Source organism: Oncorhynchus keta, chromosome 15 (assembly GCF_023373465.1).
Source record: "Oncorhynchus keta strain PuntledgeMale-10-30-2019 chromosome 15, Oket_V2, whole genome shotgun sequence".
Classification (NCBI taxonomy): domain Eukaryota; kingdom Metazoa; phylum Chordata; class Actinopteri; order Salmoniformes; family Salmonidae; genus Oncorhynchus; species Oncorhynchus keta.
The window spans coordinates 22,726,179-22,798,267 of record NC_068435.1 but is presented as its reverse complement, the minus strand read 5'-3'; the positions used below and the strand labels follow the sequence as shown (position 1 = coordinate 22,798,267).

The 72,089-nt window shown below is 40.6% G+C and overlaps 2 protein-coding genes across 6 annotated transcripts in view; one reads left to right on the top strand and one right to left on the bottom strand.

Moving 5' to 3' along the window:
• Nucleotides 1–18,316: 18,316 nt before the first annotated feature.
• Nucleotides 18,317–58,853, bottom strand: LOC118395204 (vasoactive intestinal polypeptide receptor 2-like). Its single transcript, XM_052463707.1, has 13 exons — nucleotides 58,330–58,853; nucleotides 42,855–42,960; nucleotides 40,568–40,681; nucleotides 34,617–34,708; nucleotides 28,076–28,173; nucleotides 27,715–27,847; nucleotides 27,207–27,357; nucleotides 26,476–26,536; nucleotides 26,126–26,195; nucleotides 23,271–23,362; nucleotides 21,404–21,530; nucleotides 21,232–21,273; nucleotides 18,317–20,830 (listed from the first exon to the last, which is right to left on the bottom strand). Exons 1-13 carry the CDS (start codon nucleotides 58,378–58,380, stop codon nucleotides 20,657–20,659), a joined length of 1,311 nt encoding a protein of 436 aa, XP_052319667.1. The 5' UTR covers nucleotides 58,381–58,853; the 3' UTR covers nucleotides 18,317–20,656.
• Nucleotides 58,854–69,614: 10,761 nt separating this feature from the next.
• Nucleotides 69,615–72,089, top strand: part of LOC118394605 (zinc finger MYND domain-containing protein 11-like) — a 25,395-nt gene continuing 22,920 nt past the window's right edge. For all 5 annotated transcript variants that reach the window (XM_035787971.2, XM_035787969.2, XM_035787970.2 and 2 more), the window contains exon 1: nucleotides 69,615–69,779. The gene's annotated coding sequence lies outside the window, so the exon portion shown is untranslated. The remainder of the gene's footprint in view (nucleotides 69,780–72,089) is intronic.

Sequence of the window (72,089 nt, the reverse complement as noted above, 5' to 3'; positions counted from 1 at the left end):
TTCGGGTGGCGCTACTAGAAGTTGGCTCCCCTCCCTGTTCGGCTCGTCGTCACTGTCCTACTAGAAGTTGGCTCCCCTGCCTGTTCGGGTGGCGCTCGGCGGTCGTCGTCACTGTCCTACTAGAAGTTGGCTCCCCTGCCTGTTCGGGTGGTGCTCGGCGGTCGTCGTCACTGTCCTACTAGAAGTTGGCTCCCCTCCCTGTTCAGGTGGTGCTCGGCGGTCGTCGTCACTGTCCTACTAGAAGTTGGCTCCCCTGCCTGTTCGGGTGGCGCTCGGCGGTCGTCGTCACTGTCCAACTAGCTGCCACCGATCCCTTTTTCGTTTGTCTTATTAGTTTCACCTGTGTTTCTGTTGTTTGGTTTAATGAGCTCCCCTATATTTAGTAGGTAGACCCGCTTTGTTTTGTGCGGGATTGTCTTTATGTTACGTGTGTGCATTTTTGGTAGTGGTGAGTTTTATTTTCTTAAACTTGGCACCCTGTGGTTTTTGGGTTGTCTCGTTGTATGTCCGCGCCCTGTATTTGTTGGGCTGATTATTTTGTGGGTCTTAGTAAAAGCATTTAACCCCAGTGGAACTCTCTCTGCGTCTGATTCCTGCACCCACCTAGTCCCGCGTGACATTGTGTGATTGCATGGTTGCTATTGTTTATCTTCCCTTACAATTACCCAGTTTTAGAGCTTTGAAAAAGGTACAAATGTGAACCCTTATATGTTCTACAGCATGTGCCTGGCAAGACAAATGTTCAGACCAATTATTTTCAGTGAAAAAATATTTTCCCTGGAGATACCAACAATGATATTTCTGAATGAAAACCACTGAACTGTTCACTCCCCGAAGAGTACACACTGTGCAGAATTATCCAAAGCAAACAAGGTCGAAAATATGTTCCATTTTCAATTGTAACCAGGGACAGAAATAATTGTCCATGTGCAGCATGTAAGGACTGAATAATGTAAGACGTTTTGAATTAAAACACTATCTGTTTAATGACTTAGGACTTGGATGAGGGACTCATGTTTGGATGGGGTTCAAAATAAAGATATGTCTGACTGAAATGTTGCTAATAAATGTGCAGGTAAAATTGTGTGTGTAGGATTTTGGGGATGTAACTCCCTGCACCACAAGTGAGAAGCATGCTAGTGTGCTTGTTAACCCTTCCTTTTCTAATAACTAACGTTTCTCTCCCTATCTTATGTGGGGGAAAAGTTCCAATGAAGAGGAATGAGAGGAAGGATAGCAGAGTCTACTCCCTCTACCTCAACCCTCCATCCCTCGGCCTCATTGGATTATATGGATTGGAAGAGTGCAGATGTCGATCAGAAATGCGGTGTAGAGCGATGTAGAGCTAAATCCATCCTTGTGGAGGCAGATGGTCTGGCATGGACACTGCCATCTGGGACAGCAGTGGCCAAAAATAAAAGTCACAATGACATAACGAGCATCAGTCAAAATGTATGCATGTACTGTACGCCAGCTCATGGACGATACGATAAAGTATAGCTTGTACACTGCCCAAACAATACCAAAAAACGGTCACATTTGGGCTCAACTTCTGAGCTAAGGGAAGGGAACAATACAACATCTTTGCTCTCCAACCCAAGGTGCATGGACTGAGGAGCAAACTGAAGTAAAGAGGAAATTCAGCTACTCTTGGAGTACAGTGGAAGTTGAGAAAATAGCTTATTTATCATCCATGGCACCACTTGGCTCCCCTCAGTTTAACTAGCAACACAATGATTGACAATAAATAATAATTGTTTGGTGGGTGCTTATTTGTCCTATTTCATTGGAATTTGATATATATATATATATTTTGCATATCCAACTCCCACTGAGACACCCTCAGAGAGTATGATTGACAACCTCTTAAGGTGCTTGGACACTGTGAGCCCAAAAGATGTACCCAAACGTTGAGTGGAAGTTAATTGAATATATCATAGTAAAGACTGGAATGAAATGAATGAAACAGTATGAAATACATTACTTAATACCATTCTATGTATTCCATTCCAGCCATTAATATGAGCCCATCCTCTGATGTAGCCCTTTCCTCAGTGGAATGTTATTCATATTTTTCATAATTTCATAATACATTGATTTTTTTTAAAGTGTTTGTTATATTTCAGTCTTCTGTGATATATATATAAAGTGTAATATTGGGATGCAAACTCGAAATGTTATACATTTCAACTTTATATCTGACATGGTACAGGTGTCATGTGTACCATGTGTGTGGTGTATGCTTTGTTTCAATGTCTGTTCGGTTTAAAGTAACTGTCTAGTGTTTCCAGATTTCTCTGAAATATTACCTAGAATTCATTACAATATGAATGAATGAATCCCCCAAAAATGTCATTCATTATGTTAAAAAGATGCTTTTCTGTGTTGGAATGGTTTCCGCGTACCCCAACATCAGAATGGTGTGGACATATACCAGTCATTACAAATATTCATGCGAGTAGACTGATGATTGGCCAACTCAGCCAATGAGCCAACATGACATTATTTGGGTATGAGTTAACACTACATGAACTTTACATTAAAAGTCATATTTTCACTGGAAAGTTACTTTAACATGCCAACAGCCACCACTACGGGGAACATTGCATGCGTGGTAACAGTGTTCAGGGCAGATTAGACTTAGTTACAAACAGACATTGATCTATCATGCTGAAACGTAGCAGACACATGGTGTTCTATCTAGGGTTAATCCCATAAATGAAAGGAGAGCTCCAACTAAATATAACAATTAGCATTTTTATATTTTAGTCAGTTAGAGCAGATGCTACTTTTAGAGCAATTAGCTACATATACAATCAAATGCATTCAATGTTGATATTTTCAACACATAAAATGTAGAATAGTTTAGTTTTACCCTAATGGTATCTATCAAATAAATAGGAATACATCCTATACATCCTGTACCTATAATTTGCATTATCTGTGTGGGTGAGGGAGTAAAAGGTCAACTCCTTATGCTGGTTGCATCCTAAATGGCACCCTATTCCCTAAATAGTAAACTACTTTTGACCAGGACCCATGCCTTGGTCAAAAGTAGTCCACAATATAGGGAATAGGGTGCAATTTGAAACACATCGACTGTATATGATTAATCAGAGAGCATTTATGATCAGAGTACAGGGTGTTAAATACACTGAGTATACAAAACATTATGAACACCTGCTTTTTCCATGACATTGACTGACCAGGTGAATCCAGGCAAAAGCTGTGATCCCTTATCGATGTCACCTGTTAAATCCACTTCAATCAGTGTAGATTTAAAAAAAATATATATATATATATTTTTTTTAACCAGGCAAGTCAGTTAAGAACACATTCTTATTTTCAATGATGGCCTGGGAACAGTGGGTTAACTGCCTGTTCAGGGGCAGAACAACAGATTTGTACCTTGTCAGCTCAGGGGTTTGAACTCGCAACCTTCTGGTCCAACGCTCTAACCACTAGGCTACGCTGCCGCCCCCGATGAAGGGGAAGAGACAAGTTAAAGAAGGATTTTGAAGCCTTGAGACAATTGAGACATGAATTGCGTATATGTGCTATACCGAGGGCGAATAGGCTAGACAAAAGATTGAAGTGCCTTTGAATTGGGAATGGTAGTAGGTGCAATGCAATATTAGGAAGGTGTTCCTAATGTTTGGTATACATTTGTTTATTTTGTATTACAAAATTGAAGTTGATAACAACTGGTTCAATTGTCCAATACTCAATCTTCCCTATAATTTTGGATGCTCTCTGGAATTGGAACGATAACAACATAATCAATATGTCGTTATCTTTCATTCCCAGAGACCTCCATCCAAAACCATCCATCCAAAACAATCGAAAATACCCAATATTTATATATATGAAAATGACAGCAAGAAGAGATGCTGTCTGGAGGATTTAGACTCAGTTAAAGACCTATTGAGGTTAATGCCGTGTGGCATCCTACATGTCCAATGCAGCCATGCTGATGTGACAATACCATGTCGTGGCCTGCATCCCAAATGGCATCATTCTCCCTATATAGTGCACTACTTAAAAAAACAAAAACATTTTTAGTTATTTAGCAGACATTCTTATCTAGAACGACTTGCATGAGTATTTTTTTTTACGTGCACTATATTGGGAATAGGGTGCCATTTGGGATGCAGAATGGTCTCTGCAGTGATAGGCAGAGGATGGAGATATCCACCACCAGGGCTACAGCTATTGTACATATGATGACACAGAGGTCCGCACCGCTGTCATTTTTTCAGAAAGAAACAATCATAATAATAATTATAGATTTTTTGAAACTCAGTTGGGGTCTCAACTTACTGTTGAGAGTTAGAATAGTGGAATACACAAGGTGCAATTTCGAAACTGCAGTTTTACTCTTGTTACTGTATACGTCACTCAATTAGCCCATATCAGTTAAAGCATTTAGATTGGTAAATTAGTGTACTTAGTTTAGCCAGCTATCTAACCTTGTAGTAATCATGGCCAAATTACCGACCGGACCACGCAGCACGTACCCAGGGGCCCGCCCTTCCAGGGGCCCCCATTGATTGTGTTACTCACTCTCACTCAGATATCATATTAAGTTATTGGAAAATGTGTAGAATTGCAGGAAATTTGCTGTGAAACTGAAACAAAAAATAAAACATTGTTATGTAAAGCATAACAATTAAAAACCTATTTGTTTTTTGTCTATTCTCCAAATAGCATTTTAGTTTTTAAATATATAGAAATGCAGTAAATGAACTTGAACTTTCCAAAATAATTATTGCATATGGGGAAAACCATTTCAACCAACATGGCCTTAATCCGGTTCATCCATCATGCACAGACTGGCACTAAGTATAGCCTAATGCCTGTCTTGTCACTGCAACAAATGTTTTTTTACAGTCAGTTTCTACGATGTGTTTACGTTCTAATATTATGGTGAATATTCAGATGACTTAGAAGAGCCAGAGCCACTCAAATTGGGTAAGCAGAATGGAGCGCATTGACTTTGATTATTGTACAGGTTAAATGTTACAGAATATGCTTATGAGGTAGAGTTGAAGTTCATTGAAGCAGACAAGAGGACCGTGATGAACAAGAGGAGTTTGGACTGAAAATTGACGCTGGCTAGAGAGCTGTGGCCGTGGAGGGAGACAGTCCTCTGCTCTCTGCCTGATGAACAAGAGCGACAGGCGTCTCAGGCGGGCGGACGGCAGACCCCTTGTCCGTAAGTCCCCCCACTGACTGGTACACTGTCTACGTCCCAAATGGCACCCTATTCCATATGACTTGTTTCTTATTATAGTGAATATGGTGTCATTTGGGACACAGAGGAGTCCTGAGCCCGACTTCCCTGCACTGGCCACTGACTGTCCACACTGAGTCTTCACTCTTATCAGCAGCCCCCTGTCACCACCAATGAGGCCTTTTCACAGTAATTTCAAAGTTCTCTCTCCACGTTTTACTGACAGGCAGAGTACACAGTGGGTATACTCTGCTCTCCGCTCTTGTTTCGATAAAAAGCTGAGAGATGAGGCTGAAGAAATTAGAGTTGAGCGATTATTGCTTTTTAAAATTTTATTTTACCTTTATTTAACTAGGCAAGTAAGTTAAAAAACTAATTATTATTTTCAATGACGGCCTAGGAACAGTGGGTTAACTGCCTGTTCAGGGGCAGAACGACAGATTTGTACCTTGTCAGCTCGGGGGTTTGAACTTGCAACCTTGTGGTTCGGTTTCGATTTGATTATTTAAGCCATACAGCACGAGGGGATGTGATATATAGCCAATATACCACGGCTAAGGGCTGTTCATATGCACGACGCGATGTGGAGTGCCTGAATACAGCCCTTAGCCGTGGTATATTGGCCATATACCACAAACCCCCGAGGTGCCTTACTGTTATTATAAATGGATTATAAACGTAATTAGAGCAGTAAAAATAATTGTCTGATATACCACAGCTTTCAGCTAATCAGCATTCAGGGCTCGAACCTCCCAGTTTATAATAAAAAATAATTAGGCTTTAGATTACAATATCGATTATTTTTTACACATTAAATGCATTATGAAATAATTTAATTGAATTTAGAGCTTTTTAATGGAAAAACCCCAAACCCCCAAAATAGTGAGAATTCAATTGCCAAAACATTGAAAATATTTCATTGTCTCTGTCAGGTCCACATTGGGTTGACATCAATAGAGAAATAGGAAATTAATATGAAATAATGTAATATTTCAGTAGTGTTTTAATTTGATGACTTCATTATTTTTCATTCTTTGAAGTCATAATCTCATCTCTGCTCAGGCAGTAGCAGCCAGCCAGCCAGACAGCCAGCCAGACAGACAGACAGCCAGACAGACCATCTGACGTGTTGTGCTCCCCATACTGTATTGTCATTATGTAGCACATGGGGTTGTGTGAAACTTACTCCTCAGCTAAGACGCTTGAGTGAGAAAGGTTGCACGTGTTTGCGAGGCAGAGGTCCCGAGTTCACAGCAGGTATTTGGTACTCACTATACAAGCAGAGTTGATGTCCTGTATGTTTACAGCCTGCCTAGGTATGCTGCAGAGCTGTCTGACAATATCATTTTACTCATTTTTCAAAGTAGATAAGAGCATACTTTCACAAACTGTCTGTCCCTCTCGTCGTTGTGTTGTGTACATTCCTCTCTCATCTAGGAGAAATGTAACCACTGTAAATAGCTAAACAGTCTTTGTTAACATTGACTTTGTTTACAAACATTGGAGTGAAGGAAGCTTATATTTAGAATTTTGATGGGGTACAACAGTTTAACTAAGCTCATGAGGCATCTATTAGTTATATTCTTCAAGAATCAATGGGTACAGTGCATTCAGAAAGTATTCAGAGCCCTTGACCTTTTTCCAGATTTTGTTACATTACAGCCTTGTTCTAAAATGGATTCAATTATTTTTCCCCCCTCATCAATCTACACACAATACCCCATACTGACAAAGCAAAAACATATTTTTGAAATTGTAGCAACATTTTTGCAAAAAAAACTAAAAAACATCAATATCACATTTACATAAGTATTCAGGCCCTTTACTCAGTACTTTGCTGAAGCACCAACCATTAAAGCCTCAAGTCTTCTTGGGTATGACTCTACTAGCTTGGCACACCTACATGTATATTTGGGGAATTTCTCACATTCTTCTCTACAGATCCTCTCAAGCTCTGTCAGGTTGGATTGGGAGTGTTGCTGCACAGCTATTTTCAGGTCTCTCCAGAGATGTTCGATCGGGTTCATCAGGCTCTGGCTGGGCCACAAGGACATTCAGACACTTGTCCGGAAGCCACTCCTGTGTTGTCTTGACTGTGTGCTTAGGGTCGTTGTTCTGTTGGAAGGTGAACCTTCGCCCCAGTCTGAGGTCCTGAGTGCTCTGGAGCAGGTTTTCATCAAGGATCTCTCGGTACTTTGCTCCATTCATCTTTCCCTCGATCCTGACTAGTCTCCCAGTCCTTGCCGCTGAAAAACATCCCCACAGGATGATACTGCCACCCCCATGCTTCATCGTAGGGATGGAGCCAGGTTTCCTCTAGAAGTGACGCTTAGCATTGAGGCCAAAGAGTTCAATCTTGGTTTCATCAGACCAGAGAATCTTGTTTCTGCTGGTCTGAGAGTCTTCAGGTGCCTTTTGGCAAACTCCAAGTAGGCTGTCATGTGCCTTTAAGTGACGAGTGGCTTCCGTCTGGCCACTCTACCATAAAGGCCTGATTGGTGGAGTGGTTTTCCTTCTGGCAGGTTCTCCCATCCACACAGAGGAACTCTGGAGCTCTGTCAAAAAAATCTAAAAATGTGTTTTTGCTTTGTCATTATGGGTTATTGTGTTTAGATTGATGAGGAGAAAAAACAATTGAATCATTTTAGAATAAGCCTGTAACGTAACCAGATGTGGAAAACTTCAAGGGGTCTGAATACATTTGACATGTAATTAATAAGTTTGATCTAGCGACTGCTGATTTCCTCTTTAAAATATGTTTATTGATTCAGAACTCCACAGCAGCAGTTGCGAAAGGGTAATAAAATGTGTGAAGATGAAGTGCTTTTTGGGAATATACACAGAAAATGGAAAGGTTGACCAATATATATAATAATAGTATATGCCATTTAGCAGACACTTTTATCCAAAGCGACTTACAGTCATGTGTGCATACATTCTACGTATGGGTGGTCCCGGGAATCGAACCCACTACCCTGGCGTTACAAGCGCCATGCTCTACCAACTGTGCTACAGAAGGACCAAGAATGCTGGATCATGATGAGCAGGCCATATCAGCTCCAAATCTAGTTTCTATGGTCGGTTGCTATCTTTTGTCCTGGAAGAAAGTCAATAATGAGTGAGTATCCTATTAAAAAGTATCCTATTAAAAAGGTAGGAAAGTCATCAGGAAATTCTAGAGCATATCTAGGCAGAGAGAGAGTCCTATCAAGGCTAGAAAGATTTTGCACCTATGAAGACATCCACATCCACATCCCAAATGGAAACCTATTCCCTCAATAGTGCACTACTTTTAACCAGACCCCTATGGGCCCTGGTCAAAAGTAGTGCACTACATAGGAAATAGGGTGCCATTTGAAATACAGACTACATCCCCTTGGTATCAGCAGTGTTAAAGAAAGCAGCAATAAAGGCAGAGGGAGTTAATTTTCTCCTCTTTGCTGAAGACATCAAAGTCAGCAATGGCACGAACACAAAAACCATAGCCCTTTAATTGAATTAATCCTAGTGCTGAGGGAAACTCAGCCAACCCAAGTCCAGGTGTGTGTGATGTATTACATAGATCTGAATAAGTATTACTTCTCCATGGTTCTACGTTCAGCTTGTCCCCCAGTGATTATTAGCAAAGCAAACATGACACAGTACAGAGGACTCCCGCAGTTTCGCGTTGGCACATCTGATTTCCAAGAATTTCCCCTACCCCCCCAGATATATTGTCTGTGTCCCATATGGCATTATTATCTACCTCGTTCAGAATCCTTTGGGCCCTGGTCAAAAGTAGCGCACTATATAGGGAGTAGGGTGTCATTTTAGCCTCAACCACGTTGTCTGATGAAGTCCCTCTGTGGCTCAGTATCTACAGTATGAAGTATACTCAACAGGTATAAAGGGACATCATAGCTCTGTACACCCCACCTCTTTCTGCTCTTGGATAAATGGATTGTGGGGGTGTAATGGAAGCCAATGAACTCATAAAGATGTAGGATCTTAATTTGATCACCCTGTTGCAGGAGAACCTTCCTGCAATAAAGGGCATGTTCAACTTGCAGTGTATTTTAGGTTTAAAAAGGATTCTGAAGTTTGTAATTTCCACTTTGAAATATCAGACTTCATTTTCCCTGCGAAAAATGTATCAATCGCTACAAAAATGTCCTTCAATTATAATCCACATAATAATTCACATTTCCTGGATTATTTTCCTGCTGTAGCAAACTGGTTAAAATTAAGATACTACACATGTATATGTCAATTAGATTTACATTAGTATATTCCATCCAAAAGGACCAGAGCCATATTTAAAAGGACCATATGAGTCACTCGCAAAAGGGTGTTAAGAAATATGAAATGTATTTTCAATAATTCAAGGACAATAACTAATTTAAACCTTGTGTAGTTTGTCATGCACAATTATACTTCTAAATTATCAATGTAAGATTTCACGTTATCAACTTTGTACTGTAAGGCATATATTTAAAATCAAAGGCATCAACATCAGAGATTCCTTAACGTTCTGAAAACACTTTTCAGAATTACAATTTATTTTAGCTTGTTTGTCTGATACATGAAAAGCAAACGCAGGGGACAGCTCTTTAATAGTTCTCTGATAAGCTGTGTTGATATGTTCCGTTAAGTTACTCTGTGTGTTTGCAGGCTGAACAACAAACCTACAGCACAGATTATAGGCTAGGCTTCCTTCCCTTATGTGGAAAGAGATTGTCTGCATCCCCAATCCTAATCACTACATTGTGCACTACGTTTGACGAGAGCCTTATGGGCCCTGATCAAGTGCACTTTGTTAAGGAATAGGTTGCCATTCGGGACTTAGACATTCTAATCTGCTGTTTGACTGAACCCATCAATATGTAAACACTTCCCGTCGCTATGGCCTAATCAGGAGGATTGTAATACTATAAATAAATATGATATGAATCTGTCCATCAGGGCAATCAGCCACTTTTGTGTCAGCAGCAGCTAAAAAGGCTTGGAGTGGTTTGGGGAGATATCATGTTTTTGAATTTCTTCTAGCTATTGCATCAGGATTTCTGACCAAAATGACAAGGCACTTGCCCATTTCTCATAACCTGGCCCATGAGTAAAGCCTAATTCCAATTTCTTGACATAATAGTATACTGTATATTTTTAACTGGGTGGTTTGAGCCCTGCATGCTGATTGGCTGACAGCTGTGGTATATCAGACCAAATACCATGGGTATGACAAAACATGTATTTTTACTGTTCTAATTACATTCATAACCAGTAATATCAATAAGGCACCTCAGGGGTTTTTGATATATGGGCAATATATCACAGCTAAGGGCTGTATCCAGGCACTCCGCTTTGCGTCGTGCTTATAAGAACAGCTCTTAGCCGTGGTATATTGGCCATATAGCACACCCTCTCTGGCCTTATTGCTTAATTATACTGTAGATGCAGGGATGAAATGTAAAGGTTTTGCTGGATTCCTGGTGTTTTACAGTTATAGGTTTTCAGAGTGATTTTTCCCTAATTCCACACCTGCATAAGAAAATTGGGCAGATATACAGACAAAATTAGATTTTTTTTCTCCAGAAAATCACATTTATTTGCAAATTATGGTGGAAAATAAGTACTCAAAAAATAAGTACTCTCAATACTATTTTGGCCCATTCCTCCATGCAAATCTCCTCTAGAGCAGTGATGTTTTGGGGCTGTTGCTGGGCAACACGGACTTTCAACTCCCTCCAAAGATTTTCTATGGGGTTGAGATCTGGAGATTGGCTAGGCCACTCCAGGATCTTGAAATGCTTCTTACGAAGCCACTCCTTCGTTGCCCGGGCGGTGTGGAACGGTTTTCTTGAGGTGAAGGAGAGGCGGACCAAAACGCAGCATGGTTATTTAGATGCATGTTTAATAAAGATGAAAATAGAACACTATACAAAAACAAGAACCATGAAAAACAAAAAACAGCCCTATCTGGTGTAACAAACACAAAGACAGGAACAATCACCCACAAAACCCAACACCAAACGGGCTACCTAAATATGGTTCCCAGAGACAATGACTAACACCTGCCTTTGATTGAAAACCATATCAGGCCAAACACAGAAACAGACAAACTAGACACACAACATAGAATGCCCACTCATATCACACCCTGACCAAACAAAACATAGAAACATACAAAGCAGACTGGCTCCTTGCAGACTGGCGGCTCCTTGCAGACAGGCGGCGCTGGGCAGGGCAGACTGGCGGCTCTGGGCAGACGGGTGGCTCAGGCGGCGCTGGGCAGACGGGTAGCTCAGATGGTGTGTGTGACACGGTGTGACACGATGTGTTTGGGATCATTGTCATGCTGAAAGACCCAGCCACGTTTCATCTGCAATGCCCTTGCTGATGGAAGGAGGTTTTCACTCAAAATCTCGCGATACATGGCCCCATGCATTCTTTCCTTTACACGGATCAGTCGTCCTGGTCCCTTTGCAGAAAAACAGCCCAAAAGCATGATTTTTCCACCCCCATGCTTCAAAGTAGGTATGGTGTTCTTTGGCTGCAACTCAGCATTCTTTGTCCTCCAAACAAGACGAGTTGAGTTTTTACCAAAAAGTTATATTTAGGTTTCATCTGACCATATGACATTCTCCCAATCTTCTTCTGGATCATCCAAATGCTCTCTAGCAAACTTCAGTCGGGCCTGGACATGTACTGGCTTAAGCAGGGGGACACGTCTGGCACTGCATGATTTGAGTCCCTGGCAGCGTAGTGTGTTACTGATGGTAGGCTTTGTTACTTTGGTCCCAGCTCTCTGCAGGTCATTCACTAGGTCCCCCGTGTGGTTCTGGGATTTTTGCTCACCGTTGTTGTGATCATTTTGACCCCACGGGGTGAGATCTTGCGTGGAGCCCCCAGATCGAGGGAGATTATCAGTGGTCTTGTATGTCTTCCATTTCCTAATAATTGCTCCCACAGTTGATTTCTTCAAACCAAGCTGCTTACCTATTGCAGATTCAGTCTTCCCAGCCTGGTGCAGGTCTACAATTTTGTTTCTGGTGTCCTTTGACAGCTCTTTGGTCTTGGCCAAAGAGTTTGGAGTGTGACTGTTTGAGGTTGTGGACAGGTGTCTTTTATACTGATAACAAGTTCAAACAGGTGCCATTAATACAGGTAACGAGTGGAGGATAGAGGAGCCTCTTAAAGAAGAAGTTACAGGTCTGTGAGAGCCAGAAATCTTGCTTGTTTGTAGGTGACCAAATACTTATTTTCCACCATAATTTGCAAATAAATTCATTAAAATCCTACAATGTGATTTTCTGGATTTTTTGGGGGTTGTCATTTTGTCTGTCATAGTTGAAGTGTACCTATGAAGAAAATTACAGGCCTCTCTCATCTTTTTAAGTGGGAGAACTTGCACAATTGGTGGCTGACTAAATACTTCTTTGCCCCACTGTATTGTTATGCAATGATATTTCCATAAAGTTTCCTCAGTTGCACAGGGATGCTTATGTTCGTGCTCATTTCTATAGAACGAATGGAGGGAATGGACTGGTATAATGTGTTGAGATCCATTGCATAGTATGCATCCCAAAATGGCAACCTATTCCCTATGTAGTGCATTACTTTTGACCAGAGAGCCCTATCAAATCAAGTCCAATTTGATTTGCTGCATGCGCTGAATACAACAGGTGTAGTCCTTACAGTGAAATGCTTACTTACAAGCCCTTAACCAACAATGCAGTTTTAAGAAAATACAACAAAAAAAGTATGAGAAGAATCACAAATGATTAAAGAGCAGCAGTAAATAAAAATTGCGGGGCTATATACAGGGGGTACCGGTACAGAGTCAATGTGCGGGGGAGACGGTGTCGAGATAATATGTACATGTAGGTAGTGTTATTAAAGTGAATATACATAGATATAACAGTGAGTAGCAGCAGTGTTCCGGGGGTCAATGCAAATAGTCTGGATAGCCATTTGATTAGCTGTTCAGGAGCCTCATGGCTTGGGGGAGCCTCTTGGACCTAGATTTGGCGCTCTGGTACTGCTTGCCTTGCGGTAGCAGAGAGAACAGTATATGACTAGGGTGGCTGGAGTCCTTGACCATTTTTAGGGCCTTCTTCTAACAACGCCTGGTATAGAGGTCCTGGATGGCAGGAAGCTTGGCCCCAGTGATGTACTGGGCCCTACGCACTTCCCTCTGTAGTGGCTTGCGGTCGGAGGCCGATCAGTTACCATACCAGGCAGTGATGCAACCTGTTAGGATGCTCTCTATGGTACAGCTGTAAAACCTTTTGAGGATCTAAGGACCCATGCCAAATCTTTTCAGTCTCCTGAGGTGGAATAGGTTTTGTCATGCCCTCTTCACGACTGTCTTGGTGTGCTTGGACTATGTTAGTTTGTTGGTGATGTGGACGTCAAGGAACTTGAAGCTTTCAACCTGCTCCACTGCAGCCCAGTTAATGAGAATGGGGGTGTGCTCAGTCCTCCTTTTCCTGTAGTCGACAATCATCTCCTTTGTCTTGATCACGTTGAAGGAGAGGTTGTTGTCCTTGCACCACACTGTCAGGTCTCTGACCTCCTCCCTATAGGCTGTCTGTCTCATCGTTGTCGGTGATCAGGCCTACCACTGTTGTGTCATCAGCAAACTTAATGATGGTGTTGGAGTTGTGCCTGGCTGTGCAGTCATTAGTGAACAGGGAGTACAGGAGGGGACTGAGCACGCACCCCTGAGGGGCCCCCGTGTTGAGGATCAGCATGGCGGATGTGTTGTTACCTACTCTTACCACCTGGGGACGGCCAGTCAGGAAGTCCAGGATCCAGTTGCAGAGGGAGGTGTTTAGTCCCAGGGTCCTTAGCTTAGTGATGGGGCGGCAGGGTCACCTAGTGGTTAGAGCGTTGGACTAGTAACCGAAATGTTGCAAGATCGAATCCCTGAGCTGACAAGGTAAAAATCTGTAATTCTGCCCCTGAACAAGGCAGTTAACCCAGTGTTCCTTCAATGAAAATAAGAATTTGTTCTTAACTGACTTGCCTGGTTAAATAAAGGTAAAATAAAAAGTGATGAGCTTTGAGGGCACTATGGTGTTGAACGCTGAGCTGTATTCAATGAATCACATTCTCACATAGGTGTTTATTTTGTCCAGGTGCGAAAGGGCAGTGTGGTGCAATAGAGATTGCATCATCTGTGGATCTGTTGGTGCGGTATGCAAATTGTAGTGGGTCTAGTGTTTCTGGGATAATGGTGTTGATGTGAGCCATGACCAGCCTTTCAAAGTATTTCATGGTTACGGACGTGAGTGCTACAGGTCGGTAGTCATTTAGGCAGGTTACCTTAGTGTTCTTGGGCACAGGGACTATGGTGGTCTGCTTGAAACATGTTGAAATTACAGACTCAGACAGGGAAATGTCAGTGAAGACACTTGCCAGTTGGTCAGCGTATACTCGATGTACACATCCTCGTAATCCATCTGGCCCTGCCGCTTGTGAATTTTGACCTGTTTAAAGGTCTTACTCACATCGGCTGTGGAGAGCGTGATCACACAGTTGTCCGGAACAGCTGATGCGCTCATGCATGCTTCAGTGTTACTTGCCTTGAAGCCAGCATAGAAGTTATTTACCTCATCTGGTAGGCTTGTGTCACTGGTCAGCTCTCGGCTGTGCTTCTCTTTGTAGTCTGTAATAGTTTGCAGGCCCTGCCACATTCGACGAACATCGGAGCCGGTGTAGTACGAGTCCCCAGCCACTAGGAGCACCGCCTCTGGATGAGCATTTTCCTGTTTGCTTATGGTGGTATACAGCTCATTGAGTGTGGATTCAGTGACAACATAGATCTGTGGTGGTATGTAGACAGCTACGACAAATACAGATGAAAACTCTCTAGGTAGATAGTGTGGTCTACAGCTTATCATGAGATAACCAACCATGCTATTTTCGCCTGAGGTAGAGTAAGAGCCGATAAGACGGCTGCCTTCCGGCGCCAACACATTGTCCCTATGGGATGCACCCATGGACATCCAACCCTCTGTTGCATTACAGCCATTTGAGAAATGTTGGTTGCCATGATCAAAATATGTTCTAAATGTCAGCAGTGAACTCATTGGCTGGTGTTTTTCAAAGAAATTAACTGACCTCTCAAGCATGTTGGGACTGAGTCAGAGACTACAGCTGGCAAATTATGGGGAATCAATTATCTAGACAGGTCCAGGTGAATATTACCTAACAAATGACCTTCTGCAGTGGCATTCATCTGTTCATTTATGTCATGTTTAAGAATAGTTTTACAACTAATTAAAGTAGGCAATTCCATCATCTGTAATACAGTAATATTTTCCCTTTGGAGTAACCAAAATACACCCATTTTTGTCAGTGACCCAAATGCAGGTAATTAAACAACATTCATATACATTTAATGACATATCTTATTTAACGTAAAACATCCATATTGGAACTATGAACAGCACAGTACTTTCTAAGTGAAGGGAACTTGTGACTGCAGTTGAGAATCAACTTTCTAAGTGAGTGGAATTTGTCTGTGAATTTGAGTTTGTTTGAAGAGGATGAAATAAAACATCCATATTTGTGGTAATCCCCGTAACATTGTTCCTCAAGTGCAGATAAGCTTGAGTGATGGTATTTGCCACCTCCCCCTCTTACAGTTGAAGTCGGAAGTTTACATACACTTAGGTTGGAGTCATTAAAACTCGTTTTTCAACCACTCCATAAATTTCTTGTTAACAAGCTATAGTTTTGGCAAGTCGGTTAGGACATCTACTTTGTGCATGACACAAGTCATTTTTCCAACAATTGTTTACAGACAGATTATTTAACTTTTCATTCACTATATCACAATTCCAGTGGGTCAGAAGTTTACATACACTAAATTGACTGTGCCTTTAGAAGCTTCTGATAGGCTAAGTGACATCATTTGAGTCAATTGGAGGTGTACCTGTGGATGTATTTCAAGGCCTATCTTCAAACTCAGTGCCTCTTTGCTTGACATCATGGGAAAATCAAAAGAAATCAGCCAAAACATCAGAAAAAAATTGTAGACCTCCACAAGTCTGGTTCATCCTTGGGAACAATTTACAAACGCCTGAAGATACCACGTTCATCTGTACAAACAATAGTACGCAAGTATAAACACCATGGGACCAAGCAGCCGTCATACCGCTCAGGAAGGAGACGCGTTCTGTCTCCTAGAGAATAACATACTTTGGTGCAAAAAGTGCAGATCAATTCCAGAACAACAGCAAAGGACCTTGTGAAAATGCTGCAGGAAACAGGTACAAAAGTATCTATATTCACAGCAAAACAAGTCCTATGTTGACATAACCTGAAAGGCCGCTCAGCAAGGAAGAAGCCACTTCTCCAAAACCGCCATAAAAAGCCGGACTACGGTTTGCAACGGCACATGGGGACAAATATCGTACTTTTTGGAAAAATGTCTTCTGGTCTGATGAAACAAAAATAGAACTGTTTGGCCATAATGACCAGCGTCATGTTTGGAGGAAAAAGGGGGAGGCTTGCAAGCCGGAGAACACCATCCCAACCATAAAGCAGGGGAGTGGAAGCATCATGTTGTGGGGGTGCTTTGCTGCAGGAGGGACTGGTGCACTTCAAAAATAGATGGCAACATGAGAGAGGAACATTATGTGGATATATTGAAACAACATCTCAGAACATCAGTCAGGAAGATAAAGCTTGGTCCCAAATGGGTCTTCCAAATGGACAATGACCATAAGCATACTACCAAAGTTGTGGCAAAATGGCTTGAGGTCAAGGTATTGGAGTGGCGATCACAAAGCCCTGACCTTAAACCTATAGAAAATGTATGGGCTGAATTGAAAAGTGTGTGCGAGTAAGGAGGCCTACAAACCTGACTGAGTTACATCAGCTCTATGGGAAGCTTGTGGAAGGCTACCTGAAACGTTTTACCCAAGTTAAACTATTTAAAGGCAACGCTACCAAATACTAATTGAATGTATGTAAACTTCTGACCCACTGGGAATGTGATGAAAGAAATTAAAGTGGAAATAAATCATTCTCTCTACTATTATTCTGACATTTTACATTCGTAAAATAAAGTGGTGATCCTAACTGACTTAAGACAGGAAATTTTTACTAGGATTAAATGTCTGTAATTGTGAAAAATGTTGTTTAAATGTTTTTGGCTAATGTGTATGTAAACTTCCAAATCCAACTGTACATTACCTGTTTGCAATAATTGCTGAGGAGTCTCTTGTTTTGTCTCTGCTGCTCGACATCCTTGAGTGTAGCCAGTAATCTGGGAGGTTCACTCAAGCTGTAAAGAGGCTTCTCAACAGCTTTGAGGATGAAGTACAACGAGAAGATAACTTTTAGACTGACGGTCACAAAGGAAAAAGAGCAGAAACGTGCTCCGCTCCACCCATTACATTTTTCTATCCAATTTCTCCAGTACGAGCTCACTGTTATGAGTTTACATTTTACCTTTAAGGTTTGAGGTCTCCATATGTGGCTCAAATGTATGCTAATAATGATATTTGGCCTGAGGCCTCTCAGTCTTCATTAAAGTTTTGACACAGATAGTTTGCCAAAATATTGTCCCAGAATGAACCCATTCTCCTTTTGAAGAAGTAATTAAACCCACTCATTCACATATCCCATCCACTCATATCCCAAATGCAAGAATACAATCAGGGTGTGTAGAGAAATAGAGTGACTCCAGTGTGGATCAGAGGTTGTTTCTTTCTTGGACAGCATCTTCTCTTCCAATTAGTGCTGCTGCCTCCACCCCGGAGCAGCTCTGTCAGCTCAGATCATCACAGCGCCTCATCTCAGAGTCAGCGACACGTTCAGCTAGCGTCCCCGAATCCTGGCTTGTGTCCCAATTGGCACCCTGTTCCAAAAATAGTGCACTATCTTGACGCACAATAAGGGGAATAGGGTTCTATTTGGAATGCAGTCCTGGAAACTAAAGTAAGCTGGAGCTCTGACATTACACCATCTATGAACCAGCAAAAGGGCCAAGGTTTAATTAGAGAACATTTCTACTGTACAATAATAACATTTATTTAAGAACTAGTCTCATCAATATGTAAGTCATGAAAAGATTAAATATTGAAGGTCAAGTTTATTCATCATGTGCTCATAACATACATACCCAGACATTAAACAAAGCATAATTCGAAAGCATGTTGCTAATATATAAAAGTGTTTATTATGCAACCTTAGAGCATGTCCACTGTATAGCGGTGAGAAATTAGCTAATGGAAATATCTCTTGACCATAACGGCAAAAATACATTTTGTTCTCATAAGGACATCAATACATAGCCTGGTTCCAGATCTGTTTATGCTCTTGCCAACTCCATGGCGGTCCATGTAAAGCCAATGACAATGCGCATGACACTTGGCATGAAAACACAAACAGACTGGTGTTCAGGCTCATCAATACAAGGATACATCACTAATGTTCACAAAATGAACACATTAACTGTGGTAGCTATGACATTACTCCACTTCTCCATCTCCTTGGATCTTTAATATACACATAGGATGCACCCTACATGGCACCCTATTCCCTATATTGTCCACTACTTTTGACCAGAGAGGGTCAAAGTAGTGCACCATGTAGGGGATATTGTGCCATTTGGGAAGGAGACAGCAACAGAATGTAGAATAAAATAACTCGAAGATGAAATAGAAAGTATTAGGCACTGTTAACATTTTGATTGACTACATCAATGACAAACATGCAAAAAACACAATCCTGGCAGATTTCTACATGGCAAATACATGAGTTCGCTCAACATTTGAAATGTCTTCGGAGATCAGGGAATAATAGTACATTTGGGCGGATTTTTCTAGGAAACACAAAAGATGACCGTGTTGGAGCTTAGGTCTCCTTCTCGTATGACCTCAAGTCTAAACATTGTCACCTTGTCAGTGGAAACACCTTTGTGAGGTAATCAGCAGTCATTTCCTATCTGTCTTCCATATCTACACGAAGCACCTGAAATCCCGGTCTGGTTCAGGGTCAGTTTGTTCAGCCGGATGGATGTGTGTATAGCAGTCCAGACAGGAGCATGGATCTACCACAGAACTCATACCTTGAGTTAAAATTTAAATAGACAGCATAGGTACATAACTTACAACAGAGATGGCTTTGGTTGGTTGTCTTAGTGAGGAATGAACACACACAAAAGCATAACATACAGTAAAAGATAAAGAGGAAAATTACATTCACATGATACAATACTAACAAGAGATTGTTCCTCAATCATGTTGTGGTATGACATTCATGGTGTCTTTGCAGAAAATAATGCTGAGTAATATCTTAGCAAAAATGACATACCAGTACTTTAGACTTTGCAGTAGGTCAATAGACCCTCTAATATACACAATGGTCCTTTACAATTCATCTCCTCTCCTACCTGCTCATATTGTACTTGTTCTCAACTATCTCATTTAAGTCTCTATATCCATTTTAATCCTCTCGACGGTAATACAAAGCAACATGTCAAATGTACATACTGTATATCTATCTATACATCTTTGCCATGACAATCCTAGTCTCCTTGTAATCATGTTTGACAAAATTAGATCTACTAGAACCCCAGTTCAGTTCGACAACCCATTGCTTAATTGTTTGAACAGCAAATGAACCATGAAGAAAACTAAATCTATGCTACAGTTGTTTTACATTTACGAAAGTAGATACAACGTTTGACGGTCAAGATGAAGCCATTGTTAATTTGAATCCATAAATCTCTTACCCTTTAGTTCTTTTCACTCTGAAAGTCATCACAAATGACTCAAACGATAGTGTTAATGTCCCAAATGACACCCTATTCCCTGTTTAGTGCACTACTTTTGACCAGGGTCCATAGGGCTTTGGTCAAAAGTAGTGCACTATATAGGAAATAGGGTGCCATTTGAGACTCAGATATTAACTTGAAAGACATTGTTCATTTAGACTAGTGTCAGAACACATGGGTGGAGGGCTGTATGAGGTCATTAAGCACAGTGTGAAATCCATTTCACCACAGAGGGAGAGGAAGAGGGAAAGAGAGAGGAAGAGGGAGAGGGAAAGAGAGAGGAAGAGGGAGAAGTATACTAGCCATGCACAGCACTTCACCCTGGCATCGTTTAATGAAAGGTTTATTTAAACTAACCAATGACTTAAAAACATTGGCATTACTGCAGACAGACCAATTTATTCATATCTGTTAAAAATACCCTGTTATGACATCTGCCATAAGTTGCAGGCACAATAAAGGGTACAGGTTTAATAGACAAACTCATTAGAAGATCCTAGAGCCATTTCAGTAATTGTTCTGCCAATACTGTGGGCCAACCTAACTTTTTAGTGCCCACAACTGTAGCCTATGCTTGCTGTAGTGTGTATTTAGGCCAATAGCAGAGTTTTATAGCGTTTTAATGGAGACAGATGCCTCTTTACCCGCAGCCCTCACAGTACAGTAGTCTCGGTCTGCAGGAAGGACTGGGCCCGACAGTTACGTTGGAACTGAGCCATGTTCTCTGAGCCGTTTCTGGAGGCTAAGGTGTTGTGCTGGGTGTAGTTTCTGGCCATATGGCAGTTGAGGCATATACTCTGCCATTTTCTCTTCAGTTCCCCTTGAACCTGAAGTAGGAAGATAAATCTCTTAGCACAAAGGGAAAACTAGTCAACATCTGTCAATTCATAGCAATACTATATAATGTTTCAATATAATCCTGTCCTCGTTGATTTACTACAATGAAAATGAAGCAGACAACATTTAAAATGTCAATGTTTATCAACTTCTAATAAAATACCTCCCTAATTAGACTGTAAAAAATTATCTTAAATCAGTTAAAACCTTGTTTTCTAAAATAGCTTTTCTTCCCAAATTGACCCAAGGAAGACTCTGTCAACACTGATTCACTAATCATTTACACTGCTATTTGTCTTCCTCATTGAGCCATTAGTCCCCAAGGCAACCCTTTAATTCAAGAAAAAAAAGAAACAACAATTAAGTCAAGAGCTTAAAGACAATGGCTTACCTCACTGTTTAAGAAACAGTACAGGATGACAACCACCAGGCCCTGCCAATAGAACATCAACAGAAAATCCCGTAAATGAGAGACAACCAAAAACACAAACAATTCCCAACAAAACTGCCAAATATAGACAGAAGATATTATGATTAAATTATGCAAAAATGATCAGTTTTACCTGAAAGGATCCGATAGCAAGGTCAAAGAAGATTTTGTAATCTACCATGGATTCATTGAGAGACACAAAGACAACATAATGGATGCCAAACAGAGGGATCAACAGGAGAGTGGATTTGGCCAACCTCCTGAAAACACACACAATATTACAGAGATACTGTATGCAGGGGACCTAGAGACTACCTAGAGACTACTTATATTCAATAATATACTGTTTAATATATTAATATTTGCTGGTTATATGTCCACAAAACTTTGGTACCGAAACATTGGTGTTTGCCCATTTAAATTATTGAGAGCATGTAGTGCATGCAACTTCCTTACATTTTTTGTTGAGTTGGCACTTCTCTAACTATTTCTAGTGTGCGTCCTCATACTTTCTTGTACATACAGTGCCTTGTGAAAGTATTCGGGCCCCTTGAACTTTGCGACCTTTTGCCACATTTCAGGCTTCAAACATAAAGATATAATTTTTGCACGCCCAATTTTTCAGTTTTTGATTTGTTAAAAAAGTTTGAAATATCCAATAAATGTCGTTCCACTTCATGATTGTGTCCCACTTGTTGTTGATTCTTCACAAAAAAATACAGTTTTATATCTTTATGTTTGAAGCCTGAAATGTGGCAAAAGGTCGCAAAGTTGAAGGGGGCTGAATACTTTCGCAAGGCACTGTATACACATCAATGGAATACGTAAGGGATAATCAATAAGGGGCTGTGCCAGTGCACGTCAGGCAGTGGAGGCTGGTGAGAGAAGGACGGCTCATAATGGTGTGTAATGGCTGGAATGAAGTGGTATCAAACACGTGTTTGATGCTATTCCATTCCAGCCATTATTATGAGCCGTCCTCCCCTCACCAGCCTCCACTGATGTCAGGTCAACATCACACCCGGCATCATGGTTTATTTCCACATTCCCATGTTGATGATCTCTTTACATAAAGCATGTCTGAAGTCTCTCTAGAATCCCATAAATATGCAGCTCAATAACGTGCAATGTGTATAGAGTGTCATACGGAATATCCTACCAACAAAAGGGCACCCAAAATAAACCGGAGTTTTTAATCTAAGTTTTTACCCATCATTCCACAGCCTTTTGCCACAAGAGCAGACATTCAGATTTACATATATTCTTAGGGATATATTTTTCTGAAGAAGCAGCATCTTAGCCTTTCTAAAACCTCAACAGACTGCACAGATTACAGAGTGTATTAGTCCCTTTTGGTGATGCTACCCTTCTGGCTGAGAGAATTTCCTCAGAAGATTTTCAGGGAAGCAGATAGTCATCAGCAGACTGGTCTGAACTCAGGGATGGCTGGCTTTGTGCTGCAGTGAGAGTAAAGGCTGCATCCCAAATGGCCCCCTTTTCCCTATATAGTGCACTACTTTTTACCAGAGGCCTTTGGACCCTGTAAGGAATAGGGTGCCATTTGAAATGCCTCCTAAATCGTTAAGGGATACTGACTGCCAAGTGCCAACCTGTGATTCTTAGCACTAAGGTGGATTATGCTGTAACAATAGACACCAGCTCATCCAGTCTTAGCATCACCACCTGCCTCTTATCCCTAAAATCCCTTCGCTGAACAGATGGTAATATTTCTCCCTGAAGGCAAAGGCGTGCTGTGATGACCACCTCTATAGCTTAGCCTGAATCTTGCGTCAGTCAGCAGTCTGCACTATAGAACACCTTCAGGCTGCATGTCTTTGGCCTGAGAAGGCAACGAAAATACCACGTCAGTGGCATGCAATTGTATACTGTGGCATTTAAGTGTGGTGACATAGGAATGTTGACACACTCCATTGTTGAGTACTCATTGTCTTTTGCCTGAGTTAAGTAACACATGCCTACTTGGATACAAGAGCACATACCTGTATTGTGACTGGTCGTTGCCACCCACATCAGGACACCTTAGTTTCTGAACCAGGATTCTTATAATACTGATGAACAGGAGGAAGTTCACCTGGAAAGCCAGTCAACAGACATGATATATAAGATCATATAAATATGACACATATTTGTATATTTAGTCAAATTTGTTCACTGCATTGCTTTTGAAGGGCATTTAGGTAATCTATGACCAGTAATGGTATACATTTGAGGGAAATGTGATGCAATCAGATAAGAGGGAACAGTAGAAGCCGTCACATATAAATCCCTTGCTGTAAAGCCCTCAGAAATGTTATCCTAACTATAAAGCCCTCATAGACGTTATCCTGACCAACTGGCCCTCCAAATACACCTCCGCTGTCTTCAATCAGGATCTCAGCGATCTCTGCCTCATTGCCTGTATCCGTTACGGGTCCGCAGGCAAACAACCACCCCTCATCACTGTCAAACGCTCCCTAAAACACTTCTGCGAGCAGGCCTTTCTAATCGACCTGGCCCGGGTATCCTGGAAGGATATTGACCTCATCCCGTTAGTTGAGGATGCCTGGTCATTCTTTAAAAGTAACTTCCTCACCATCTTAGATAAGCATGCTCCGTTTAAAAAATGCAGAACTAAGAACAGATATAGCCCTTGGTTCACTCCAGACCTGACTGCTCTCTACCAGCACAAAAACATCCTGTGGCGGACTGCAATAGCATCGAATAGTCCCCGCGATATGCAACTGTTCAGGGAAGTCAGGAATCAATACACGCAGTCAGTCAGGAAAGCAAAGGCTAGCTTTTCAAGCAGAAATGTGCATACTGTAGCTCTAACTCCAAAAAGTTCTGGGACACTGTAAAGTCCATGGAGAACAAGAGCACCCCCTCCCAGCTGCCCACTGCACTGAGGCAAGGTAACACAGTCACCACTGATAAATCCATGATAATCGAAAACATTAACAAGCATTTCTCAACGGCTGGCCATGCCTTCCTCCTGGCTACTCCAACCTCGGCCAACAGCTCCGCCCCCCCCCCCTGCCTATCTAAGGTCTTCGAAAGCCTAGTCAACAAACAGATCACTGACCATCTCGAATCCCACCGTACCTTCTCCGCTGTGCAATCTGGTTTCCGAGCCGTTTACGGGTGCACCTCAGCCACGCTCAAGGTACTAAATGATATCATAACCGCCATCGATAAAAGACAGTACTGTGCAGCCGTCTTCATCGAACTGGCCAAGGCTTTCGACTTGGTCAATTACCATATTCTTATCGGCAGACTCAGTAGCCTCGGTTTTTCTAATGACTGCCTTGCCTGGTTCACCAACTACTTTGCAGACAGAGTTCAGTGTGTCAAATCGGAGGGCATGTTGTCCGGTCCTCTGGCAGTCTCTATGGGGGTGCCACAGGGTTGAATTCTCAGCCTGACTCTTTTCTCTGTATATATCAATGATGTTGCTCTTGCTGCGGGCGATTCCCCGATCCACCTCTATGCAGATGACACCATTCTGTATACTTCTGGCCCTTCCTTGGACACTGTGCTATCTAACCTCCAAACGAGCTTCAATTCCATACAACACGCCTTCCAACTGCTCTTAAATGCTAGTAAAACCAAATGCATGCTTTTCAACCGTTCGCTGCCTGCACCCGCATGCCCGACTAGCATCACCACCCTGGATGGTTCCGACCTAGAATATGTGGACATCTATAAGTACCTAGGTGTCTGGCTAGACTGTAAACTCTCCTTCCAGACTCATACCAAACATCTCCAATCTAAAATAAAATCTAGAGTCGGCTTTCTATTCCGCAACAAAGCCTCCTTCACTCACGCCGCCAAACTTACCCTAGTAAAACTGACTATCCTACCGATCCTCGACTTCGGCGATGTCATCTACAAAATAGCTTCCAATACTCTACTCAGCAAACTGGATGCAGTTTATAACAGTGCCATCCATTTTGTTACTACAGCACCTTATACCAACCACCACTGCGACCTGTATGCTCTAGTCGGCTGTCCTCACTACATATTCGTCGCCAGACCCTCTGGTTCCAGGTCATCTACAAGTCCATGCTAGGTAAAGCTCTGCCTTATCTCAGTTCACTGGCCACAATGGCAACACCCACCCGTAGCACGCGCTCCAGGAGGTGTATCTCACTGATCATCCCTAAAGCCAACACCTCATTTGGCCGCCTTTCCTTCCAGTTCTCTGCTGCCTGTGACTGGAACGAATTGCAAAAATCGCTGAAGTTGGCCTACCTCCTCATGCCTTTTGCACACAATGTATATAGACTCTTTTTTTTCCTACTGTGTTATTGACTTGTTTATTGTTTACTCCCATGTGTAACTCTGTGTTGTTGTCTGTTCACACTGCTATGCTTTATCTTGGCCAGGTCGCAGTTGTAAATGAGAACTTGTTCTCAACTAGCCTACCTGGTTAAATAAAAATAATAAGAACTATGTTTGGACAGGAGAAATGTCGATAAAGCCAGGATCAACCTTGAATTATATCCAGGAACTGCATTAATTCACATGCATGCAGAGTAACTACATAAATGTAGCATGCTCTTGCTATTACAGTCCTATCAGCTCCCAGTATGCGCTAGATTGACAGATCTGAATATTCTCTGTCTGCATCCCAAATGGAAACCTATTCCCTTTTCAGAGCACTGCCTTTGAGCAGGGCCCATAAGGCTCTGGTCAATAGTAGTGCACTATATAGGGAATGAGTGCCATTTGAGACACATTTACTTATCTGGACACCTGTTTAGTTAATGCCTGGATATAGCAGCAGTTGGATCCTGCATGTGGTAAAGGGAATTACAGCAGCAGCAATGGGTCAGGATAGATGTTGGATACCCACCATGATGGAGATTCCTATGGGCACATTGATCACCCACATTGGGATTGGGTTATCATTCTGTTCCCAGCAGCTGAAGAAATAGGTAAAACCTACATGAGAATGTTAGTAAACACGTTCCATGCATCCCTGCCCATACTAATCTAAGCACAGCACGTTGTGCTGGTCAAAATTATTTGAGCATTAAATCGAAATGATAAAGGTTGCCAAATGCTTTATTAATTTGATAATCACATGAATCTGAAGTCACAGATTATAACACGCAAACCAAGACAAACATCGGTCTGGCAATCACATAGGAAAAGAATCCAACACATCAATCATGTACATTTATGATTTCCAAGGTAACTCACCCAGTATCCTCATAATAAACCCTTGCAATAGCCCATGCAGAAACAAACACTGTTGGGATTCCTGAAACAGAGAGGAGAATACATCTGAAAGTATAAATGGATTGAATGTACTGTATGCTCCTCACTGTTGTTGATACATTGCACACAGTATATATTAATGATTATAAACTGGGTGGTTCGAGCCCTGAATGCTGATTGGCTGAAAGCTGTTGTATATTAAACCGTGTACCACATTGCGTTGTGCATAAGAACAGTCCTTAGCCGTGGTATATTGGCAATACAACACAACCCCTAATGTCTTATTGCTTAATTATAAACTGGGTGGTTCGAGCTCTGAACTCTGATTGGCTGACAGCCGTTGTATATTAAACCGTGTACCACATTGCGTTGTGCATAAGAACAGCCCTTAGCCGTGGTATATTGGCCATACAACACAACCCCTCATGTCTTATTGCTTAATTATAAACTGGGTGGTTCGAGCTCTGAATTCTGATTGGCTGACAGCCGTTGTATATCAGACCGTATACCAAGGGTATGACAAAACATTTATTTTTACTGCTCTAATTACGTTGATAACCAATAAGGTACCTCGGGAGTATGTGATATATGGCCAATATACCACGGCTAAGGGCTATGTCCAGGCACTCGCGTTGCGCATGAGAACAGTTCTTAGCCATGGTATTTTGGCCATATACCACACCCCCTCAGGACTTTTTGCTTAAGTAGCTTACCCCAGCCAATGAGAAGGTAAACGATGAAGTGCCTATTTTCAGAGAAGATGACAATCAGCAGCATATGGAGGTAGAGGCCCTCAACCAGCAACCAGAAGAAGTTGGCCATGATAAAGTAGTGAAAAATCACCAGGCTCGCCTTGCATCCAATCTGGAACAACATTGTAGTACATCACTTGTGCTGCTATACAAAGAGAAATTACCAGACACTCAACACAAAGAACAAACGTGTGTGTCTATATGGAAACTGAATTCCATGTCCTTATTCTGATACACGAAGAAGTGGAAAACACACATTTCTAAAGTATACCCACACAAACATAATCAGAGTGAACTGAAGGTACAATAACCAAAATGTGTCCAATGGAAACTGAATTCTGTACCTCAATCTCAAAGAATAAGTGAAAGAAACATGTTTCCAACAAATCTGTGCAAATACTTATCAGTCTGAATTGTGAATGAACTATAAGAACCAGAGATATGCAGGCTGATAAACCTCCTGGCTCACCAGTGAAGGCAGCTCAGAACACTGATTGCTGCGAGAGAAGAGGATGTCGTCCTTCACAAGGACCGCCACCGCCCTCAGGATGAAGGAAAAGAACAGGTTGAGGTGAATGTAGTTCCTCGTGCAGTGGAGTTTTCTATAGAGGGGGTGGCAGAGGTAATTATTAAGCAGAGGATCTCTGGTGTGTTGATCCAATACCCTGCTGCTCTGAACAGAGGGTGTTCTCTACTGTACATAACTAAGGCTGTGTCCCAAGTGCCACCCTATTTCGTATATTAAGAACAAATTATGACCAGGGCCCTTGGCAAAAGTAGTGCGCTATATAGGGAATAAGGTGCCATTTGGGATGCATCCTAACTCTCACCTGAATACACAGAGGATGGCGCTCCCGGTTGTGAGGGCGATCAAAGACAAACTGTGGCCCAGGGTGTACAGAGTCTTCACCACCATAAAGAAGACCAGCTATAGGAGAGAGAACAAACAGTACAGTTTTTGGAAGTATCAAAGCTGTATATATTCAATTCAATTAAATGTAAAAAAAACTATGGGCAATTACTTCAACATATATAGAAGCCAAGTTAGAATAAAGAACACGTGCAAGTCATGTGCAATATCAACATTGTGTGTACTTTCAGAATGTACTTGATTCTAACATCAAATGAATAACAAGGAAGGACAGATTATAGGTTGTAATAGTTTTTAAACATCCTCAGCAGGTAAACATATCATTACAAATACTAAACCATTCTTCCATGAAACTGGCATGTGTCAGCAAATCCAACTCCTTCAATTCTATCAATCAATCAAATGTATTTAATAAAGCACATCAGCAGTTGTCACAAAGTGCTTTACAGATACCCAGGCTAAAATCCCAAAGAGCAAGCAAGCAATGCAGAGGCAGTAGCACAGTGGCTAGGAAAAATCCCCTAGAAGGCAGGGAAAAAACCTAGAGTGGAACCAGGCTCCGAGGGGGTTGCCAGTCCTGTTCTGTCACGCCCTGATCCCTCCAGGTGTCGCTTATTTCCCCCGGTGTATTTATCCCTGTGTTTCCTGTCTCTCTGTTGCCAGTTCTTCTTGTCAAGTCAACCAGCATGGGTTTTCCCGTGCTCCTGCTTTTTCTTATCTCCTCTCTCTCTTTTGCTAGTCCTACACATTGATTCAAAGGGATTTACTATGTCATTAAAAGGATCTGCGTGAGCAGAGGTAGGAAAAGCAGAGGTACAGAATCATTGAGACATTTTGAGAGACATTTAGAGACTCCTTTTCAAACTCACAAAAGTGTACTGTAGAGATGGGCGAAAGAAAGTGCTTCTACTGCTAAATAATTTCAACCTGCTCAAAGGGTGATTCACAGGTTGATTCAAAGAGATTGAAATCTTAAAAGGACCTGTGTGAATCTGCTCTCTAATATTGTTTCCCCAGGAAATGTGTCAAATGTTTGATTTCCACCTTTTTACCACTGTCTAGTGAAAAACAGTGACTTTCTTGAAAACGTCAGACAAGGACCCGTACAACGCACCAACCCTCCCCAGTTTGAGGTAGGGCCAAATGTACATTATCTTACGAAAACAATCATTCTCTCTAAAAGCATGGAGAGAGCTCCTGTTCTGCAGCGACCTCTTCTACACCTGCACTTCACACTATCCATTGCTCATTGTTCTTCAAAATGTGCATGCGCGCACAAGACATTTGATATGACATCAGTCCTTGTTTTAGTTATTCTAAAATATACAGCACGTTTTAACATCACATCCTAAGTGCCCTTCAAATATAACTATAAGAAAAAGTTATCCAGCCAAAGTTGAGATTACAAGGCCTGGTCCCAGATCTGTTTGTGCTCCTGCCAACTCCACTGCTGCCATTGTGTATTTGTATTTATTATGGATCCCCATTAACTGCTGCAAAGGCAATAGCTACTCTTCGTGGGGTCCAGCAAAATTAAGGCTGTTACAATAAATATACAGTGCATTAGGATAGTATTCAGACCCATTCCCTTTTTCCACATTTTGTTACATTACACCCTTATTCTAAAATGTATTAAATAAACACATTTTCCTCATCACTCTACACACAGTACCCCATAATGAGGTGAGAACTGTTCATTTCATTTTTAAAAATGCATTAAAAATAAAGAACAGAAATACCTTATTTATATAAGTATTCAGAACCTTTGCTATGAGACTCGAAATTGAACACAGGTGCATCATGTTTCCATTTTGATCATCCGTGAGATGTTTCTACAACTTGATTGGATTCCACCTGTGGTAAATTCAATTGATTGAACATGATTTGGAAAAGCACACACCTGTCTATATAAGGTCCCACAGTTGACAGTGCATGTCAGAGCAAAAACCAAGCCACGAGGTTGAAGGAATTGTCCGTAGAGCTCTGAGACAGAATTGTGTCGAGGCACAGATCTGGGGAAGGGTACCAAAACATTTCTGCAGCATTGAAGGTCCCTAAGAACACAGTGGCCTCCATTATTTTTAAATGGAAGACGTTTGGAACCACCAAGACTCTTCCTAGAGCTGGCTACCCGGCCAAACTGAGCAATCGGGGAGAGAAGGGCCGCTCTGACAGAGCTCCAGAGTTCCTCTGTGGAGATTGAAGAACATTCCAAAAGGACAACCATCTCTGAAGAACTCCACCAATCAAGCCTTTATGGTAGAGTAGCCAGACGGAAGCCACTCCTCAGTAAAAGGCACATGACAGCCCACTTGGAGTTTGCCAAAAGGCACCTAAAGGACTCTCAGACCATGAGAAACCATATTCTTTGGTCTGATGAAACCGAGATTGAACTCTTTGGCCTGAATGCCAAACGGAAGGAAAGCATCATGCTGTGGGGATGTTTTTCAGCAGCAGGGACTGGGAGACTAGTCAGGCTTGAGGGAAAGATTAACGGAGCTAAGTATAGAGACATCCTTGATGAAAACTTGCTAAAGAGCACTCAGGACCTCAGACTGGGGCGAAGGTTCACCTTCCAACAGGACAATGACCCTAAGCACACAGCCAAGACAACGCAGGTGTAGCTTCAGGACAAGTCTCTGAATGTCCTTGAGTGGCCCAGCCAAAACCCGAGCAAACATCTCTGGAGAGACCTGAAAATAGCTGTGCAGCAACACTCCCCATCCAACCTGACTGAGCTTAGGAGGATCTGTCAAGAAGAATGGGAGAATCTCCAAAAACAGGTGTTCCAAGCTTGTAGCGTCATACCCAAGAAGACTCAAAGCTGTAATCGCTGCCAAAGGTGCTTCAACAAAGTGCTGAGTAAAGGGTCTGAATACTTATGTAAATGTGATGTTTCTAAAAACCTGTTTTTGCTTTGTCATTATGGGGTATTGTGTGTAGATTGATGAGGGGAAAAAAACAAATATCCATTTTAGAACAAGCATGCACAGTATATACAATAACATTTCACAACACATTAAGTGTGTGCCCTCAGGCCACTACTCTACTACCAAACATCTATAGTACAACACAATCTCCATGTGGGCGTGTGTGTATAGTGCATATGTTATCATGTGCGCGTGTCTGTCTCTTCACGTATCTACGCCCGTCCTGAAACGAGAGATTTCAACCTCTGAATACCGGTGAACCTCGTCAAATTGCATGCTTTCTGTTTCATTGGTTCAAAACCCGAGTCCTCCCTTAAGCCTACTTTGATGAAGTCTAGTTCAAAAGCAATGCCTGTCTTTTTTATCCTGACCATGTTATGATATCATTACATTTTACGTAGTATTTATAAAACCTGCTTGTTTTTCGTTTAACTTTATGACAACCTAACTTATTAGAATATTTCACCTTCCTGGTTTTATGGTGACAACGTCCGCGGCGCGCTTGCAATGCTACTTCTGGAGATGTGTGAATGCGTTCTGATCTGTAAAATGGTTGTGATTATGTTCATTAAAACAGGCCTTTTTGAGAGCAGCATAACGGTGAGTGGACATTCCCCCTATCTACATATTTTTATTGGATCTTTGTCTAGCAACTGTGAAAAGTTTGGAGGTGCATAAAACCCTCCATAATCTGCATTATTTTAATATTATATGCCCAGAGGGAGAGATGATGGTTCCCTTAAGTGTGATATACTATATAGCCTATTTAAAACTAGTTGTTATTTTGTTTAGAATTTGATTAGAATTATTTGTTCTCTTTTTAGGCCTCATCAATCATTCATTTAATGTTGCTTATTGCCAATGTTTTTCATGTCCATGCTCAGCCTTAATGAAATGTACAGTAGGCTTAGCCCCTACATCAGTGTATGTCATGTAATTACTTAGAACAGTGTGGACTGCAAATGGATTCAAGTTCATGTATTTAGCAAAAATAGGTCTAGCTTTTGTTTTTTGTTTCTGTAAAACATTTAACAAACTAACGGACTAACATTGGAATTGGAGTTGATTCCAAGGCAATACATAAGACTGTAAAAGACATAAAATACATAAAACTTGAAGCAACCATACATTTAGCCATGGAGCACTTAATAGAGCCCTTTATATCTTTTATGTTTGTTTCATAGTACAGGTTCTCCTTTTTGTTCAGTTTAGTAACATGATTTCTCAGTTTACAGTACATTTACCAATTGGTTGTGCATTTTCTTATTAATGGGTGCATGCTTATTAGTAACTGGAATAAGAGATTTCATAAACATGTCATGTGCAGTGTCTGGTTGCTCCTCATTACACACCAGAGACCAGCAAATATTCTTTACATCTTCAACATAGGAATCACTACAAAACGCATTGTATGACCTCTTATACATTATATTAAGCCAAGCCTTTGGAACTTAGTTTTTTATTTTTATTTTTTATTTTACCTTTATTTTACTAGGCAAGTCAGTTAAGAACAAATTATTATTTTCAATGACGGCCTAGGAACAGTGGGTTAACTGCCTGTTCAGGGGCAGAACGACAGATTTGTACCTTGTCAGCTCGGGGATTTGAACTTGCAACCTTTCGGTTACTAGTCCAACACTCTAACCACTAGGGTACCCTGCCGTACCCTGACTACAGTATTATGATCACTACTGTACATCCAGTGGATTTGGATACTGCTTTGGAGCAGATTTCTGCAGCATTGGTAATGATGTGATCCATTTCATTCCTGTGCTGTTTAAAAAATACCCTGGTAGGTTGATTGAAAACCTGAACCACGTTACAGCTTTTTTGAGTGGACGGCTTGATGAAAGCCAATTAATATTTAGGTGATTGCTCTCATTGTCAAGCCAAACACAAGGAGTGACAAGGAGTTGCCATTATAGCATAAACAGACTGGCACTCGGACTAGAGGTTACATCCTAGAAGGGGGTTCCCGAAGAGCTTGCACTGTATTGGTAATGGCAGGGGTATCGTTTGGTACTTCTTGCCCCTCCACCAATTTCAAGAATTCCTGGCTTCACCACAGTATTGCAGGCATTGCAAAAGTTCTGAACTCTGTGTGAAACAAGCCATAGAGGAAACATGTGTTCCTATCTATTTTTCATAGTGAGAGAAGATGAATTTTCCATTCCGAAAGATTGGACTTCACCTTAACATGGGCAAACAGGGGGAAAGGCTTGGGTGAGAGTACAGTTGGTGAGTTTCACATATTAATGGCCACTCAGTTAGAGGAAAACATTTTAGTGCATTAAATATTTAAGAAAGTAGGAGTTTTATTTTCTTATGGAGATCAGTAGAGTGCCACCGGTGGCTCTGTGATCCAGACCAGTGGGGCCTCTTAGATAACCTCCAAGAGAATAGAGCGCAGAGAGCACAATAGGCTGTTTGAGGTCATTCCTCAATCTGAATGAAGCAAGTGAATCGTAGGGAATTGTGGCCAGCAATTTAACTACAGTCAGTTTGCCACACAATAATTACTGTTGGGAGTATTATTTAAATTACCCTTAAATGAATGGGTCATTTGAGTTTCATTGCTCTTTTTTGTGGGGCTTATCTCTGGTTCAGCTTTCTTCAAAAAAGATTGCTCTGATCAAATGCTGGGCAGTGGAATAGCAGTATGAACCATCAGTCTTCTTCATTTCTCCTCCTGGAACATTGCTGCTACTTGGCCTCTTATTAACATCTGCTGTACTGGGCCAACCAGGACAGTAATTTGGAGTCTGTGTCCCAGATGGCATTTTATTCCCCACAGGGCCCTTGTCAAAAGCAATGCACTATATAGGAAATATCCGGTTACCATTTGGGACACACAGGTGCAATGTTTAGATTGAGGAGACAGCTGGGTGCCACGGTGAACATGATTTTTTCTTTAGCTTTTAAGGCACCTGTGTTTCATCTGTATTTCAAGGCATCGGGGGGAATTGAGCACACACATGCACACCCACCACACACACAAAAACATACACATACAAAAACACACTACACCAGACCGAGGACAGAATTCCCATGCATTTAGCAAAGGGTTATACGGCTAGTTTTCATTATCAGCATGAGGGCCTTCACACCCAGAAATCAGACCAAACTAAATCAAACGTTATATGATATAAAAATAATCATAAATCACTCACAATAACATTGTCATGTTCCTCTCTATAATGTCCATTGTATCAATACCTTGATTGCAATATCTGATATACTACAGTATTGTATTTCCAAACACAGCTACTTGCATGCCATCATGTATTGTTTCTTGCTCAAACTTTGAACAATGATACAACACCAGAGAGACCAAAGACCTAGAGATCTAGAACACCAGAGAGACCAGAGACCTAGAACACCAGAGACCAGATGCCTAGAGATCTAGATCACCAGAGAGACCAGAGACCTAGAACACCAGAGAGACCAGATGCCTAGAGATCTAGAACACCAGAGACCAGATACCTAGAGATCTAGAACACCAGAGAGACCAAAGACCTAGAGATCTAAAACACCAGAGAGACCAGAGACCTAGAACATCACCCTGGTTACCTTATCATGCTTTTCCTCTGCCCCACACACACGGGTTATTTGGGGAAAAACTTCAGACCATCCGTCTTCTGTACAGTTCTTACTTATGTTTCCTGTGGGTAGGAGAAAAACATTGCTTTTGTCAGTTAAATGTTTGTATTGCCCCATCTCTAAAAGACTTGGTTATTCCTTTCATAAATCATAGTCAAAGAAAATTGCAGCATGTTTTTTGTAGACACAATTATTTGATTTCTCTGGTAAGTGAGTCTGATGAATGATATTTATTCTGCTAAGATGATCCTCCTTTGTATGCCCACTCAAGTCAACCAAAAAAGTTTGTGTGATTTGCTACACATGGCTTCACACACAACCCTAAGTGATTGCTCAGTGGCTGTGATTCCATTTTGAGCATGACGCATGATGGCTTCCATTAAAGTTTCAACTGGTTCTTGTTTACAGTGTTGTCAAATTATTCTAAAAAACATTCAGACAGTCTTCTAAGGAGCAAATAGATGTCATTTTCAGCGTTTTTTCACAAAAACGTCTCTCTCTGGGAAGCGAAAGGGTTCCATGTTTATTCAAAGAAGCCTTCGACTTAGTTGAGTACTGAATGAACCCTGTTTGTAATGTACTTTACTACACACGATTTAGGACTACAACCACAGGCCTCTTTCTTTCTCCGATCCTTTGAGTGTCACACTCCAACAGTCTACTCTACACAGACCCTGCCACAGCCTACCTACTTGTAGACTTGCCGGGTGCTATAGGGATCCCAGAGGTTTCTGTTACAAATACATCTTCCAATTTTCATGCCCGACTCATCCTCTCCAATTCAATTTCACACAGCTACATTTAGTCTGAGGTATCTTGAATGTGGGACGTTCATCATAAGACTGGAACCTGTCTTAATGTAAATACAATGATCTTACAGCAATCTATCATACTCTTTGTCTGGGTAATTAGTTTATAATGAATGAAGTGGCAGTACAGATTCGTCTAGACTGTCACCAGTAGTGATGGGTAGGACGAGAGCTCCACAGAATCCTAGTCTGCCACATGGGCCATTGGAGATTGTGGAGTGAGCAGACATGATTAATTTTGCCTCTAGTCCATACAGTGCAGAACATACTGTATCATTCTTGGCTTGGTGCAATTTGGCTTGGTGCAATTCACCATGATTCAATGGAGAATTTTGCCATAGTATATAGGCTACAAAAGAACGATAGACAGTGCATTTGGAAAGTATTCATACCCCTTGACTTTTTTACAGCCTTATTCTAAAATTGATTACATAGTTTTTTCCCCTCATCAATCGACACACTCTACACACAGCGGCAGGTAGCCTAGTGGTTAGAGCATTAGTCCAGTAACCGAAAGGTCGCTAGATCAAATCCCCGAGCTGACAAGGTAAACATCTGTTGTCCTGCCCCTGAACAAGGCAGTTAGGCCGTCATTGTGAATAAGAATTTGATCTTAACTGACTTGCCTAGTTGAACTGAATACATTTTTTTTAAACACACACAAATACCCCATAACGACAAAGCAACATTTTTAGAAATGCAGGTTTTTAGAAATGTTTGCTAAAAGACTCAAATATCACATTTACTTAAGTCTTCAGACCCTTTACTCAGTACTTGGTTGAAGCACCTTTGGCAGCGATTACAGCCTTGAGTCTTCTTGGGAATGACGCTATAAGCTTGGCACACCTGTATTTGGGGAGTTTCTCCCATTCTTCTCTGCAGATCTTCTCAAACTCTGTCAGGTTGGACGCACAGCTATTTTCAGGTCTCTCCAGAGCTATTAGATCAGATTCAAATCTGGGATTTGGCTGGGCCACTCAAGAACATTCAGAGACTTGTCCCGAAACCACTCCTGCATTGTCTTGGCTGTGTGCTTAGGGTCGTTATTGGAAGGTGAACCTTCGCCCCAGTCTAAGGTCCTGAGCTCTCTGGAGCAGGTTTTCATTAAGGATCTCTCTGTACTTTGCTCTTTCCCCCATAGGGATGGTGCCAGGTTTCCTCTATATGTGAAGCTTGGCATTCAGGCCAATGAGTTAAATATTGGTTTCATCAGACCAAAGAATATTGTTTCTCATGGTCTGGGAGTCCTTTAGGTGCCTTTTGGCAAACTCCAAGTGGTCAGAAGAAAGCCACTCCTCAGTTAAAGGTACATGACAATGTACCTTTAACTGAGGAGTGGCTTTGTTCTGGCCACTCTACAATAAAGCCTAATTGGTGGAGTGCTGCAGAGATAGTTGTCCTTCTGGAAGGTTCTCCCATCTCCACAGAGGAACTCTATAGCTCTGTCAAAGTGACCATTGGTGACCACCTCCCTGACCAAGGCCCTTCTCCCCGATTGCTCAGGTTGGCCAGGTGGCCAGGTCTAGAAAGAGTCTTGGTGATTACAAACTTCTTCCATTTAAGAATGATGGAGGTCACTGGGTTCTTGGGAACCTTCAATGCTACAGACATGTTTTGGTACCCTTCCCCAGATCTGTGCCTCGACACAATCCTGTCTCGTAGCTCTACGGACAATTCCTTCAACTTAATGGCTTGGTTTTTGCTCTGACATGCACTGTCATCTGTGGGACCTTGTATAGACAGGTGTGTGCCTTTCAAAATCATGTCGAATCAATTGAATTTACCACGGGTGGACTTCAATCAAGTTGTAGAAACATCTCAAGGATGATCAATGGAAACAGGATGCTGAATACAGGGTCTGAATACTTGTGCAAACAAGGTATCTGTGTTTTTTATTTGGAATCTTTTCAAAAAACTTTTTTCACTTTGTCATTATGGGGTATTCTGTGTAGATTGCTGAGGATTTTTTAGTTATTTAATCCATTTTAGAACAAGGCTGTAAAGTAACAAAATGTGGAATAAAGTCAAGGGTTCTGAATACTTTCTGAATGCACGGTATACTTGAGGCCCATTTATGTTTCTGGCTTTCAATGCACTCCAACTGTAGAAAATCTACATTACACTGGTCTGTGCACCTCTGTAATTCTGTGAAATTAGGAACATTGCTCTGGTGTGAATCCAAATCCTGAAAATGGTGTGAGCTCTACCTGGAAAGATGCACACATAACATTGTAGTGTAGCTGTAGCAGTGGCTTGTATTCATAGATGACCAGGAAAAAATAATACAAAATCTTTTCTTTCATCTCACTGTGTTTCATAAATGTACTTCAACTCGCAAGAGGTTCAATGTATCTCACCGGAGAAAGCATCCAAGCGAACGAAACAGCGCCCTTCTGTCTAGTATGTGTAGCCCATCTATGCAGTCTGGTCAAAAAGAGTATGACATTGTTGCATTGAGTACAAGGGAAGCCAACGAGCATTTTGCCTCCCATGATAAAAAAATATTTAAATGGCAGCCTATCAGCGTTGCGCTAAACTGAGTGAGTTCAGCTTTGAATGGTCCTGGCGCACCAAAAATAAAATGTGTCAAAGGAAGCCCTTTTGGATTTGGCTTCACACCAATCACATTAGAAGCCAAATGTCATTGACAGAGAACTTGAATTGTTGCAGCTCGTTCTGTCGTTGTCTTCTGGCGGCTAGCTAGCTACCTGGCTAAAATGCTTGCTCACTAGCCTTAACTTATTTTCATATGGGCAACTAGCTAGCGAGCTATCTAAAATCGTCCATTTCCTAAATTAGCCATGGATGGAGATAGAGATTTGGACGTTTGGTTTTACTTAACTCTCCATAAATTCATACATTGCGCCCCTGTCCTGAGAAGATGGAAGTTCAGTGTGTAGCTAGATGTAGCAACTTTAGGCTAATGTTAACTAGCTGTCCTGGCGCATTGTTGCCCATATGAAAATAAGTTAAGGCTAGTGAGCAAGCATTTTAGCCAGGTAGTCTAGGACAACAAAAACTTAGTGTGTACTGTATGCCAGAGTCAGACAAATTTAGGCAACATGAAAGAGGAGGATGCCATTGGCGTTTCTCTACAAGTAGGGTGAGTCAACATATTTTTTTCTACTTACATGCACGCATACACACATAAATCAGTACTATGGACAGCCACATCATATTTAGCTTACGTTGATTGGACTAAATTGTTTTTGGTATCTTTTAGTAGTCACTGTACTAGACTAAGCATAGGTGATTAGATGATGTTGAAATGGTGTTGGAATAGAGGTTCTATATCAGCAGTTGTTAAGTAGTCCAAAAATGTCAGAAACATTAACTTGCTTGACCACACTGTAGGTCATGTAACTGTTTGTTTCATGCAATATGTTTTGTGGACGGTTTTGTGATTGAAACAAAGGTGTGGTTGAATATATTCGTCCACTGTATCTTTTTGTCTCGGCCTTAGGCATATATATCACGGTCACAAGGCATATGAACTAACAGGTTATAGAGCAAACAAAGCAATTATCACAACACATACAGTACCAGTCAAAAGTTTGGACACCTACTCATTCAAGGGTCTTTCTTTATTTTTACTATTTTCTACATTGTAGAATAATAGTGAATACTTCAAAACTATGAAATAACACATATGGAATCATGTTGTAACTAAAAAAGTGATCAACAAATCAAAATAGATTTTAGATTTAGATTCTTCAAGGTAGCCACCCTTTGCCTTGATAACAGCTTTGCACACTCTTGGCAATCTCTCAACCAGCTACACCTGGAATGCTTTTCCAACAGTCTTGAAGGAGTTCGCACATATGCTGACCATTTCTTGGCTGCTTTTCCTTCACTCTGCGAACCAACTCATCCCAACTCATCTCAATTGGGCTGAGGTAGGGTGATTGTGGAGGCCAGGCTATCTGATGCAGCTCTCCATCACTCTCCTTCTTGGTCAAATAGCCCTTACACAGCCTGGAGGTGTGTTGGGTCATTGTCCTATTGAAAAACAAATTGTTATCCCTCTAGGCAAAAACCAGATGGGATGGCATATCGCTGCAGAATGCTGTTGTAGGCATGCTGGTTAAGTGTGCCTCAAACTCTAAATAAATCACTGAGTTTCACCAACAAAGCAGCCCCACACCATCACACCTCCTCCAGGCGTCACGGTGGGAACCACACATGCGGTGATCGTCAGTTCACCTACTCTGCGTCTCACAAAGACACGACGGTTGGAACCAAAAATCTCAAATTTGGACTCATCATACCAAAAGACAGATTTTCACCAGTCTAATTGCTCTTGTTTCTTGACCCAAGCAAGTCACTTCTTCTTATTGGTGTCTTTTAGTAGTGGTTTCTTTGCAGCAATTCGACTATGAAGGCTTGATTCAAGCAGTCTCCAGTTGATGTTGAGATGTGTCTGTTACTTGAACTCTGTGAAGCATTTATTTGGGCTGCAATTTCTGAGGCTGGTAACTCTAATGAACTTATCCTCTGCAGCAGAGGTGACTCTGGATCTTCCTTTCCTGTGGCGGTCCTCATGAGAGCCAGTTTCATCATAGCGCTGGATGGTTTTTGCGACTGCACTTGAAGAAACTTCTGCATTGACTGACCTTTATGTCTGAAAGTGTTGGACTGTTGTTTCTCCTTGCTTATTGTAGCAGTTCTTGACATAATATGGACTTGGTATTTTACCATATAGGGCTATCTTCTGTATACCACCCCTACCTTGTCACAACACAACTGATTGGCTCAAATGCATTAAGATAGAAAGAAATTCCACAAATGAACTTAAGGCACACCGGTTAATTGAAATGCATTCCAGGTGACTACTTCCAGAAAAACCCTGGATGAGTAGGTGTCCAAACGTTTGACTGGTAGGGTATGTTGTAATATGTCTTTTTTTCTGGCTTGCCTTCCCCGGTGATTTTACTCACGCGCCGTTACTGAGCTGTAGTCATCACAGACAATATGAGAACATTGCTTGAGGAAAGTCTCAAACGTCTCTAACATTTGCATGATGTGGGACACAACGCTTAAAGAACTCCACCTAGAAATGTGTCTGACATTGAAATTCATATATGAAGAAAACTAGAGGCTACAATACTGTACCATTTCTGCCAAAGAATGTCTTGAGTACTCTGGGACATTCCCTAGAGACGGTCTCTCCAACCTCTGCACGGCCCCAACATGCTATGTTATCCCAGATAGCTTTGCATCCCGCTCCTGTCAAGAGATTAGACAGCAGAGTTTTAATATAAATACAACGATTCAAGTTGTTTGTTTGTCTCATATTTGTGAAATTTGTAGTTGCGTACCTCATCCAACAATTTCCCAAAGCAAATCTACTTTGCCATAGGGGATTCAAGACCATACTCTCACCCTACAAGTTGTTTATTATGGATAGCATCATACTGTAGCAGTATTGAATGTGATAAATGCCTCACATTTATTATTATTTTAAATTTTTTTAACCTTTATTTTACTAGGCAAGTCAGTTAAGAACAAATTCTTATTTTCAATGATGGTCTAGGAACAGTGCCTGTTCAGGGGCAGAACGACAGCTCGGGGATTCGAACTTGCAACCTTTCGGTTACTAGTCCAACGCTCTAACCACTAGGCTACCCTGCCGCCCCATACATAGTGCATGCACAGCATACAGGGCACTAGGCTCTTTCAGAATGAATGATAGAGTTTCATAGTACCAGTAGCCTAATGGACTATGCTAGACTCTCTGTGTGGGGGTGAAGTGGCTAAATGTGTGAATCTATTTCTCTCACCAATGTCAGGAGGAAGGCCAAGGCTGAGAAAGCCTCTCTGAAACTTGACTCCTGAAATATGTTGTTATTAATTCAACAAAAGGGTGTACAAAGGAAAATGGCATACAAAGAAAAAGTCCACAAAATACGATGTGTTTTTTTCATTAGTCCACTTTTGATACAGTCCCTAAATGTTTTGCATGTCAGCAGTCAAGTTTTCAAGATATTGGACATTCAAGAAGCAAAGTCTCACTTGCCACATCTTAGTTGTGAAAATGGAGTGCTTAGCCTTAGCTCAGTAAAACATAGCTCCGCTCCCTTCCAGAGATAGAGAGACTGCAGAGAAAGCCTCCATATGTAAACAACATAGCTAGCTCTATAAAAAGAAAGCTATTAACATCAGATATAATTAATGAAATGAAAACACACTGTGAAAAACGGACAACAAAATACATATTCACGATGCGACCCACATGAGTATCTCTGCACTCTCTTAGTGGTATAATATGTGTCTCTCGGTGTCTCAAATGGCACACTATTCCATGTATCGTGCCTAGGGCTCTGGTGATATTATTTCAAGTGCAGCTCCTGCTTTATGGTATCTCCATATCTGTGATACAGTGTATGACAATGGCAGTGCAGTACCACACTATAAGATAAAAATGTTGCGCATATTGCCACCCAGTGTTTACTGGCGCAAACAAACCATTTTTTAAAATCCTAAATGTTTCATAATCATATTAGGCTAGGTCAACTGATGCATTAAAAACCTTCTCCCTTTAATGTTGACCTGGATGCTCTCTATGCTTTCGAAGCACAATTGACTTAATTGGTAAGAGCATGGCGCTAGCAATGTCAGGGTTGTGGGTTCGATTCCCACTGGGAACATCCATATGCACTCACTGATGTAAGTCGCTTCGGATAAGGTGTCCGCTAGACAGCGAATATTAAATTAACATTACACAAACACAGGCTCAGAAATATACACATTGTTTTTTGTGTCGGGACTCAAGAGAAAGCCAAAGACTGAGTGTCTTGTCTTTGATAAAGTACACTAATTCCCTTGACAATTAACATTATTTCTCTACCCAATTAGTTTAATTTATGTAGCACAGCCTTGGCTATAACTCACAGTAAAGTTTTAACACCGTAAATCGGCAGCATGGTGGGGCTTGCAGGCAAAACGTTTTGTAGAACCTTCAACATGTTCAACATTTACTTCAAGATAGTTAAAGTGCAAGCTATTCAGGTTTTAATGGAAATTGAAAATACATCAAAGTTCGTGGTCACAATCTGAGTTGTGATGCTTATCTGGACTAAGAAACAATTTTACAACTATTGAAAGTCTTCATTTAATTTGACAGAGGCAATGGGGAGTAGCAAATGGGATTTACTTTCCATTACTTTCAAAGGCACTTGAAAAGATGAGATTTCACATATTCTTTTAAAAGTTTCATAAAAATAATTTAGGCGAGTGACCTAAAAATCCATGTAAAAAAATAATCTTGCACCATTCACCAAAATATGCAGTCTGTTCCCATTCCCGGAATATTCGGAAATCTATTCACAAGCCACGGTTTATCTTAACTGTCAGATGAGGAGATAAATGTGATAATCAAAATATGCCGTAATGGTGTCACCTTTGGAGGCATTTGAAGATTCTTGTTCCCTCAGCTTCACAAGACATTCCTCCTGGTCTTTCTCAAGCTCCAGAAGGAAGTTACATGTTGGGTGTCTTCCACTCACCTAATTAAAAAGAAATTCAATGTTTGATTCACTTTAATTAACTCATCCTTAGATGTTAGTATTTTAAGGTCCGTTGTGTAGTAGAAAGAAAGGTGTACAGTAATTACATTCATGCACATTCATATTCTGAATTCAATGAATTATTCATATGACATCGTATCTTATAGGCAGCAGAATGGCAGGCAAAGACCAGTGAACAAGACATTAATCCAACTGGCGTGCCGTGGGACAAATCTGGCCGGGGGCATAAAAGACTAAAAATGTCAGAAAAACAGCTCCAAGTGATTTTCATTTTAGGAATCTGTTCTAAAGTATTCTGACGCATAATAGAGAGGGATTTCGTGATTGTGTACAAATGTAAGCAAGGTTTGAAATGATTATGTTTCAGTCAAATATGATATCTGTTTGGGCCAGTTGCGGTCTACAAATGATTTGTAATTATATTCCAGACCTCCTGACCATCCACTCGGCCCGCGGCTTAATCTCGTGGATGATCCCTGATCTACAGTATCATGTTAATGGTGCTTTGACACTATCTTGTTTGAAATTGTTTTAAAAAAAAGCATGACATCTGAGCACCGAATTTCTGCCTTCCTAACTATATGCGAAGTTGAGACAGGGAATAAATTAATTAAATAATGAGTAGGTTTACTGGAGGGGAAAGATTTCCATTATATTACAAATAGAATCAAATGGATGGGATTTTTTTCCATGAGTAAATAAAGGTTAAATAAAAAAGTAAATGGAGAGATGGACAGAATAACCAACATAATGGCCTCCTGAGTGGCGCAGCGGTCTACAGACCCAGGTTTCATCTCAGGCTGTGTCACAACCGGCCGTGACCGGGAGTCCCATAGGGCGGCTCAAAATTGACCCAGCGTCATCCGGGTTAGGGGAGGGTGTGTGTCGTCAGTGTTTCCTCCAACACATTGGTTCAGCTGGCTTCCGGGTTAAACGGGCTGGTGTTTAGAATGTGTATTAGAGGGTCATGTTTCGGGGGACGCATGACTCGACCCCAAGCCTGTTGGGGAGTTTCAGTGATGAGACAAGATCGGATTTGAAATTCGGAGAAAGAAGGGGATAAAAAATAATAACCAATGTATCTACACGTCATGAATTTGCACTCTAAATATTCTGTGTAGGTTGGTGGTTATGAGGTAGTAGAGAATTCCTCGACAAACACCTTCAGCACCCTAAATGGGAACTGTATACATTCCCCTAGATCCCTAAAGGGTTTCTGACGTCTGTGTGAGAGAGTGTGTAAGTATGTTACCGACATGTTAGTCTCTTCAGGAGGAGTCAAGAGCAATACAAAGGTGATGATGGATTGAGTGTGAAGAACATAATAGTCAAACTAGTCAGTGTGCTGCAGGAAGAAAGTGGCTTGAAAACAAATGTCAGAATTAACTTTTGTTTCACGTTAGTCTTTTTCTGTTAAACGCACCCAATCCCTGCCAGGAGAAACAAGTGGCATGTGACAGAAAGGGTGAGAGCCACACAGTCTGACACAGAGAGCATGCCTCAGGGGGAACACACACACACACACAGTACGGCATCAGGCAGCAATGTCTATAAAAAGGCTACAGAAGCGTTAACAAACAATCAGGGGCACCAAGCGGAAGAGACCTCGTACTGGGTCAATGGGCCCTTAATGCTGTATCCCAAATGGCACCTTATGCCCAACATTGTGCACTACTTTTGATAGTACACTATATGGGGAATATGGGTCCATTTGGGACACAAATAATGACTGATATGACCCCTGGCCTCTGTTATGGCAAACACACCAACTGTATCTACACTGACAGTCCAAAACGCATCCAAAGAAACTACATCGCACTGTGGAACTGACTGGCAACTGGTCCTTCTGGTCGTGTCCCAAATGGTACCCTATTCCCTACATAGTGCACTACTTTTGCCCAGAGCCTTAAGGGCCCTGACCAAAAGTAGTGCACTACAAAGGGAATATGATGCCATTTGGGACGCACATCTCCTTTCTCTCCTCTCCTTTCTCTCCCTTCAGGCCGAGAGAAACCTTAAAAGCAGTGTTTTCATTTTAAACAGAACGTTTCCCCTGGCTAGCTAGGATGGGCACTGAGAACACTGCTACCTTTCGTGAGTATGCAGTCTCGTGTAAGCAGAAATAATCACTCTGACTTGGGACTCTCACAGCATTGCCCAAAATGGAAAAGATTGCCAGGTCAGTGGCTGGGGCATGCATCTCTGTGAGAGAGTTAGTGACTCACTCCTAGCATGCTAAAGGGCCTTTTAAATGAGGCTGCACTCAGCACTCATCCACTAATTACTGGTTTCACCCAGTGTCAACTCGGCTGTCACTACTAATGTGTGTGGCCTTAGTTATGTTAATGCAGCAATACTATCTATTTTTTGCTAAACCAAATGTATTTTTTAAACGCTTCTTTGCTAAACCAAATTGTGGCAGACAGACATATTCATTGAAAGGCCATTGGCATTGTAGGATATTGCTATGATTAATTTCTAGTATTCTGTCAGAGAAAGGAGATGCAGAGTAGATACATTCCAAATGTAATATATTTTAGTAAATGCAACTCAACGCAGACTTTCAGGCTAAAATGTGAAAGCCTAAAACTTCTAATATTACTACTGTGTATCCCACAGCTGATTTTGTAACTAATGTTAAAAACACAAACACTGGGGACACACAGTAAGCCTATGTAGCTTTTTATTTGATTATCCTTTATCCAATATTGTTATGATTTGAATTGCAGCATAGTATGATCCATACAATAATATCAAATAAAACCCTAATGTTTACCTATTTTCCCTAACAGATAAATCTGTGTCCAGTGATCCTGTTTAAAATGGTTTATATCTGTCTATAACCAGATGGACTTGTGAACCCAGGACTGGTATATAATAATATATGCCATTTAGTAGATTGTTGCTTTGGATAAAATATACAGCCATGCATGCATTTTACGTATGGGTGGTAACTAACCCACATACCGTATTCAATCTGTTATAATTTGATGAAAGGCAGTGACTAGACCTTACTATTTTCAGGGCCAGATTAACAAACAGGCACGCAGAGCACGTGCCCCTACCTCTAGGGGTCCGCCAACCAAATGTTTCTTCGGGGGTTGTGGGCCCCATGGAGGTCGGGGGACCCTCAGATAGCAAATCAGCTGTAAATCGCAGGAAACTAGCTTAAATTCAAAATTCTCAGCCTCGTGGTAAAATATGAACAAAGGCATGAGATGAGCGATAAAACAGACCATTTTTTCTCTCTGAATCAAAGCAAAAAGTGTAGAATAGCATTATAAAACTGCAATTTTTTTCAACATAAATTGTCTTGAAATGCAGGAAGTTAGCTGTTTTCCTGAAAAAAAATCCCTTTCATCAATGAGATACCAGGGCACTGACTATTGAATGAGACAGAATTACTTTGTGTGTGACGGATCCAATGTACTTTATACTTGGGAGTCAAGGACATATCATTGCAATAATAAGCAACCACTACAATGTCATATATAAGTTAATTGCGCATATGAGGCAGCTGTTGATCTTGATATGTTGATTGAGGTACAAGATAATTATGAGCTTTTGCTAATGACCTGAAAAGAGTCCACTTGGAAAAGAGAAGGCCTATTACCACATCTGTTTTGGCAATAGTCTCTGTAGATGCCTACAGACAGTGTATACAAATTATGCTCAGATAGGTATTTCTGTGCAGTACATGTATTACAAAGGAAGCACTGGAAGGAAGGAAGCACTGCGTTGTATTAAACATTAATACCTACTGTATAGACAGGCTATATTATTTATCTAATTTAACCTGTATTTAACTAGGCAAGTAGTTAAGAAAAAAATATTAATTTACAATGACAGCCTACCCCAGACCAATTGTGCGCCACCCTATGGGACTCACAGTCACAGCTGGATGTGATACAGCCTGAATATGAACCAGTGACTGTAGTGACACCTCTTGCACTGAGATGCAGTGCCTTAGACCGCTGTGCAACTCGGGAGCCCAAGAGCTTATCAAGAGCTTCCATACTTGGCTGACACAGGCTCAACATACAGTGCATAAGTATTTCTAAGACACTCTACTGTATACAGATGGAGTACACACAAAATATGTATAGCTAAACAGACTCCATCTCTTATCTAGAGGCTCTGAAACTTTCCTCAAGTTTGTTCCTGCTTAGTCATTACAATTATTGAATTCAATGTATTAAATATATTGAATTCAATGTATTTCAGACAGTTCCACTCGTCAAAATTCTCAGTAGCTACTGAAATTGTTGAATCTTTATAACCCATATTAATATGGGATAAATTAATGATTATTCACTCTGCTCTACTCGCATCTGGTTGATGGAGAAGAAAAGTTATTACACATCAAATATTCAACATATTTTGAGAGAAGGGGTTCATTTGCCCAGGCAAAAAGTCCTCTAGCACTTTCATGATACAGTACAGTTTCTTTCCCATTTTGCCCTAATTGCATCAAGCATATTGGCACCATACCAAACCAACAGTGATTAGGCTGGGGCACACAGGCTGTGTTTACACAGCCAGCCCAATACTGATATTTTTTCCACTAATTGGTCTTTTCACATCAGATCTTTTTCAGAGCTACTCTGATTCATGAAAAGACCAATTAGTAAACATGAAACATAACATAATACCGAACATTAATAGGCACGAACAGCTCAAGGACAGAACTACATATAATTAAAAAATGGCACACATATCAATACATACACACAATATCTAGGTCAAATACGGGAGAGGCGTGGTGCCGTGACGTGTTGCTTAATCTGTTTTTTGAAACTGGGTTTGCGGTTTATTTGAGCAATACGAGATGGAAGGAAGTTCTATGCAATTGTTTGTTCTGGATTTGGGGACTGTGAAAAGACCTCTGGTGGCATGTCTGGTGAGATAAGTGTGTGTGTCAGAGCTGTGTGTAAGTCAGAGCTGTGTTTAAGTTGACTATGCAAACTATTTAGAATTTTCAGCACATTAATGTTTCTTATAAAAAGAAGAAGCGATGCAGTCAGTCTCTCCTCAACTCTTAGCCAAGTGAGCCTAGCATGTGTCGTGTCTTTGGCTATGCCGGATTAAGTGATATGACATGCTATTCTATAAAATAATTTCTCCGTAATGAATATTACCTGATTGAGCTAATCATGTAAATGTAATTAACTAGAGAGTCGGGGCACCACAAAATAATATTTATAGAGCTGTTATCTTCTGAATAAACTCTTAAAGACCTAGTAATATTTTATATCAATAGCAGTCAATATTAATCGTTACCTTAATTCAGTCTCATCTGAAAGTTGTAAATTCTTGGTTATCTGCACAAACCATGGCTAACAAGTTGAATCAGCAATACAACATTGGGTTTAAATATTTATTTACTAAATACTTAACTAATCACACAGAATTACATATACAAAGAATGAATTATACCTCGAATACAAATTACGTCACAAAGGAAAACGTCGCTAGCGGGCGGAACAGATATGACAGCTTGTTACACAAAAGAAAAGGGGCTGGGTTTGAGTGAAAGAGCGGGAAGACTGTAACAAAGGAAGAAGCTGTGCTATCGTAAATACAGTATCTTACACATTCTAAATTTACCACCCATTTGGAAAAGGAAAATGCAATCAATATTTACTCTGAGCTGCCTTTCGGTAGGTTGGTGGTAGATGGAAGGCCGTGTTGCCAAACTGAGTCCTTTGAAGAATGTCTCTGGTGGTAAATTGGATACCTTGTCGTAACATCGTTGTGTGGTAGACGGGTTCCTCTGTCTGTTCCTTCCTAACCTGCGTTTGCAGCTGCTGTTGCTAATTCAACGGCTAGGAGGTATCACTTTTGTGGTGAATAAGTGTTCAAAGTTCATACCATTCGCAACCAAAGCTCACGCTGATGTTGGCTTCGTTCTGTAGTTATTATCTGAACCATTCTGACATCGGACTGTCGTCCTCACATCCTCGGAACAGGATGTTATATTGTCGTCAAGGCTTTATATAGGAAGGGAGAGGAAGGCGTGTTTGAAAAGTTTTATAGCCCATGTCCCTTCACAGGGGCGGGCTACTGATTGAGCAGAGCCCTACCTTAAGAAAATTAAAATTAAAATTTTAGAAGCTAAATTCACATCTCATCCCATCAACAATAATTGCATATTCAAACATTTAAATTGAACAACAATTCCATGTGAATGCAATAACTCTGATGTGTAGACTTTCCACTGTAGAGTTTGTCATCTTATCATTGATGAGAATTTCTCAGATGACAACTGAACTGACATCATACTCATTAAGTACCACCGCATATGTTCAATTGGACGGATTACCAGAATATAGTTCATTTCCCCCCACCTTCTGATGTTCCCAGAATCTCTAAGTTAACCAAGGGTTTTGCAAATGTAACATCAGTAGGGTAGAGAGAGGAAAAAGGGGGAAAGAGGTATTTATGACTGTCATAAACCTACCCCCAGGCCAACGACATGACACATGCATAGTATTTATATTATGATTACAATGAAGAGCAAGACCTGCTGCTCTGTTCTGGGCCAGCTGCAGCTTAATTGAGTCTTTCTTTGCAGCACTTGATCACATGACAGGACAATAATCAAGATAAAACTAGAGCCTGCAGGACATGCTTTTTGGAGTGTGGTGTCAAAAAAGAAGAGTAACTCTATATTATGAACAGACCTCTCCCTATCGTTACAACTATTGAATCTATATGGTTTTCACCATGGCAGTTTACAATATAAGGTAACACCAAGTTCTTTAGTCTCCTCTCTTCAACAGCCACACCATTCATTACCATATTCAGCTGAGGTCTAGAGCTTAGGGGATGATTTGTAGCAAATACAATGCTCGTAGTTTTAGAGATGTTCAGGTCCAGTGTATTACTGGCCACCCATTCCAAAACTGACTGCAACTCCTTGTTAAGGGTTTCAGTGACTTCATTAGCTGTGGTTTCTGACATGCATATGGTTGAATCATCAGCATACATGGACACACAGGCTCTGTTTAATGCCAGTGTTAGAGCCAGTAAATTACATTGGCTTCCCTCCAGGCCTGAGGACAAAGACATTCCTCTAGGCTTTAATATGACAGATAGGAGTGGCTCGAGTCAGCTACCATCCAAGTTGTCAATGCCAGGAGGTTTGTCATTATTGATCAATATTAATCATTTTTCCACCTCTCTCACACTAACTTTACAAAATTCCAACGTGCAATGCTTTTTGTTCATTATCCTTTTTTTTATGCATGAGTATGATGGCTCACTGTTCATTGTTGGCATTTCCTGCCTAATTTTGCCCACTTTGCCAATGAAGTAATCATTCAAATAATTGGCAACATCAAATGGTTGTGATTAGTAAGCTATCTGATTCGATTAAAGATGGAGTAGAATTCGTCTTTCTGTCCATAATCTCTCTTAGTCTCTCTCTCGGTTTTCATAATTTTCCATCAATTCGCAAGTGGCTTAAATCATCTGATCAAGGGAAACAGTGCCCATCTGTCTCAGTATGGGAAACCCATGTATCTGATACTGTCTGGACCAAAAGAGTATAACTTGTTGCCGCCATAGCATTTGATTGATTGATGCCAGCAAGCATTTGGCTCCCCTTGATAAAACATTTTATAAAATAATTAGCTGAACTCAACTGTGAGTTGTCCGTCCTGGTGGAGCAAAATGCCCAAGGGAGGCCAGTTTGGATTTGGCTTCAGACCAATCAAATTACTTCCTTTACAAAACGTCATTTTCAGAAAAAAGTTTCTGGTCTGCTTGTGTTGATGTCCTACAGTAGCTAGCCTGCTAAATCGTCCCTTTCCTAAGTCAGCCATGGATGGAGATTGGGATTTGGACTTGGACTTGTGTTTTTGACTTAATTCTCTGTATGCCGATTCTGATCTACCTTTAACTAAATATGTTGTTCCGCTGGCCTGAGATGATAGTAGGCTCACATAAACTAGCTAGCTAGCTAACATTGCTGGTTCATTGTTGCACATGCAAGGAAGTCAGGCTAGCAAGCATTTTAGCTATGACAAAAACTTTAAAAAGTGTACTGTTTGACAGAGCCAGTGGCAACCTGCCTTTCAGGGCAGGTGGGGCAGAGCCCACCTGTTTAGCATGTTTTGCATGTTATTTTCACATTAATTCGTGTCACATATCAGTTTGCAAACAATGAAAAAATAATAATAATTTAGTTATTAAAGCTGCATACAAACATGGTATTTTTTTGCTTTCTTGAGTAAGGTAACTCCAAAATGCTGGTGTTTTAGCCTTGCTCAGTGCTTTCCGTGGTGGTGGGGCAGCCAGAGGAAAATATTGAGCGTATGGGTTGGTAATGTTCTCTAGTTGCGCCGTGATTGGCTCAGTGGTCTGTCACTCATGAGGACATTACGTCACCGCCACATCTATGGGGAGAGCTCAAAAACTCAAACCCCTTGGGTGCTGCCATAGAGTTACATTAGAAGTGTCCATCCAAGAAGCCTCAATCATTGGCCAAAGATAAAATTACATCAAATCACATTAAATACAGTGCCTTCGGAAAGTATTCAGACCCTTTGACTTTTCCACATTTTGTTACATTACACCTTTGAGAGATTTATGAAAATTAGAATAATCTACACACTATAATGACAAAGCATAAAAATAATAAACATTTTAAAAAATCACATTCATGCAAGTATTCAGACTCTTTACTCAGTACTTTGTTGAAGCACCTTTGGTAGCGATTACAGCCTCGGGTATGATACCTTGGGAATGACGCTTCAAGCTTGGCGCACCTGTATTTTGGAAGTTTCACCCATTTTTCTCTGCAGATCCTCTCAAGCAATGTCAGGTTGGATGGAGAGTGTTGCTGCAAAGCTATTTTCATGTATCTCCAGAGATCGATCAGGTTCAAGTCTGGGCTCTGGCTGGGCCACTCAAGGATATTCAGAGACTTGTCCCGAAGCCAACTCCTGCATTGTCCTAGCTGTGTGTTTAGGGTCATTGTCCTGTTGGAAGGTAAAACTCAGCCCCAGTCTAAGGTCCTGAGCAGGTTTTCATTAAGGATCTCTCTGTCCTTTGCTCTATTCATCTTTGTCTTGATCCTGACTGGTCTCCCAGTCCATGCCGCTGAAAAACATCCTCACTTGCTCTGAGACCTTGAAGTAGTGGTTGCGGCTTTTGTGGAGAGATGGGTAACGATGCTTTGTGGGTGACTGTTGTTGATGTGTGCAGAGGGTCCCTGAAACACTAACTAAGCTAGCGTTTCACATCCGTTACACTCACCCCCCTTTTGACCTCATCCTTTTCCGCAGCAACCAGTGATCCGGGTCAACAGCATCAATGTAACAGTATAACTTTAGACCGTCCCCTCGCCCATACCCAGGGACCCTCTGCACACATCAACAACAGTCACCCACGAAGCATTGTTACCCATCGCTCCACAAAAGTCACGGCCCTTGCAGAGCAAGGGGAACCACTACTTCAAGGTCTCAGAGCAAGTGACGTCACCGATTGAAACACTATTTAGCGCGAACCACCGCTAACTAAGCTAGCGTTTCACATCCGTTACATGAGCACGGCACAACAATGTGAGTCCAAAAATATATTGTATGCTGATGCATGAAATATGCCAGGGAGATATGTATAATGTAGCTAAGAAAGTAATACTGTGTATGTTGTATAGTAAGTGTATGTTGTATAGTATAGCTGTTAGTCGCCCATGTGCCTCACCCTAATAATTCAGTCCCTTTTCCCCTCATAATTTAGCCTACTGTTCTGACTTGGTGGTGCACATGTAGCCTATAGCCTGTTTTAGAGAAATGTCATCATTGAATATTGTAAGAGCTTTCAATGGCTGCTTATATGCCCCCTTTAGTTAACCTGCAGTTCTGACTTGGTGTACAGGGAGAATACTGGAAGAACAGCCCATTCTGTCGCTGTGCATTTCAAAAGTGCCAAACAAATAGTTATATTGACTACGTCTGTCCTAGCTCATTGTCTTAATCGAAAATACGGATTGTACATCTCAATTGTCAATAGGAACCACATTTGTTTAAACAAGTCAGCCATATCAGCTATGTTTTTTTAAAAGGCAGTAAATCAAATGATTGCCTCACCTGGTTCACCAACTATTTCTCTGATAGAGTTAAGTGTGTCAAATCGGAGGGTCTGCTGTCTGGACCTCTGGCAGTCTCTATGGGGGTGCCACAGGGTTCAATTCTTGGACCGACTCTCTTCTCTGTATACATCAATGTCGCTCTTGCTGCTGGTGAGTACCTGATCCACCTCTAAGCAGACGACACCATTCTGTATACTTCTGGCCATTCTTTGGACACTGTGTTAACAACCCTCCAGGCAAGCTTCAATGTCATACAACTCTCCTTCCGTGGCCTCCAATTGCTCTTAAATACAAGTAAAACTAAATGCATGCTCTTCAACCGATCGCGGCCTGCACCTGCCCAACATCAATATTCTAAGTCAGAACCGTCCAGAGTATGTGGACAACTACAAATACCTAGGTGTCTGGTTAGACTGTAAACTCTCCTTCCAGACTCACATCAAACATATCCAATCCAAAGTTAAATCTAGAATTGGCTTCCTATTTCGCAACAAAGCGTCCTTTACTCATGCTGCCAAACATACACTCGTAAAACTGGCCATCCTACTTAAACTCGACTTCGGCGATGTCATTTACAAAATAGCCTCCAATACCCTACTCAATAAATTGGATGCAGTCTATCACAGTGTCATCCGTTTTGTCACCAAAGCCCCATATACTACCCACCACTGCGACCTGTACGGTCTCATTCCATCTCACTCCATGTCATCTACAAGACCCTGCTAGGTAAAGTCCCCCCTTATCTCAGCTCGCTGGTCACCATAGCATCATCCACCTGTAGCACGCGCTCCAGCAGGTATATCTCTCTGGTCACCCCCAAAACCAATTCTTTCTTTGGCCGCCTCTCCTTCCAGTTCTCTGCTGCCAATGACTGGAACGAACTACAAAAATCTCTGAAACTGGAAACACTTGTCTCCCTCACTAGCTTTAAGCACCAGCTGTCAGAGCAGCTCACAGATCACTGCACCTGTACATAGACCACCTATAATTTAGCACAAACAACTACCTCTTTCCCTACTGAATTTATTTGATTTTATTTATTTATTTTGCTCCTTTGCACCCCATTATTTTTATTTCTACTTTGCACATTATTCCACTGCAAATCTACCATTCCAGTGTTTTACTTGCTATATTGTATTTACTTTGCCACCATGGCCTTTTTTTTGCCTTTACCCCCCCTTATCTCACCTCATTTGCTCACATCGTATATAGACTTGTTTCTACTGTATTATTGACTGTATGCTTGTTTTACTCCATGTGTAACTCTGTGTCGTTGTATGTGTCGAACTGCTTTGCTTTATCTTGGCCAGGTCGCATATTGTAAATGAGAACTTGTTCTCAACTTCCCTACCTGGTTAAATAAAGGTGAAATAAAATTAAAATAAATAAAACATTATGCTGAATGAACTGTTTCACTGCCAGACAAGACTCCACTGATAGCCATGTGTTGCGGTGGTAAGGTGTTGGGACAGTTGTTGGGACTCTGCTGTTGGGACAGCTTTATGTGGGCCCTAACAGTTTGTGGGCACCGTTTGTCACCATTATAGTCCAATAAATGTATTGTTAATGTTGTGTAGTGGCTTTGCTGGCATGCATCTAAAGAAAATAGTTTGCCTCACAAAGATTTACATACTAAAATTGCCACTGGACAGAGCCATAGACCATTTTGCCAACATGAAGAGAGGAGGACGGCATTGGCGTTCAACTAGTCTACAAATACTGTGAGTCAACATGTTTTGCTTTACTTGAGGGCGCACGCACGCACACACATACAAACAGTTGAAGTCGGAAGTTTACATACACCTTAGCTAAATACATTTAAACTCAGTTTTTCACAATTCCTGACATTTAATCCTAGTAAAAATTCCATATTAGGTCAATTAGGATCACCACTTTAGTTTAAGAATGTGAAATGTCAGAATAATAGTAGAGAGAATGATTCATTTCAGCTTTTATTTCTTTCATCACATTCCCAGTGAGTCAGAAGTTTACATACACTCAATTAGTATTTGGTAGCATTGCCTTTGTTTAACTTGGGTAAAACGTTTCAGGTAGCCTTCCACAAGCTTCCCACAATAAGTTTGGTGAATTTTGGCCCATTCATCCTGACAGAGCTGGTGTAACCGATTCAGGTCTGTAGGCCTCCTTGCTTTTTCATGCTTTTTCAGTTCTGCCCACAAATCTTCTACAGGATTGAGGTCAGGGCTTTGTGATGGCCACTCCAATACCTTGACTTTGTTGTCCTTAAGCCATTTTGCCACAACTTTGGAAGTATGCTTGGGGTCATTGTCCATCTGGAAGACCCATTTGCAACCAAGCTTTAACTTCCTGATTGATGTCTTGAGATGTTGCTTCAATATATCCACATATAATATATATATGCCATTTAGCAGACGCTTTTATCCAAAGCGACTTACAGTCATGTGTGCATACATTCTACGTATGGGTGGTCCCGGGAATCGAACCCACTACCCTGGCGTTACAAGCACCATGCTCTACCAACTGAGCTACAGAAGGACCACGAGCTACAGAAGGACCACATCATTTTCCATCTTCATGATGCCATCTATTTTGTGAAGTGCACCAGTCCCTCCTTCAGCAAAGCACCCTCACAACATGATGCTGCCACCCCGTACTTCACAGTTGGAATGGTGTTCGTCGGCTTGCAAGCCTCCCCCTTTTTCCTCCAAACATAACAATGGTCATTATGGCCAAACAGTTCTATTTTTGTTTCATTAGACCAGAGGACATTTCTCCAAATAGTACGATCTTTGTCCCCATGTGCAGTTGCAAACTATTTTGAAGCAGTTCCTTACTGAGCGGCCTTTAAGGTTATGTCGACATAGGACTCATTTACCTGTGGATTTAGATACTTTTGCACCTGTTTCCTCCAACATCTTCACAAGGTCCTTTGCTGTTGTTCTGGGATTAATTTGCACTTTTTGCACCAAAGTACATTCATCTCTAGGAGACAGAACGCGGCTCCTTCCTGAGCGGTATGATGGCTGCGTGGTCCCATGGTGTTTATACTTGCGTACTATTGTTTGTACAGATGAACGTGGTACCTTCAGGCGTTTGGAAATTGCTCCCAAGGATGAACCAGACTTGTGGAGGTTTGTTTTCAGTGGAGGTTTGTTTTCAGTGTATTAAACTAAACATATATAGCCTTGTTGATTTGATGTTTAAATGGTTAAGTTGAAATGGTGCTGGAATAGCAGAGGCAGTGCTCCTGTTGTCTTTGTGCTGACTTGAGATAACTCCTTGGTTCTAAATCAGTAGTTGTTTAGTGAACTGTCGAAAACATTAACTTGCTTGACCATATAACTGTTTGAATGCAATATTTGCTTTGTGGACATCAGCGGACAGATGAGGCTTTCTGGTTTTGTGATGAAACAAACATGTGTCGTTTAATTTATTCGGCCACTGTGTGACTGTTGTCTTTTTGTTGTCACGGCCTTATTGTATATCACGGTGGCGTATGAATTTATGGTTATAGAGCAAACAATGTTCTAGAGCTGTATCCGTACCCATTGGTGCAGTGATCACAAAGGGGCTATATCCAGGAAACCGTAGCAGTGTGTGGGTAAAATCACTAAGGAAGCCAAGCCATTAAAAAAGCCATTTGCAACCTATGTTGTGATAATTTCAAAGTTCTACAGTATTAGTAAAAATGTGATCAATACATGTGGATGATCTTGTCCCTGTAGTGTCTGTAAACACCCTGGTAGGTTGATTAATAACCTGAACCAGATTATAGGCACTGGTTACAGTAAAACGCTTCCTCTTGAGCGGACAGATATTCAGGTCCCCAAGACAGTAAACATCTGTGTTTGCATCACATATACTATCAAGCATTTCACACACATTACTTAGATACTGACTGTTAGCACTTGGTGGCCTATAGCAACACCCCCAAATAATAGGCTTTAGATGAGGCAGGTGAACCTGCAACCACAGCACTTTAATAACACTTGACGTGAGATCTTCCTAAGCATTACAGGGATATGGCTCTGAACATATAGAGCAACACCTCCCCAATAAGCATTCCTGTCCCTTCTATAGATGTTATATCCTTGTATTGCTACTGCTGTATCAAACAAATTATCTAAGTCTCAGAAATGGCTAATATATAAATATTATCTAATGTTATTGATTTCTTTAACCTTATTTCTAAGGCTACATATATTAATAATGGCTATTTTCAGCCCTTTCCTGGGTAGCTCCTCTGAGATAGACAGTCTGGAGCATTTCAGGTGACCCATATTATTTGTGCAAAACAATGTAAAAATCAAAGTCTAACTATAAAAGTCTGTAAGACCATGCAGACAGTAGAGTCAGACAGTCCAATTTAACCATTTTTTCAGAGGTCAACATCATCCTGTGTGAAAGGCATTCTATCATAGTTGCATATAGAATCTATTTGGGTTCTACTTTTCACGTTGTTGCAGAATATTTTTTAAAATAGCTATATTTCACTCAAACATTACATAGTTGTATTTCAGGCAAATCATTACATCAGAATCCACTGCATCACAGCTCACACATTTAGCGGAAATATGAAATTACCTAGACTATCATTTGCCCTGTAAAGAGCACTCCAATGACAGCTTCATGGCAAAATTAGATCTTGATGCTTTGAATAGCACAAGCCTATTCATTACTGCTACAGCTGTCGGATCTTAATGTGATCACCCTGTTGTAGAACATTCCTGCAATGCAGGAATTGTAAAAGTTGTAGTCTATTTGAAGTTTTAAAAGGCTTCTGACGTTTGGAATTTCCACTTTAGCATTTTTTACTTGATTTTCTCTTAAGAAAAATGTATCAACCCCTATAAAAATGTATATTAATTAGACTCCACATACAATTAAAATGTTCTGTTGCTGCAGGATTATTTTCCTGTTGTAGCAAACTGGCTCAAATTAAGATCCTACATCTGCCTATGTTTATACCATATCTCTTTGGACTGTGAAAAATGCTGCATGCTTAAATCAAGAGTTCAACTTCTGTAAACTGCAGAGAGCAAATTGGTTTAATAAATGAGAGTAAACAAGTAGAACATTGTACACTAGGCTACCCTATATGGACAAAACCCTCTTCTTACCAAATCCATCAATCATAATGCCACACATTTGTTAGTTTATATTTTCAAGCAATAGAATGCCCTTCTCTTCATCCTTGTGCACATTTTATCGTCATGCATAGGCCTAACACAAAACGAAATATACATGAAAAGTACTGTGGTAGTACTTACCACTGACAGACACGTTGATAAAGATAGAATAAAAACAATCAAACTTCTCATATTTAATTCGTTGGTCACCTGCCGGACTTCATTGATGAGAGGTCACAATCCCATTCAGGTGACTAAAAGGGTTTTTATGAAGAAGAAAAACATCCAATATTCCAAGTTAAAAAATAATTAAAGCAAACTATGAAGTTAGTTGAAGGAATGAACCTTGAAAGGCTTTGATTTGCCAAATCCAAATACTTGATAAAGAGAGAGAGAGAGAGAGAAACACGCACTGATTGGTTGTCCGCGCGCACTGTTTTGGCATCACTTGGCACTTCGTCTGGTCTTTGGGAAGAAGTCACCGGTCTGCAGCAGCCGTGTCAAATATTACATTGAAAGCTTTAGTAAGTCCCGAATCACCGAACTGAGGCTCAAATGCAGAAATTCCGTTTCCCTGAAGCCATCGAACCAGAGTACTATCTGCACGTACGGGGCAATTGTGTGCTGGTAGGCTACAGCAGCACTGGCGTCCGTGGAGGGATGCTTTCTCCTTATGAACTTTGAAATGACTGAAGGCAGCTCTGTGCTGTTACGCGGGTTTAAAAAAACGTGAATTATATTGACCTATTGGAGCACATGTTATGCTATTACCGTGTTAGTATGGAGGGTGATCCTTGCCATTTCGAAAATGCTTATATATGTTCATATCAGTATGCATGATTCATGACACAATTAAATTATAATGTTAAAAAGAAAATTGAAAATGGCTAATTGAATATTGAAAATGGCTAATTGAATATTGGAAATGGTTAATGGAAATTCTAAATTAAAATGGGAAATGGAAAACAGAAAATGGTTAACAGAAAATAGTCAAATGAATGTGCAAAGTGAAATGGAAACTGGCTATTTTCATTTTCAAATTGCCCAATTTAGCTTTCTCTTTTTATTTTAAACATTTATTTAAATTGCTTCCTGGAAGCATTAACCAGAGAGCAACAGGACACCACCATGCAGTAATACATCCTATGTGCATTGATTTTAGACTTGTGTAACTGACATGTTTCAAACCTGGTGTGCTGTACACCAGAAGAACATTTTAGCCTGCCAAGCCAAAGCCTAGGCAATTTAGCTTAGTGAGCTAATGCAATTTGTCTGGTCCCTGGCAAAGTTACTCAACATTAGGCAAAGTTACTCATCACATGGTCACAAATCACTTCTTCCTGGTTACTTGTTCGCATGATGAGTAACCTTGCCTGATACCTGAAGAGTTGCATTGGCTATAGGCTTTGGTTTAGCAGGCTAATCTGCTGTTCTGATGTGCAGAATAGCCTTGTTTGAACCCTGTCAGTCATATTTGTTTTGTGGCTCAGATGGGTCTCTGAGGAAGAGGTCAAAAGATGGTGAATTGTAACTGAGATGGTTCAGTTACCACACATGCATGATGAGTAGGCCCTACCCTGTCTGAGACCTGAAGAGTTGCATTGGCTCCGTGAGTCAATTGCTAGGCTTCAGTTTAACAGGCCTATGCTTTTCTGGTACACAGTAGACCTGTTTACACTAGTCTAAAATCAATGGCTAGGATGTACTATTACATATGGGTGTGTTGCTCTCTTGGTTCACGCCTCCAAGAAGCAATTTGTATACACTTTTGAAAATGAGAAAATGCTTAATTGGGTAGTTGGAAAATGAAAACAGACACTTTAGTTTAATTTTGCATTTACGATTTTCTGTTTACCATTTGTTTTTTCAATTAACCCATGTCTATTTCCATGTTAACTTTGCAATTTAATTGTGGCATGACTCATGCACACTAATATGAAAATAAAATTTGATTTATAATTTTTCCGTTCCTATTTAGCGTTTAAGGCAATGCATTTTCAAACTGGTACTGTTAACCCTCCATATGCCAGATCATATGTGAGAATAAAATGTGATATTTCCAAATGTAAAAACCATCATGTTTATTCAGAGGGGGATGCATTTCACAGCAATCGATTCCACTCCACAGAGGCAGATGAGTGTTCTGTTTGTGTGACCTGGACTAATCTCTAATATGATTGGTTTGACCCCGGTGGAGAACCTGGATATCAGAAGATGTCTGCACACAATTTCTCCAATGGTAAAGGATGTAGTACAAAGGGAGGTTATTTCATTTGAAGGCTTGTCAACAGTCAGCACAACTAGACACCAGGGGGACATTTCAGTCATTTCACAACTTTGTTTCTTTGAAGTGGAGCGCTTTTCATTGAAAAACTCCAGAAGAGCTGAACAGGTAGATGAGACACTAACCTTACATCAGTCACCCTAAAAAAATGGATCCTAAATGCCTGACCAACCACCTTGCATTGGTTGAATTTGAAGACTTTGTTGGCATTCGATTCGAGACTCTAATTTAAACACCTGTCTGTCAATTGCATGGGGACTCTGGAATGGCTCCATTAACTGTGCTGTATTTGTAATGTCCAAAATAGTTTCCCCCCCCCCCTCAAAAAAAGAAAAGATGTGAGCATGAAAGAGAACATTCAATCAACTAAATGTTAGCCAGTCTGTAACCCACTGAAGGCTCAAACAAAGAACTACACAAATTCCCCAAACTTTGTGTGTTATCTAATGTTTATTTTATGCACATAATTAAGCACTTATAATCACAGGAGGCCCCAAAATTAAGATAGTAAGTTCAGTGAGTGGAGTCAAAAAAATGAGTTGAAAAACTTTCGGAGAACTCTGCTGTTATTCTGTTGGATGGCATTTCACCTCTGAAAAACAAGAACTCAATACAAAACCACAAGAAGAAGCTTAATGCCATAATGAGAAATAAATCATTAGTTGTAGTGTTTGATGGGACAACATTAGATCCAAACACCTGTTACTCCAACAACAGCTATTTCTTAATAACAACAGTGGGGTCCACAATTATTGACACCCTTAATAAATATAAAATACATAATTTAAATACTGAGGTATATTGTATGCTCCAAAACATTTTGAAATTGTATTATTTTATAAGCCTACTAATAAAATTGCTCAGAGAAAGAGATTTTTGTCTAGCAATAAATGTTTTTTTTTTTTTTCAATAAAAAGGTAGGGGTCAAAATTATTGACACCCCCAAAGATTCTCAATTATTTGCTGGATGCATTTGCTGTTAGTTTAGGTTTTTCAGATAATTTTGTGCCAAATAGACATGAGTGAAATGTATTGTGTCATTTTGGAGTCACTTTTATTGTAAATAAGAGTATAATATGTTTCTGAACACTTCTACATGAATGTGGATGCCACCATGATTACAGATAATCCTGAATGAATAGTGAATAATGATGAGTGAAGAAGTTAGAGGGTCAACGATCATACCCCCAAGACATACTAACCTCCCCTGTTATTGGTAATGGTGAGAGGTTAGCATTTCTTGGGGGTATGATCTTTGAAAGAATATGACTTGTTTAACAAAATCTTTCTCTGAGCAATTGTATTAGTATAAACTCAACATTTCCCCATTTATTTATTTTGTATACAATACAGCTCAGTATTTGAATGATTTATTTATACAGTCATTATTGCTTATCTTTATCAAGGGTGTCAATCATTTTGGACCCCACTGAAAGAACTGCATTTTACTCAAATAACCCTTCCTTAAAGGAGGACAACTTGACCCATTTATGGAAGTAATATCTTCCCCTGGGAAGAGAAGCAGCTCAGGGAACATTGATCCTTTCCTCTCTGCACCATCTGGTGTCATGGCTGGAAGGAGTTATTTGATGTCTTCCCTTGTTCTGAGTCTATCACATTGAGATCAATTGTGAAAGGTCAAGAAATGTAACAACTTTTAAAGTCACATGAAGTGTAAATATCATGTTAAGTAATGAGCTGAACTACAGGGATTCAAACTATCCCAAATAAAACAACGCCGAGTGATTTTTACATCATCATGATCAAATTCATTTCCATTACGGCCCTCGTACTTAGGCTTATCGTTGCTTTTCATTATTCACTGCCATAAAAAGCTTTTGTCAGTTAGTTCAACAATATCTTCCCATGATGAGGTACAGTGTATGAACGTATACACCTCTCCAAAATGTACTTAAAATAACTTTTCAGGTTTCTAGACTAAACATTCGAATTAACCCTCCTCCAAGTCAGGCAAACTTCCAATTCAGACTCCTCACTCCTCTCATTTTAGAATGTATCCATTTTATATCAAGCTACCATTTACATAGAAGCTGTATACTATTCTCATCAATTGAGTCTTGGTACCTCGGAAGCAGATTCACAAAATGAGCTAGCGCAAAATGTAATAACATATGGCTAAATATGTAGCTATCTAACATAGCTAACATTCCAAGTGGGTTAAATGTTTATTTCAGCAAAGTACTAAACCATAACACCCTTTTATCATGTATTTAGACAGTACTCTTGTATGATATTGAGTAAGTATACCAGAAGTCTGGGAGAATACTATATTATCTACTAAGTGAGGACCACTAAGGCAATGACCAGTCCCCCTGTTAATGTAGGAAGATTGATGATTCCCTGCCATGATAAACATAGTACCATGTGTAACTGTATAACGTCTCACCTTGTCTAAATGTGTTTTGATGTAAATATAGTAACTGAATATTACTATACATTCAGATACTTTAATTTACTTTACTGTAGCACAGTTGGTAGAGCATGGCGCTTGTAACGCCAGGGTAGTGGGTTCGATTCCCGGGACCACCCATACGTAGAATGTATGCACACATGACTGTAAGTCGCTTTGGATAAAAGCGTCTGCTAAATGGCATATATTATTATTATTATATAAAACACAACTGGGTGGTGACCAAAAATGTCTGAGAAGTTCCAGCATCCAGACAATAATTTGAAATAGAGCAATGTAGACAGGCCACTAATATGAGACCTTTGTCTGCACTGATAAAGAGTTGAAAGATTACTTTAAAATATGCAGCTGGACTATATCCCAAACCATTACATTTTGGAATGAGGAGGTTTCACTCATGATATGGGTTTTGTTTAAATGTTAGTAATTAATCGCAAATCTCACAGAGTGAATGCTGGATCATGTGTGATCCAGGGGCTCCTGAGTGGCGCAGTGGTCCCAGATTCTGCATCTCAGTGCAAGAGACGACACTGCAGTACCTGGTTTGAATCCAAGCTGCATCACATCCGGCTGTGATTGGGGGTCCCATAGGGCGGTGCACAATTGGCCCAGCGTTGTCCAGGTTTGGCTGGGGTAGGCCGTCATTGTAAATAAGAATTTGTTCTTACAGTGCCTTGCGAAAGTATTCGGCCCCCTTGAACTTTGCGACCTTTTGACACATTTCAGGCTTCAAACATAAAGATATAAAACTGTATTTTTTTGTGAAGAATCAACAACAAGTGGGACACAATCATGAAGTGGAACGACATTTATTGGATATTTCAAACTTTTTTAACAAATCAAAAACTGAAAAATTGGGCGTGCAAAATTATTCAGCCCCCTTAAGTTAATACTTTGTAGCGCCACCTTTTGCTGCGATTACAGCTGTAAGTCGCTTGGGGTATGTCTCTATCAGTTTTGCACACCGAGAGACTGAGATTTTTTCCCATTACACCTTGCAAAACAGCTCGAGCTCAGTGAGGTTGGATGGAGAGCATTTGTGAACAGCAGTTTTCAGTTCTTTCCACAGATTCTCGATTGGATTCAGGTCTGGACTTTGACTTGGCCATTCTAACACCTGGATATGTTTATTTTTTAACCAAGTGCAGAGGATGGCATGTCAGTCCACAGGAGGTTGGTGGCTCGTGGTAATGGCTGGAGTAAAATAGCGGAATGGTATCAAATACATGGTACCATTCCATTTGCTCTGTTCCGTCCGTTATTGAGCTGTTCTCCTCTCAGCAGCCTCCTGTGTGTCAGTCTGACTTTTGAATGAAGTCAAATTCTTCAAAAAACAGATACATTGTCTCCTGCTTAGTGCTTTGTTGACACCCTCTAACATCAATGTTAAAAATCATTTGCATGTTTCCTAAGTGCTATACACCTTGTTTGGAGAGCGAGGTAGTGGCAGTGTTCTGACCCTAAGTGCTATTATAGAGTATGCCTATGGCCCTAACTCATACAATAAATTCCCTAGTTTTCCCCAAATCACGGGTTGGAGTATACTCGGAATCAGGAGGGATTAAGCAGAAATTCCGGAATCCTGCAACCAGGATTTCTGGAAAATGTTGCAACCCTAACCCTGAAACTTCAGCTACACTACACCCATCACATTTCATTTCCATCAGCATCATGTCAATGGGACGTTCTACCTGCTACACCAGAAACCAACCAAAACCAACCTCATTATTTCAATTCACAAGATAGAATGAACGTGCACCTCAGCCATCGAGAGTTGAACCTTGACGATTCTTATAGATAGATAGAAGCTTTCATTGATTTCAAAGGAAGCATTCCCTCAATGGCTGATGACTGTAGTGTAGCAGGGCCGTTATACTGTCACTCCAAATGGAGTGCCATGACAGTCTGAACAGTATTACCCTATTCCATAAAACTTTGATGACTTCGCAATGTGAACTGACCAAACGGCTTACATGAAGTTCATTAGAAAATTATACAACTTTGAAACTCGGCACTGCAGAATATAAATGACTGGACTTGTCAGCCAACAGAATAATTTAACACTCCAGTATGACTTACTACAGGGTTCTGTGTTTACTGAAACAGCAGAGCCTTTTTTATTTTCTATTGTCCTGTAAGAAAAGTTGTGTTTAACATGTCTTTCTCACAAACTAGCTGAGGACAAAGTGTAGCACTATGTCAAGTAATACTTGTTTCCTTGTAAGGATAGAGGGCTTCTGAAAGACCCATAAATACTAAACAGATTGGGTTACCATTTAAGCTGTGTGCTAGTGTGTTTGTGTGTGTGTATATTTGTGTGTGCCTTAGTCAGACATATCTGAATAGTATAAGGAGACAGGGGACACAACTGAAACACAGACATATGAATGTCAAAGAGATCACTTGAACTGAGTGGTAACCCCCCACACAAAATAGCTTTTGAATCAAATGCTATTGATGAATATGTCCGTATTAATATGAAAACTGTGTACTAAAGATTCTGTATGAGTTGAATTTCCCTGTCTATTTAGTCTGTTCAAATTCCTTCACTTTCTGCCCTCATCCACCTGCCATATGTGGCTGTGTGAATTAGAATATACTGCAGTTCACCACATCTCTATTAATAGTGTTATGTTGTTTGTTCTCATGTATACAGTATCAAACTGATGAAAGCATGATTCACAATGAGTTAATGCAGTTAATGCAGGCTTTAGGATGTCAGTCTGTTTAAAATGCTTTCTAGTGTTTTTTTTTACAAACTAGTTTCTGAAACATTCTTAAGCATAAACATTCCATCCTTGATGGAAATAAAAAAGACATACATGCTTCCCAAATGAGTTAGGAGATCAACAGCAACTAATACTAACACTAATACTTATTTTCTTGAAAGATAAATTCAGGTTTGTGTTTTTTTTTTTTTTGGGGGGCTGTTCAAAGGGCACAAACACAAGGATAGAACATGCTTTTACAGGCTGTGTTGCCAGAGGAAGACACTTCCATCAATAATGGGCCTGACTATGGAGGCGGCAGGAACCTATAATTAAAATAAGGGAACTCTGTTCTATTAATTCTAATTCTATGGGTATGACCAGAAAGAATGTCAGGGATAGGGTTGCCATGGGATCAAAATAAACAATGGTTTTAGGTCAAATAGCGCAACGATTCTGCCTGCACATGTTTTATTTTCACAATGTCCTTTCTAGCACAGTTATGCATAATCGGGCCAGCCCAGTGCAGCTCAGCTTGGCCTTACAGTGTGAGTCAGGCTAAAGACTGGCTGGATAATGTCTTCACCACCCGCAGGGAGAGAGAGATGTTCACCTCACTGCCTGGTTGGCAAGCACCAGGCCGGTCACATGAATCTGACACTGGGCACTTTAATCTGACATACTGTAAGTATTTGAGTGAATATATATTCACCAGAAGAGGTTGGTAGCACCTTAATTGGGGAGGACGGGCTCGTGACACTAGCTGGAGCGGAATGGTATCAAATACATCAAACACATGGTTTGCCATTATTATGAGCCATCCTCCCCTCAGCAGCCTCCACTGATATTCACATAACCCATTTATGATGACTGGGCCCAAACACCCAGTTTCACATTGATGTCAAACGCATTGATGGCAGATTTAAGTATTCAGTCTATTACAAGTTGTCTGGAGTAAATGGTTCCTGTTGCAAAATGTTTTGGACTAATAATTACACCCTAGGAGTTTATTCAATCGGATCCCGTTGCGAAACGTTTAGCAACAGACATTTACATTTTTACAATTTAGCAGACACTCTTATCCAGAACAACTTATAGTTAGTGCATTAATCTTAAAATAGCTAGCTGGGACAACCACATATCACAGGCATAGTAAGTACACTCTTCCTCAATAAAGTAGCAAAGTCAGGGCTGGAAAGGAGTGGGGGGGGGGTTAAATGTGGAATACACAATTCAGTTGAATGCATAGGTATCCCCCCTTTGCCTTTCCTTTTATTTCTTCTGAACATTCCAAAACGCTGTGTCCTGCTCAATGTGCCCCATGTGCAGTGTAATGCATGTCATTCAGTGTTACTATATCGCCGCCCAGTGGTGATTGATTCTCGCATGAGAACCCCAGTTAGTTTAGTTTTGAAATAGGGCAATTCCTTGATAACAGAGTGATGCGAGAACAGATCTTTCACATGTATGTCAAACAAAACATTCTATGCACAAGGATGACTTTAAACAATTTCCACTCAATGTTTTACAAAAACACATTTACTTGAAGAACAGTTCAGATGCAAAGTTAGTTAACCGAATGAAGGCACCAACAGCACAAACCGTGATTCTGTTGTCAAACTTTGCATCTGCACTCTTCTTCAAAGTAAATGTGTTTTGTTAAAAAAAAAATCTGTGGAAATTCTTAAAAGTAGTCATTGTGCATATTTAAAAAATATATACAGTATATATACAGTATATATTTAACTAGGCAAGTCAATTAAGAACAAATTCTTATTCACAATGACGGCCAAACCCGGACGACGCTGTGCCAATTGTGTGCCGCCTTATGGGACAACCAATCACAGACAGGTGTGAAACAGCCTGGATTTGAACTAGGGACTCTAGTGACACCTCCTGCACTGATATGCAGTGCCTTCGACCGCTGCGCCACTCTCTTTCCAACCAAAGAGACAACAACTGCAACTGGACAATATAACTAATATGGCTGAGCTTGCTTTATGCATGGTTGCATTGTGTAGGCCTTTGCATCTGCAATTTAAAAGTTACTCAGACAGTATGCCATCACGCTTGTGTTGGTCAATTAATTCCAGTCAATCATTTTATAGTGAAAATGTCTAGGTAGCTTAGCCACCTGAAGTTTTAATATAAACCACATTTGTGCTGTAGTCCAGTAGATCTGCTCGACAATTGTTCAATTAGGTATAGAAGAGTGAGAATTGGCACAATTGTATAATTTTTCATGCTGAACAAAACCTGATATAGGGCCAGTTTGAGATACTTGTCCTTGAAACAATGTTATTGACCATGTTTGTACGTTAAAATTATTATAATAAAAAGTTTGGTTGTTTTTATTGAATAAAGCGATAAGGTTGCTTTGACACTAAACACAATACAGAGGGTTGCAAATTACTCACATAACACATCAGTCCTCCTTTCCTACCATGACCATGACATGACCTACAATGTCACCCAGAGTTTGGCACTTTTAAACTCATACTATTGAAGAAAGGATCTCCTTTAGGGTCATAAACAAAATGTGAGGACATACAGTTCTATTATGTCTCTTCTGGTATTTAAAAGGACAGTGGCTGTTGTGAACTTACTCTGTTGGCTCTTATTATTTCTCAGATCACATCTCAGTTGAAATCAGCAGTTGAAACAACAATAAAGCGTCCTTCTCGCCACTGTTCTGTTAAAAAGCTGAGGGATGGGGTTGGAGAAATGTAACCATTCTCAAATTGATAGACATGTAGTTTTAAGGCTATACAGTGTTTGTTAACATTTCCTGTCCGTGAATAGATTGTAGATCATATATAGAAAATGATTTCCATCTCAAAATGATGATTTCCATCCAAGATGTTTGACTTACAGTACCAGTACACATATGGCAAAGGGTGTCTACTTTGAAGAATCTCAAATATAAAATGTATTTAGATTTTTTTTAACCCTTGTTTGTTTACTACATGATTCCATATGTGTTATTCCATAGTTTTGATGTCTTCACTATTATTCTACAATGTAGAAAATAGTCAAAATAAAGAAAAACCCTGGAATGAGTAGGTTTGTTCAAACTTTTGACTGGTACTGTATGTATCTTGAAATGTCGACTTACTATCTCAAAATTCTTAGATAGACTAACAAAATGTTTACATACATATCTCAAAATATTGAGATTGTTCTATCTGTGGAGATACAGTACTGTGAGACACATTTCCCCAGATCATTTCACCAAGCATCTGCTTGGCGTTTCCACTCACAACCAAATATGGTAGTGAGAGGAAGCCCTCTAGCTGGCATTGGGAGAAGATGGAACGAGGTGGATTTTGGCCAACATTCTGCAAATGTTCTCATCGAGGACACATTTGATATCAATACAGTTTTCTGTTCCCAAAACTAGAATTAGTTATGAACAGATGGAACGACGTTTTTATAGACTTTATCCTCTGCGCACTTCACAGAGGAGGCGTTCTCTAACGGAAATATACAGATATTTGCAAGAACAAGCCAATAGGATCTCGCTATCTCGTGCTTGGCTCTGCCCACCTCCATGCCTGTTCTGTCCACTATGACTCATTTGTTCCCATCGGAAACGGCTGTCTGTGGTGTATCTTGGTTTAGTTATACAAATCTTCGTTCTCTCATATTTTTTGGGGGTGGCGAGAATGAGCTTCCATAGTTTTTGCCGAATATCTTTAATACCATTTGTATGTAATTATTTCCTGATATGTTGCAATGTATAAAGCACTTGCAATTGCTATGTAATCTATTGAGAAGTATTGATAATGTGACAAAATGTTAATTGGTTAAATACCTGTACAGGTGGATATTTTTTTTTTTTCACCATTTGGCAAGATGCCCGTTCTAATACTAAAAATAAATGTACTCTCAAAAGTTGGCTCACAAAAATAACAAAAACAAAAGAGTACGTGTCAAATCGTAATTCCACCACTAGAGTTCTCCTGTGTAAAAATCTGTCCTGCTATTTTAATGTTGGCGCTGTGTTTACCTCTCCCCAATCCTGTGCTGTGTGGCCAGGCCAGCTGGACGTAAACCTGACCATAATTCAGACAGTCTAAACTATCCCGGAAATACAAATGTAAAGTATCTTACATTGAATCCTTTGCGGATTTATACAGTGACATATATTATTAATACTGTAGTGACGGTAAGTTGGACATTTATTTAATATAAAATGTATTACTTAAATTAACATATTACGGTTAGCTAACAGCTAGCTATCTACTGTAGCTGTACCTGTTATGAACATGGCGCGTTCTGAAAACAATGATTCTAACTAACATTCATATTTTCTGTATACGTTTTGGTAGTTTTGTTACCGTCTAACAACTATATTTTATTTGTCTACGTGGCTAATAAATGCATGTTTGAAAGCGTACGTTAAATAGCTAGGTAGCCGCTACAGAACTGCTTTGCTTTCCAGATCCTGCTAACTAACGTTAGCTAGCTTGCTAACAATTATGTTGTCGAAACATTTTTAGGTTGATAGCTTCAGCAGTTTATAACAAACCATGATTATTTAGTTTTTTTTTAGCTAACTAACGTTTTGACAAGCTTTCTTTGACACTCGCTTTGGCGATTACCCATACCAAACGTTAACTAGATAGCTAGCTCGCTAGTACTAGCTAACTATCAAACTGACAACATTAGCCAGCTAGAAAACTGGGAGTGGGAACTACCAGTTAGCTAGTTTGGTCGTGTGGCCTTGGACGCCTTTGTTGAAATATCCACGGACTGTGCTGAATACTTAATCCGGAAATCAGGCCAGGGATTGGTCTGGGGAAGAGAAGGCACATTTACCCGCCTGCCAACTACACTATCAATGTGTGAATAGTTGGTCAGACAAAATTAAAACACAGCCACGAAAAAGCTCATTCATACATTCATGTATCCAATAAGCTAATCCTGCTGTTTTTTGTGTGTTTTTTTTACATCTTCAAAATAGTATTTATTAACGAAGTTTTAGCTAGCCCATCAGCATTTTCATTCACAGGACCTCTCCTTTAGGATGTCTGTCTCGCATACTATTATTCATGTTGAGTTTGACACGCGTATTAGTGGATTGATTGTTTGGCTAATTTGCCCATACTATATACACAGTAGATATAATTGGTCTGCCTCTGTTGAGCACTGATTGTGTTGTAAAAGTGGAAACAGTCACAGCTGGACCTTGAGGAAGACAACATTCATGATTCATAGCTACATTTGATAAACAAAGACTCTAAATAATAAAGTTCATCTTATTGCCACTGCTAGACCTACCTTGTATGATTATAAGCTCTGGATTTTGATGATGGGAGTGTTGTGCACCTGGACACCTAGCAGCCTAATTGATTGGGGAGTGTAGAACCTCTGTAGTCATGACATTATATAGTGTCAGTCCCTAGACGGGGGTGTGTTCAGGTAGCAGCTGTGAGCGGTTGCTGTTACCTCTGGATGCATCCCAAATGGCACCCTATTCCATGTTTAGTCATCTACTTTTAACCAGAATAATCCCCAGTTTACAATTGGCTCATTCATCCCCCTCTTCTCCCCTGTAACTATTCCCCAGGTCGTTGCTGCAAATGAGAATGTGTTCTCAGTCAACTTACCTGGTAAAGTAATGGATAGATAAATACATATGGGGAATATGGTAGAATTTGGACCGCTGCCTTTGTAAGGTGGCAACGGATGTGGAGTTGGAGCACAAAGTAGTGGTGCCCTGGCACCAAGGCACTGGTGACTCTTATTAACACCTACTCTGGTTTGCATTGCATGGGGTATCACATCGCTCACTGTCACCTCTACTCCTCTCAGTTCTTATTCACCTTCTGTCAGCAGGCTGCAAGTCAGACATGGGAAGAGACATGATATTGCAGTGATTTAGAGTCTGTCGTCAATCCTCAGGTTTGCAAGGAAATGTGATTTTCTTTTTGTGAAATGTTTGCCCCAAGATAAGCCTACTGCGGGAGTGGTATAGGCCTGAAATTGAGATATTGTACTGTCTTGCTAAGGCGTACACATTTAATTAAATGTTTAACAGATGCTCCTCTTTGTTTTCTAAAAAAATATTTTAAAATGTTTTTTCTTAAAGGTGTGATTATAGGAAACATAATGTTCTCAAGCTTCCTGTAAAGAGATACTCAACCATTAGGTGGTGGATAAATGAAGATGTCTTCCTAAGGCCGTTTACACCATTGAAAAAAATGGTCAGTTCCAGTCTTAACGGGGTGTCTCTCCCATAGGCACCAATGCAATAGCAGGTTGATCTGGTCTGCTTAGTTTATTGACTCTATATGAACCATTAAAAAATTTGCACGTGGGATGTCTCGCTTCCTCTTCCTTCAACTTCCTCTTGGATTATCGCTGAACTATGCCTCTGAGCCTCCAATAGGCTAAAATCTCTTGGTTAGATTAAGTGTTGAACTATGATTGCTATAGGTTTTTAACAAGAAGGCCTACATTTTTAGAAAAGTGA

Coding starts and splice junctions, on each gene's coding strand:
- LOC118395204 (XM_052463707.1), bottom strand. CDS start 58,380: ATGAGAAGTTTGATTGTTTTTATTCTATCTTTATCAACGTGTCTGTCA. Junction 42,961..58,329: donor TATCAACGTGTCTGTCAGTG/GTAAGTACTACC, acceptor CTTTTTAATTAG/GTGAGTGGAAGACACCCAAC. Junction 26,196..26,475: donor GTTTATTATGAGGATACTGG/GTGAGTTACCTT, acceptor CTATTTCTTCAG/CTGCTGGGAACAGAATGATA.